We start from the raw sequence: 72,089 nt of genomic DNA, 5'->3' as shown, positions 1-72,089 counted from the left end.
CTTGCTATTAGATGAATTTCATTCTTGGAATTCTTGAGACGAGAACCAGGAAGCCATTAAGTCAGTGGATGCTTTCTTGGACCATGAACACTCAGATCCCTAATTCCTGAGTTAGAGCCTATTTGAGAATAGAAACCCTAAATTGTTTTTCAGAGATATCTCATTTTTCTTCATTTCTTGTGCTTAGTCAGAGTTTGCTTTCTAAAAAATGGGGGGGGGGGGGGAGATGGATCTTCGAAGACTTGCTCATGCTTCTGACTACTGCAGCTTTCTACTCAGCAGATATCTGATCTTTTAGCACAATCCTTGGCTCAAACATTAATTATCATGGCACTCGTTTTCTTTTTTTCAAGATTTATTTATTTATTATTATGTATACAGCACTCTGTGTGTACTCCTGCAGGTCAGAAAAGGATATTAGATCACATTATAGCTGGCTGTGCGCCACCATGTGGTTGCTGAGAATTGAACTCAGGACCTCCAGAAGAGCAGTCAGTGCTCTTAACCACTAAGCCACCTCTCCAGTCCCTCTTTTTCTTTTTAAACTCTGGGTTTTGTTTTTGGTTTTGTTTTTGTTTTGTTTGTTTGTTTGTTTGTTTTTTGACCCACTTGCTCTTTTTAATTGTACACCTGCACAAGAGTGATTACTGATAACAATGTCTACTCCCTCCTCTTCCTCCTCCTTTCTTTTCTCCCTCTTCTTCTTCCTGAGAGTCAATTTCCCAATCATGCAACTTCTGCATAAAAGGAAGCAAATACAACTAACTATGAAAATTAATTCCTATTGTACATTTGGTAATTACCCACTTCTGAAGCAATACATGCATTCTATTTACAAAGAAGTTTTTATTCTGGGTACCCTGAGAATGAATGGATGGAGACTCAATGAAGACAGTGAGTCTTAATTGAAAGCAGACAAGGTGGATCCATCTACAACCCTACAAATGATACTGAGACAGGCAAATTCCCAATACAAGCAGGGCTATACTTCTTAAAATACCATTGGAATTGACTCATCTATAACAGCTTCAAAGTAATTATCACTAAGCAGAGAATAAATTCAGTCAAGCTACTGGTTCTTAGAACCAACTATGGCCCCAAGAACAGGATGAGTCAACAATTTGATTCACGCCTGTAGACCCAATGGCAAGTATGACAGCACAAGACTTTGCAGAGGTTCCTACATCTTGTAATTTTTCTGAGACCATCTTAGGTTTAACTAGATTTGTTCTCTTTGATATAGGATCCAGTGGAAAATTACCCAACTCTATTCTAGGATGCCCTAGCTAACTTATCTTAGCTTATACAAAACTTCTCTCTGCTGCTTCTGAACAAGATACCAAGTTGTGGTTTTTGCCTTTAAAATTTCCTTATTGTAAACATTTGGCCCTGCACTTGGGTGTCAAGTACCTTAGTGTAGTCCAAGATGCTGGAATGAAGACTTTCTGTTGGCTGTGTAGTCATCACTGAGTGTGAGCCAACTCCCACTCAGTGCTGAAGAATGTTGTTTGAAGAAAGAAAATTCCAAATTGTTTTATTTGACCAATAAAGACTCAGGAGGCAAAAAAGCTAAAAAGCTTGCTAGCTCAGGCTTTTGGGTTTTGGCCTTTTCCTTCCAGATGTCAGCTGAGTAGCAAAGTTAGCTGGCTGTGTTCTCTGCCTCTCTGAGCTAGTAGGCTTTCACCCCTGCATCTGGCTTCTAAGTCTTTATTGATAAAATCAAACCTTCTTTCTCATGACAACTTTCCTGAGCCTTACAGTTCTGAGAAACATTTCCAAGTTAAGACTTTAGTTAGAAACTTAAGAAGGAGGTACATGGTAGATAAACTGGACATAGACGGCACAAAGAGAGCCTTGTTTACTTTGCAAAGAAGCCGGGGACTCTCACGCTTCCTTCAAAGGATGTTATGTGCTTAGAAAATGTGTGTGCCAAAGGCGACCAGTGAAGACTTGAGAGCATTGTGTTCTTTCTCAAATGCTTTATATAATTAAGATTTCAGTAACTACACACATGTGCATATATATTATATATACCTATATTATATATAATTATATACTATATTAAAATAAAGAAATGTTTTATGCATGAATCTGATTGAACTTCTTTTTTAGAGATGTATTTATTCCCTTTTTATGTATGAGTGCTCTATCTACATGTACAACTCCATGCCAGAGGAGGACATAGATCACATTATAGATGGTTGTGAGATACCATGTGGTTGTTGGGAATTGAACTCAGGACCTCTAGAAGAGCATACAATGCTCTTAACCCCTGAGCCATCTCTCCAGGCCCCAGATTAAATTTCTTGTGCCACAGTTGGAAGAAACACAATAACATTCAAGTCACTGTGTTTATTTCCTTTTCATTACATAACACCAGTTACTGTTTTGTGTGAATGAGACTGAAAAGATCCTTGCTGTCAGGAAAATCACATATAACAGAAAATTCACCTTTCAGTGGACAATTTTTTTAATTATATTCCTGTTATAAAACAAAGCAATGGGTTTCCTTCTGGCATGTGACAGATGTATGTGGTTATTGCTCTTTTGTTCCTCTCCCCCATTGCTCTCCCCAAGATTCCCTCCAGCTGGTTACTTTCCAGTTAGGCTGCCTTTTGGCTTCCCCATACATGTATTCTATTAGCCTATTTCCTACCTCCCTCAAGATCTCATCCCTTCCCTCTCCTGATCTCCTTTCTAGTTTCATAAGCTTCAAATATATACACATCAATACATACTTTTACACACAATGGTTAAACTTAGTTTCCACATATGAGAGAAAACATGTAGTATTTGTCTTTCTGAGTCTAGAATTTCACTTAATATAATGATTTCCAGTTATGTTCACTTTCCTGAAAATGTCAGGCTTTCTTTTTTTTTTTTTTCTTTAAAATGCTATATGTTGATAGTATATCTATTTATTCATCTGCTGATGGAAATTTAGACTGACTCCCCTTTCTGGTAACTATGAATATAAGCAAGCAAATTGTTATAGATAAGAAGGATACATTCTGAAAAGAAACATGTAGAATATTATTTGATGCCTAAGGGTTTCCAGAGGAAAGAAGTCTACAATTTCCCAATAGAAAACCTTCATTATTTGACTCAAAAAGTGACCTATGGCAGTCAACAACAAACTACATGGTTGGATAGAAGTTTCTACTTAAAAAGGTTTTTTTAAACCTAAGGTGGGAGTTATAGCTCAGTAGGTAAAAGTGCTCTTTGTGTAAGCATGAGGACTTGAGTTCAGATTCCCAGTACCCAGTTAAAACAAAAAGACAAAAAAGCAAATAACTGAAACTTTAGAGTTAGAAGGAGGAGACAGGCAGATCCCAGTAGCTCACTGACCAGTGAGCATAGCTGAAGTAGTGAGCTCCAGGTTCAATGAGGGACCCTGTCTTCCAGAATAGGACAGAGAGCAAAAGAAGATTCTGACATGTTACTACGGCCTATACATGTGTATGTATATACACAACACAGAGAGACACACTCCTAATGTGATGTGTTATGTCTATTCTATTTTTAAATGATTTATGTAGTTTTATTTTATGTGCATTGAGGTTCTCAGATCCCCTGGAACTGGAGTTACAGACAGTTGTGAGCTGCCATGTGGGTCCTCTGGAAGAGCAGCCAGTGCTCTTAACCACTGAGCCATTTCTCCAGCCCCCTTTACTTCTATTCTTAAGACAGAAAAATGTGAACACAGCACATAGTACTTCTTTCTTAAATCCTATGAGCTCCTTAGCAGCAATGTTCTTAATAGCTTACTTTGGATATATAAGTGGCTTATTGAAATATTTTATTGAATAAAATAAATATTTTCAAGAGAGGAAACTTATGGGAAAAGTCTTTTCTACTAGAACAACAACAAATTCAATTAATATATCAAATTTGATGTAAATTAGGTAAAGCTGGCAGCCTTAGACTTTAACACTGAACACATGGTAAGTGACAGGTGATGCTAATTAGGAGGTCTCCTAGCTGTGCTTTGTCATGTTAAATATTTCTCTGGGCAGAGGTAGATGTCACATGGAAATTAATCCTTAAATTGGAAAGCTAGGTATAATTACAACTAATCATTTTAATCAGATGGTTGTTTTATCTGAATGGGTGCTTGCTAGAGCCATATTATGGTAGCTTTGTAACGAGACCTAGGTGCTTTGAAGAACACAATAATCCTGGAACTGCATTATTCACTAATAGAGCCATTTAGCCATGAAAGTAAAGGAAATATAGGTCTATGCAATTATATTCAAAGAATAGTTCAGAGACTATAATGGCTTTGGGAAAAATCCCTGGGCTGGTTAAATGGCTGTTAAAGGGAACTAAAGATGGCCCCAAGGTAATTTTGCCTCTCATATGCAGCATTCCATCTCTTCATAATCATGATATTAAGTCAATCAATCGGTCTTCAAGATCTTCAACATAGATGTGGCTTCTGTAGACAGCTTAAGCTCAAAGCTAAATGCAACTGAACACTCATCCCTCCAGCTAGATGTAGAAAAAGAAGTAAACCAATGGAAAGTAAAAACCACTTTCTAAAATTCTCTTAGGAATGTGTATGGAAATAGTTGTTCAGTGGAAAGCTTCTCAAGAAATCTGAAGCCCAGTCTAGAGGCTATCTGAGAAACAGCTGCAGCAAAAGGAACTAACTAAAACTCAGGGTCCGCAGAAACAAGTTGTACCCTACAGGAGCCATCTCTGTCTTACCCCCTCATTGGCTCTTTCCATTGAGGAATACAATCTCTCTAGCCGTGACTCTGAGGCATGAGTAGCTAGTGCAGAAAGTCTCTCATTATCCCCTTCCAGAGCCTGGCATTCAAAACACATTAGCTCTAGCTAAAACAGGCTTTACCTAAATTGAGATAGCTCAGAAGACAACCTACAACATTTCACAAACATGCATATATCCCTGTTATCATCAAGTCCCAAGGTCTTGGGAAATTAACAGAAGAATGTGGTCTTAAATAATCTAATTCAGAATGTTACCTAATATAAATACTTACTAATAATGTATTAAAAGATCTGTTATAGTTAACATATGAAACAGAAATAGCATGGCAAAAGGCTGACCTGTAGGTTGACATATGTAGCTAGTACTGGATATCACTCAAATGCCTCAAGCTAAAAAGAAAATAAAGGAAAAATCACTATAAACATCTCTGATCTACTCAACACCTAACCTCTCAATGACAAGGATTAGCTAAAACTACAAAGAACAAAATTGTTGAGTAGGTGGAACTGCCTTTTACATAGTTTTTATTTTAAAATCATATCTTAATAGGGTAAGTGCAACTTCTTTTCTCATGTGTTAATATTAACCACTACACCACATCATGTGGCAACCATTCCTCAAAGAATAAATACACATACAAGAATAAAATTACAATGATTACATCCATAATAAAACTGCAGTAGTAATTATGCTCGATTTATTTGAGAATAAGAAAAGCAATTGTGAGAGAAAATATTTTTAAACAACTTCAATTCAGTTCTGGTGAATAAAAAAAATTTATAAAGACATTTAATTGGGCAAGAAGGATGAAGGGACTCCAGCATAGTAGCATATGCTAGCAATCATTTTTAACAACTAAGGGTTTAGCTCTTGTAGTTTCATTTGATCCCATCCATTATTTAAACAGTTACCTGTGCTCAATGCCAGATTTATAAAATATTCTTCTCAGTTTTTAAATTCCTTTTTAATGTCACATGTGTATAAGTAGCTGCAGCTGCTGGTAGTTTATAAGTACAATGGCCATGGTACCAAAAGACAGAGTCTCATAACATTCCCCTACATCATCTGGCACTTACATTCCTCCCATCCCTCTTCTACACTGTTCCCTGGGTTGTGGAGGAGGGTGACATGGATGCTCTATTTAAAGGGAGGCATCCACCAGTCACTTAGTGTTCGCACTTTGACTGCACAGAGACCAGTGGTCCCGGTTATTAACTGTAACCCTCTACAGACAGAAGGGTCCCTTACCACAGCTAAGAATAGCTCTAGTCTGAGTGTCTGTTCCATTCCTTTCCCACTGGGACCTCTTCTGTACTGAGAGGCCCCTTTCTTCTTTCTGGTTCATCCTTTCTGATCAAATTAGTAGTGTTTTTGTAGAGAATGAGCAGTGTTTCATAGGTAGGGTCTTAAATCCCCTCACACCTTTGAAAATTCCTTCTGTGATTTCCTCTTGTTGGTACAACATGCAGTTATAATTCAACCAAGACACGTGCTTGTCAAGAAGTTCACTATGGTAAAATATGCTTTACAAAGACAGTTCAGTAAAAAAAGTAAAACAGGCGCCTTAATTTGCCATTGAAAGTTAACATCACACAATTTTTAAATAAAAATTTAAAAGGTAATAAAGTATAATGTGTTTGGATGAGTTATGAGGCCATAATTATTGCCAGAAGTTCTAGAGATTCCCCCTTTGAGACTAACACACACTATATGTTGAAGCAGCTGTCCTGTAATTATTAAATCTTTTAAGATTTTAATTTTTAATTATGTATCTGGATTCTGTGCATGTGAGTGTAGGCATCCATGAAGGCCAGAAGAGGTTTTAGATTGCCCCTAGATATGGAATTACATGTGGTTCTGAGCTGCCCTGTATGGGTGATTAGAATGGAACTTGGGTTTCTACCTAGAGTGTTCACCCCTACTGACTTATGTCCATGCTACTGAAAGGTCCTCTGCTCACCACAGGAGGGGAAAGGTAAACACTAACCTAGTTACAAACCCTGTGTACAATGGTGACTTGCCAGCAAGATGTGCTTATGCAATAGTGGCACAAAAGTTGTAGGAGTAACCAACCAGTATCTGACTGGATTTAATGCCCACTCCATGAAATGGACACTGCTCAGGTGGCCATGACCAGAGACTAAATAGGCCAAGGACATAGAAGAAAACTAAACACTGCTGTTCTGTTTAAACAGAGCAAAGGAATGTAGCAATAAAATGACCAACAACATTCTGTTCTCCTAATAAATCAGAGTTTTTTGCTCAGCTATCATCAGAGAGCCTTTCTCCTGAAGCAGATGGGAACAAATACAGAGACCCACAACTGGATAATGTTCAGAGAGTGAAAGACCTTGAAACACTCAATCCTAACTGGGATAGCGCCATCAAATCTCCCTCTTTATGAGTGTCTGCATCTTGACTTTTTCTTTGATTCTTTTTTTTTTTTTTTCTTGCTTGTTTGTTTGTCCTGTTCTGTTTTGGGGTGTGTTTGTTTGGTTTTTGGTTATTTAGTTTGTTGTTGTTTGGTGTGTGTGTGTGTGTGTGTGTGTGTGTGTGTGTGTGTGTGTGTGTGTTTTCTAATAATAGAAAGAAAAGGTATGGATTGTTTAGGTGGAAGGATCTGGGAAAAATTAATGGAGGGAAAACCTTGATTAGAATAAATTATATGAAAACTCTTAAATTTTAAAATATTTAGATTTCTAAAAAGCAGATATTGGGGTATATGTGGGAACATTTTAAATTCTTCCTCAAATTCTAAACTTCATACTATTTAACTCTTAGCCACGTTTCCAGTTTTTTCTGTCTTCTTGGCTTCACATGTTCATACACTATTAGTAAAGTAACAAGGTACAGTCACTCTTCACGTGGGACTCACAGATCCTACCCATCAAGATCTCATTAACCTGTCCCAGGAGTTACCAAAACACAATTTTAATTTCATGGGAAAAAAAAGATTAAAAGGTGCATTTCGCATATGAACTGCAAATGAAAGTCTTTTTTAGATGAAGGTTTCATTCTTTATTTTTCAATGGCTTTTGCTAATTCTAAGAGGACAATAAAGTGAGTTTTCTAGACAAGAAAGTAGAGAACTAGTTAATCCCTAGAAATGCCCCTAGGAAAAGCTTGAGTCCCACCTTCTGTGAGGCTGCATACCTTAAGAGCCCCACAATATAAATGTCACCAAACAACCAAGAGACCCTAAGCCTAAATAAATGCTTGCCCAATTTCTTTGTTACCAAAAATAATCCATTTATTTTCCATATTAAAAGCATGACTGGCCTTTCCCTCCTCATCCCTGGTGATATCCTACTCACAAATCCTGCAGCAGGTTTTGAAACTCAGGACTCTGATCTCTGAATTGTGTGCCTCTTAGAATGACCATATCCCACCTCAGCCAATCCACCTGCCATTTGAATTTACTCTGACATTTTCCGCCAGGATGAGGTACTTGACAGTGGAAGACCCTGGGGTGTTTAAAGCTAACGTTGTCTACTAGGTGATCCTATATAATTATTTCATCTCAACTGAAACATTCTCTCCTGGAGGAAAGAGTGAAGCTCATTAAATTCAAGAACTGAAAAAAATAAAGATTCATAATGCCCCTTTTCAAAGTTATATGAGCAGTAGCATTGAGAGTTGGGGCTAGAGAGAGAGAAAGAGAGACAGACAGAGAACACTTTCTGTGACTCACAGAGGTACCTGCAAACTGTGAATTCTTGGGGTGGGCTGTTTGTTTGTTTGTTTGTTTGTTTGTGTTATTCAGCTGCCCTTGAGTCACCAAGGAAACCCTCACCCATAGTCCTGCAAGCAAGTCTGCTTTATTCACTATTCCACTAAGTTAGATTTGAATGGAATTGTTTCCTTGGCTTGCCTATGGTGTCCTATCTGACTTAGATATCTGTTCATGTTTCCCTAAGAAAAGTCATAGAATACAACTATTTGTCATAAAGGGACTAATAGAACCAAAGATGAGCTGGGGAGATGTGGTTGCATGGTCTTTGCAATGGGTAGGAGACATGAAAGTGAAACTGAAATGTAAGGAAGAAGGAAGAATCTCAATAGTTTCCCCTATGTCTTATAGGATATCGTGGCTTCTTGCTCTAGTGCTGTTAAATGATACCCATAATGGGTGATGGGATATGCAATTAAGGCCATGCCATCTGAAGTGGACAGTTCTTAGGAGGAATCCAATGGTGGCTTCCTCTTATACTTGGTACTAATGGCAAGCCTCCTTGATAACCATGCCCAAGAGAAGGGAAAGAAAGACATGGTCTACTAAAGGCTTACTTCAAGACTGGAAGTTTCTTTTGTGTGGCTATTACTTGCTAGCTATTATTTACATCATACTGTGTCTCAGAGGGCATTTCCAAGAGGGCTCTTTCACCAGGCTTTCTCAACAGTATCCTTACCTGCTTCCACCAAGCCAGTGCTAGACTCTCTGGAGTTTTACTGTGAAAATGTGGCCTAGCTGGTGATTAAATGTGTACAGAGAGCTATCCTAGGGCTGCCTCACTGGCAACAGAAAGGTTATCTACCAGGAGAGGTTAAGTGATGGCTCAGACTGAACAGAATGAAGAGGAGGTGGCCTCAATGGAGCCTGATCAATTTTCCACTTGAACAACAGTTGAATACACCTTTGTTCACCTGTCTCTGAGTAATTTTACATTGAATAAGAGAAAATTACTCACTGAGAATGCCTTTTCAGGGGCTACTATATTTTTGAGAATGTTTTGATTGGAACTGATGTAGTTATTTGAGCATGACAGGGTTTTCCAAATGCATGGGACCCAGGGACTTAGGTGCTAGAAACTCAGTCATTAGCAAAAGTTAGCCTCAGATGATGGCAAATCCATACAATGGAAAAATGATAACATCTTCAACAAATGGTGCTGATCTAACTGGATGTCTACATGTAGAAAAATGCGAATAGTTCCATTTTTATCACCTTGTAAAAAATTTAAGTCCATATGGATTAAAGACCTCAACTTAAACCCTGACACACTAAATCTGCTATAAGAAAAAGTGGATTTAAGCCTTGAACTCATTGGTACAGGAGACAACTTTCTAAACAGAACACCAACAGCTCAGGTTCTAAGATCAGTAATTAATAAATGGGACCTCATGAAACTGGAAAGCTTCTATAAGGCAAAGGACACTGTCAACAGAAAAAAATGACAGCCTACAAACTAGGAAAAGATCTTCACCAATCCTACATTCAACAAAGTGCTAATATCCAGAATGTATAAAGAACTCAAGAAATTAAACACCACCAAACAAAATATCCAAATTAAAAATGGGGTACAGAGAACTATCAACAGAGGAATGTCAGATGGTTGAGAAACACTTAAAGAAATGCTCAACAACCTTAGTCACCAGGGAAATGCAAATCAAAAGGACTCTGAGATTCTATCATAACAGCATATACTGGCAAGGATGTGGAAAAAAGGGAACACTCCTCCGTTGCTGATGGGGGTTCAAACTTGTATAACCACTTTGAAAATCAATCTGGTGCTTTCTCAGAAAATTGGGAATAGTGCTACCTCCAGACCCAGCTATACCACTCCTGGGCATATATCTGAAAGATGCTCCACCTTACAACAAGGACATTTGCTCAACTATATTCATAGCAGCCTTATTCATAGTAGCCAGAATCTGGAAATAATTTAGATGTTCCTCAACCAAAGAATAAAGAGCCTACATTGGAATACTATTCAACTATCAAAAACAAGGAAATCTTTAAATTTGCAGGCAAATGTATGGAACTAGAGACAATCATCCTGAAATGAGGTAACCCAGGCCCAGAAAGACATAAATGGTACATACTCACTTATAAGTGGATATTAGCCCAACATAGATTCCTCTGAGAGACTCCATCCAGTGGGGGGATTGGGACAGATACTGAGACTCAAAGCAAGAATCTTGGTTAAGAGCTGTAAGTTGTATTGAAGAGATGGTCGATGGAAGGACAGGGGGTTAAGGGGGCATCAGAAGTTCCACAAGGAGATTATCAAGGCTGACAGATCTGGTCCCAGGGGAGCCTTCACAAACTAATGCACCAACCAAGGACATTGCAAGCAGAGAACCCAGAGCCCCTGTTCAAATGTAGCTGATGGATAGTTCATTCTCCACATGGAGAAAGGGAGAGGAGAGTAGGGTACTGCCTCTGACACAAACTCTGGTGCCTGGGCTTTGATCACTTCCCCTTGGCAGACAGACCCTGTGGGCACACAGAGGAAGGGGATGCAGGCTATCCAGATGAAATCTGATAGTCTGTGGACAGATGGTTGGGGAAGAAGACCCCACTGGTCAGAGGTCTAGGGGAGGGGAATAGAGCAGGAGAAAGAGGGAGGGAGAGAGAGAGGGAGGGATGGAGAGAAAGAGGGAGAGAGGGTGGGAACAGGAAGATAAGAGCAAGAGCAAGGGTATTACAATCAATATATAATGTAAATAAATTTAAATTTACCTTTCTCTGATGACTAAAGACGTTGAGCATTTCTTTAAGTGTTTCTCAGCCATTCAATATTCCTCTGTTGAGAATTCTCTATGTAGTTCTGAACCCTGTTTCTTAACTGGATTATTGGGTTTGGTGGTGTTTTATTTCTTGAGTTCTTTATATATTTTAAATATTAGACCTTTGTCAGATGTAGGGTTGGTAAAGATCTTTTCCCAGTCTGTGGACTGTCGCTTGGTTCTGTTGGCAGTGCCTTCTGCCTTACAGAAGCTTCTCAGCCTGAAACAGCCTAAGTGTCCCTCAGTCGAAAAATGGATAAAGAAACTGTGATACATTTACACTATGGAATACTACTCATCTATTAAAAACAAGGAAATCCCAAAATTTCTGGACAAATGGGTAGAACTAGAAATGATCATACTGAGTGAGTTAACCCAGAAGCAGAAAGACTCACATGGTATATACTCACTTATAATTGGACACTAGCCCAAGAGGTATCTCCCATGGAAGTCTTCACTTACCAAGAGATGGGGATAGATGTGAGGACATCCTATTGGGACTCTAGGTGAGAGAAGTATGGGAGAATGGGAAAATAGAAGAATCCAGAGGGTCCTAGAAATCTATAAGAAGAACATCATGATGGGCGGATCTGGGCCCAGAGGTTATGTTCAAACTACTGCACCAACCAAGAACAATACATGCAGTAAACATTGAACCCTTATTCACATCTAGCCAATGGACAGGACATTCTCCACAGTTGAGTGGAGAGTGGAGACTGACTCTGACACAAACTCTGGTGCCCCATATTTGACCACTTCCCCTTGGTGGGGAGGCCTGGTGGCACTCAGAGAAAGGATAAGCAGGCTACCAAGATGAGACTTCATAGGCTGTGACCATATAATGGGGGAAGAGGTCCTCCTCAGTCACTAACATAGGGGAGGGGAATAGGGTGAAAGTGGGAGGGAGGGAGAAATGGGAGGATACAAGGGATGGGATAACAATTGAGATGTAATCTGAATGAATTAATTAAATAAAAAATAAATTTTAAAAAGTTTAAATTTAAAAAGAGAACCAGATACACTGTGCACTCTGGAGCTTGCCTTCTTCATAAAGACTAAACTTCATTTAAATAAAAACAAAAAAACGTTAAAAAGATAAAAAGATTTTTGTGATACTGTTAGTTTGGCTCACCAGGATATTACTATGAAACCACAACCATTCGTTTCTTGCTTATCTCCAAGATCTCGTATTAATACAAATATCTCAATATGAAAAATATTCCAAACTTTAAAATCTTCACAGTCTTTGGAAACTCAAATGCTTTAGAAGTTCAGTTTCTTTAAAATATCCAAAGTCTCTTTCAAATTTCAAAGGATGTCTGAAATATCCAAAGTTTCTCTAAGGCATTAAAAGTCCATCTAAGGCATTTAAAGTGTCTTTACATTTTCCTAAGTCTCTAAAGTCCCAGAATCTCTCAACTGTGGGCTCTTGTTAAATAAATTTTTAAAAATAGGTTAAATAGTTTCTTTTTTCAAAAAGGAAGAGCCAGAGCACAGTTACAACTAGATCAAAGCAAAAATCAAAGTCCAACAGTGCAAGAAGCTCCGTGTCTGAGATCTGGGACTTACAATCTTGTACTCCAAAGAGCTCGATTTCTCCAGCTCTGCTGTACAGCACACACAGCATGTGTCATCGACTCAGACTGGCTCGAATGCCCAGCTGCTGCTGTCTTTGGTGGTTGTCCCATGGTACTGGTATCTCCAGTATGCTGGGGGAAACCCCTGAAACTCAGGGTGGTCCTTCATCCATGTCTCTGAAGGCCTTTTTCAGGGACTCCAGCCTTGCTACACAATGCCAAGCCTCAGCTGCTCTCCATGACCCCTCCATGCCTTCAAAACCCGTACCACCTGGGTGACTGTTACGTATTAATGAGTTGAGCTGCCAGCAGAAGATGCAGCCTTAGCCGCTTCTGGACCACAGCTTCTACGTGCTGACCCTGAGGAAACACTCCCAGAAGATTTCATCTCAGGGATGCTGGTCTCTTCCTAGTCACCATTAGTTTCTCAGCTTCAGCTAAACTGGATATTGCCCCCAAAAGGAGCAAAGATTTCACTTTAAACACAGTGATCACAGCCGATTCTTCACCCCTGCTGACTAGAACCACAGAGTCTTATTACAAAATGGCACATGAAAGGCCCTCGTAGAAGCTGTATTATTTCCCTCTGAAATTTCACAAGCCAGACCTCCACAATCTGCATTGTTCTCCACATTTTTATCTTCCAAGCACCTACTGAGCTCTGAGGACTCAACAGGTTTTCCAGCTCAAAGTTCAAAAGGTGTCTACAATCCTCCCTAACAACGTGGCCCTGTCTGCCAATACCCAGGAACTCAGTACAAATTTCTGTGGGTTTTTGTTTTGTTTTGTTTGGGGGGGGTCCATCATTTTATTTACTTTTAAATTTTATTTATTTATTAATTCATTCATATTACATCTCAATTGTTATCCCATCCCTTCTATCCTCCCATTCCTCCCTCCCTCCCACTTTCCCCGTATTCCCCTTCCCTATGACTGTGACTGAGGGGGACCTCCTCCCCCTATATATGATCATAGGGTATAAAGTCTCTTCTTGGTAGCCTGCTATCCTTCCCCTGAGTGCCACTGGGCCTCCCCATCAATAGGATGTGGTCAAATATGGGGCACCACAAATTTCTGTCTTAGGCCTTCTATTGCTATGATAAAATACCATGACCAAAGGCAATGTGGCCATGAAAGGGTTTATTTTATCTTACACTTCTTCCATTTTCATCACTGAGGGAAGTCATGGCAGGAATTTAGGTGAGAGAAATGTAGGAGAATGGGGAAATAGAAGAACCCGGAGGGTCCTAGAAAACTGCAAGAAGAACATCATGGATCTGGGCCCAGGGGGGGTCTTGCTCAAACTACTGCACCAACCAAGTACAATACAAGCAATAAACATAGAATCCCTACTCAGATCTAGCCAATGGATAGGACATTTTCCACAGTTGAGTGGAGAGCGGGTACTGACTCAGACATGAACTCTGGTGCCCCATATTTGACCACCTCTCCTCGGTGAGGAGGCCTGGTGGCACTCAGAGAAAGGATAAGCAAGCTACCAAGATGAGACTTGATCGCCTATGACCATATAGTGAGGGAGGAGGTCTCCCTTGGTCATAGACTTAGGGGAGGGGAATAGGGTGAAAGTGGGAGGGAAGGAGAGAGGAACAGGAAGATACAAGTGATGGGATAACAATTGAGTTGTTATCTGAATAAATTAATTTTTAAAAATGGCAAGAAGCTGGGCGGTGATGGCACAAGCCTTTAATCCCAGCACTTGGGAGGCAGAGGCAGGCAGTGTCTGTGAGTTCAAGGCCAGCCTGGTCTACCAAAAACAAACAAACAAACAACAACAACAACAACAAAAAACAGCAAGAATCTGAAGGCAGGAGCTAAAACAGAGGACATGGAGGAATTCTGCTTACAAGCTTGCTCTTCATGACTTCCTTAGCCTGCTTTCTTATGCAGGTTAGGACTAGCACTACCCATAATGAGATGGAGCTTCCTACATCAACCACTAATCAAGAAAATTTCCCACTGGCTTTTTGAGAGGCCAAACTGGTAGGGGCATTTTCTCAATTGCAGTTCCCTCTTCCCAAATGAATCTAGCTGTGCCAAGTTGATAAAAACAAATCAAAACAAACAGACAGACAATCCTAAAGAAAGAAAACAAACAAACAAAACACCTAGCAAAGACAATACTTCAAATTGAAATGTGCATAAATAAAAAGAGCACGATTGTATTAGTGTGGGAGTTAGGTATGCATGAAAGGTAAGGATGATTTTTCTTTTAATATAGACTTGTATTTTAGGAACATCCAAATGAAGCTATAGTGAGCCATAGTGCTCTGTGCTACACACATGTATATATACAAATATGGACATTAATTATCAGCATATTAGGGTGATCTAAGACTCGGGGCTGGAAGGAGATGATGAAATATGAATGCAGAACAAAGAGCAAAAGAAGTAACGCTGGCCATGATGGGAAGAATAATAGCCTAATAAACATATCTCTGTCGTCATTCTGAGATCTAAGAAAATGTTAACCTTATATTGTAAAGAGAGCCTCTATGGATGTTAGTAACTTGAGGGTCTTTTGTTGGAAAGGTACGCTGCAGTACTTCGGTAATTTCTAGTTAAAGATAGAGATCTTCATACGCAAAGAGGACAACAGAGGTGTCAGGATCTGAGGGAGACTGGGATGGTGAACTGCTGTCATTGAAGATGGAGAAGGGAGCCACAGGCCACGTTGGCATCTAGAAGCTGGAAAACACAAGGCAAAAGATTTCTCTTACAATCTCCAGAAAAAAACTGACGCTCTGCCAACACTTCTATTTTCATGCAGTGAGACCACTCAGACTTCTAACCATTTAGAACTGTGAAATAAAATTTGTCCTGGGAGCTGGGGAGCTGGCCTATCAGTTAAGAGCACATGTTGCTCTTCCAGAGGACCAGAGTTTAGTTCCAAGCACACACATTAAATGGCTTAAATCACATATAACTCCAGCTTCAGATGATGCATGCCGTCTTCTGGCCTCCTTGAACACATGTAGCATACATACTTATACATATTTATACACACACATACACACACATGTAGGAGATGGGCTATATGGCCAATGTTCAGCCATCTTGTCAGAGCCTAGGTTCCTATTTCTCCAGCAGTCTGCCATTTAACAGAAACCAGCTGACCCTGTCATGTTTCGGCAGTTAGACTAAAGATAAGATTTAGACGGAGCCATCCTGTTGTATTTTAACAGTTAGATTAGATAAAGATAGCAAAATATTCGGTGTGGCAGAAGGTTGTGACCTGCTTGGAATTCCTCGCATCTTGAGATAGCCTACAGCTGGGTTGCCATAGCAATATGCTTCCCTGCCCCCTGCCTTATGAAAACTCTGTGAAATTTCTCAACAAATGGGGTTTGATCAGAATCCAGGCTTGCCCCCTTCTTCGCGTCTTGTGTTCTGTCCCTATACAGGAAAATTCTCCTCCCGAGTGTTAGTCAAACCCCGGCAGGCCGGGGCACACACACCCACACACCCACACCCACACCCACACCCACACTAAATAAATAAATAAATAAATAAATAAATAAATAAATAAATAAAAATTGTCTTGTTTTAAGCCATCAAATTACTGGTCATTTGTTATAGCTTTATCAAGATTTAAAGTCTATACCAAAGTTGAGTCACCTGGGACAAATAAAAAGTGACCCAGGGAGATGGGTAAATGTTGATGAGGAGGCAGTGGCCTCAAAGATAAAGCAGAGCCTGAACCTAAAATGAAAACTGAGACTCCAGCACATGCTGAAGATTAGTTCAATGAAGAGCTGAAGGTAAGCACTACAGTCACCAACTCTCAACAAAGCTAATTGTCACCGTTTAGGTTACTGGCAAGTGAAGTAGAATCCAGACACACAGGGTTAAGAAATGGATGGAAAGTTCATATAGAAAGCTAAGTCTTCCCAGAAATTTGGCACTGGTTGGTAAGAAAAGTAGTTGGTTATTAAATAATAAATAAACACGTGTGTGATCTCTCTCTCTCTCCCCTTTCTCTCTCTCTCTCTCTTTCTCTCTCTCTCTCTCTCTCTCTCTCTCTCTCTCTCTCTCTCACACACACACACACACACACACACACATACACACACACAAACACACAAACACAGTGAATAAGCCAATAATGCAGGTTTTGTGAGAAAATGAAACATGTCTAGTTGGAAGAGAAGAATAATCTTTTTTAATAGAATAATCTTCAAGAAAAATACCAGGACAGTACAGAAAGGAAATATCACAATAAATTATCATGTGAATCCCATCAGTCAATATAGAAAGTAAATACTAAAAAAAAACGAACAAACAAAAAAAAGAAAGTAAATAGTAAAACTTAAGAAATAATCTTAATACTTTCCTACATGTGTATGCTGATTATTTCTTTGTATAATAAAAATGATCTTTCTACAAAATATAACAGATTAATTCAGATTCTTGGAGTCATTCTTAGAATATGATTGGACACAATTTATTTATTAACATTAATGGTCAGAACTGTGAACCTTTAGATGTCACCTGCATAGAGACTACAAACATAAGAATTCGGGTAAGCCCTACTTTCCTTTTTATTTTAATTATAATTTATTTATATTATATCCCAATTGTTATCCCCTCACCCTCCCTCCCTCTTCTGCCCTACTCCCTTCCCCTAGACCTCAGACAGGTGGGGCCCTCCTTCCCCACTGCTGACCACAGTCTATCAGGTTGCTTCTGGATAATCCTTCATCCCCTTCCTCTATATACCCACATGGTCTCCATGCCAAGGGGAGGTGATCAAATTGGGGACACCAGAGTTCATGTCAGAGGTAGTCTCTGCCCCCTCCACAACCATGGAGAATGAGCTATCCATTGGCTAGATCTGAACAAGGGGTCTAGGATCTCTGCATGCATTGTCCTTGATTGGTGCAACAGTTTGTGCAGGTCCCCCTGGGTCCAGATCTGCCAGCCTTGATGGCCTCCTTGTGGGGTTCCTGAACCCTCTGGGTCCTTTCTTCTCCCCCATTCTTCCATACCACTCAGAAGAAACACATACCTCAGCTGAATATTTTTAATCGTTATGTTCCAGAGCAAGGTCTGAGGTCACTAGACTTCAGTGAGAACAGAAATTCTAGACTAAGGATTTTTCACGTGAAAATTGGAACACATTCCAACCTATAGATTTGCAAGTCCAAACTCTTTAAACACTGTTTCCATTTCTGCCTTCCCAGTACTGTCATGTCACAAGGCAGGGTGAGTTGGCCCAGTGAGTAATGGGGTGTTCCTGGAGCCTTCCTACACTGGGCCTGTTAGCAATAACTACCTGTGGATGCCATTAAACTAAATTAACAATGTTCCCAATTCAATTAGGATGCTCTAATGCCTACAAACTCCTGGGCGCCATGGAGACAGGTTCCAAGCACAGAGAAAAGATACTGTGCTTCCAAAACGAGTGAGAAAAATCCTAAGACTTCAGGAAGTTTCATTAGCTTCACATCCATCGAGCTCTGGTGGTGAATGAAATTCTGATGAAGAAGGCATGCACAAACAGGAAAGAGATGGCTCAGTGAAAACCCCTAGTAGAGGAAAACACTTGGTGTCAGGACACAGAAGCCAGGAAGGAAATGGTGTTTCAACCAAAGATTCATTGAGCCCAAAATCAGTCCCTCTCAAAACAGAAAGGAAGGACAGTTATGGCCATAACACTGGAGATCATCTCTGACTGTAGCCTGCAACCTGAGGTCAAATTCAATCAATGAGGCCGGTGGTGGGGGCGGGGCAGAGTGGAAAATGTGCTGCCAATGAGGATGCATGCCAGGAAGGACAGAAGGAATCTTACCAGAAATGAAAGTGGGATGTGTTCTCATTTTCAATGCATTGTTATATACCCCCAAGCCCCCAAAGAGAAAAACCAACTGAAGAGAGACCTAACTGGAGACTCCTGACATAGACTGGGTTTCATTCAACCATGAGAAGCAATTTAACTGATCATTAAAGAACCTATCAGGGAGTACTCTCATCACAGACACTCAACATAATTATTTTGTCTTCTAATTACAGAGAATTGAGAGTCCTGATTTGCTTGGTCCCAGGTGCTTATACACAATATCACTGTGGCAGGAGCATGTGGAGGAGAGAGTCTCATGGCAAACAGAGGCGGGGGGCGGGGGGGGGGGGGAGAAAGAGAGCGCTCACAGAAGGGCCAGGGACAAAACACCTGCACCCCAAGAGACCTACTTCCTCCTGCTAGATCCCACCTCCTAGGTTTTCAGAACTGCCCAAAATAGTGCACCATCTGGCAACCAAATGTTTAATCACATGAGCTGGTGGGGAACGTTTCGTATTCAGACCATAACAGGGGCCAAATACATGAGCCAATGCTAACGCAGGGCCAGCTGTTAAAAGACAGAAATGTCAAGGTCCAGTTTGACAAATCAATGCTTTTTCCTAGCATAATGCCTGACTTTTTCTTCCTAGCCCTTGAGCCTCGAAGGACTGTAGGTAGGAACCCTTACAAACTGCTAAGGAATTTGCTCTGAGCTCTAAGCCATGTCCTGGGGCCATGCAACTTTATTATCTTAGAGTAAACCTGCTAAGAAATAAAACCCTTGACAGGCTCATTTTTCTTAAGACCCATCTGAAATGAGCCATGGAAGGCAACAGATAAGAAAGAGCACCTGGAAGGCACAATGAGGATCTTCTGAGGAATTTATTGGAGGCTATGATTCAAAAAGGCTTGGTTAAAACTCTTATTTTCAGGGAGTTAAATGATCTGATTATAAATATATGTGAGAGACAGAAAGACAGACTGACAGAATAGGATAATAGACAACTTAAGGGACATTCACATAGCCCAAGCTGCTTAAACGGTTTCTTCTGCTTAGTCATATTTCCTGTGGCTCAAGAAGCCTTTGCAGGAGAGTGCTGATTAAAGCATGAATTATCCACAGGAATATAGGAAATACTGAATCCGGCATAAGACTTCCTTGGGAAGCCCGCAGCAAGGGTAGCAGGGGCATAATTTGATAGGTCAAGGAAATATGGTAGGAATTTAGAGTTAGGCATTTTAGCTCCTGGGGGTAAAGTGAGTATATAAATGTAATAATTAAAAAATGAAGTCACAAGGTGAGAGGATGTCATCCATGATTCATCACCAATGCAAACACCATGAGGTAGGAGCAGGATTCTTTTCCATGGGATGTCTGTTTTCAGTTGACCTATGCAATCGGTTCCGTGGGACCCTCCACTCAGATGTCATGAATCATAAGCTGTAGCTAGTGTATCCACTCATCAGAGGTTACTGGTAATATTTGCTCGGATTTGAACAAAGTTGGTCCAGGTTAGTAGCTGGCTTCCACTCACTAGGGAGGGGAGGGCAGGGTTGTCTACAAATACTGTTCTTTAGGGTTGTACCTAGATCATCTCAGTCCCATGAGCACCCGGACAGACTACACAGAAGAGAGAGTGGGATAGGATAAAATAAAGGGCTAGAAGAAAAGTGAAGGAAAAAACAACGTAGCAGTAGCTTTGTGAAGTCACTGGCTAAGAGGATTGTCTACAGATGAAGAGTAATACTTACAAAGTCGGTAACTTCCTTGGCACTGTAAGTGCAATGCACCCACTACTTGCACTTTCATATGTCAGCAGCCCTATCTCCTCCACTCATATTGCATTATCTCCAGACCTCACCAGGGAGAATGTATTGCTGGCTGGCCAGCTGGCACGCTATGGACACACAGCTGCCTTTGTGAACTAGGGGAGTACATCAAATAGATCATAAAGGTATCCAGAAAGCCTTGATGTATTAGACACCCTGACTCTCTTTACCCTGGAAAACAACCTTTTCCAGCAATCAGACATGAAGACACAGCCACACACGAGCCAATGCCCAGAAGACAGGGGAGGTGGTGACAGAACATTCCTTGACAGGATATAATGGTCTAATAGTGCCTGGAATAAAATACTTCCAGAAGTCCTGCTGTACTCACTGTAACACTCTCCTCTTAGGTGCCTAGTCATCTTTGTCTTACAGATTAGTTGGTATATGTAAGCTTTCTGCACATGTAAGATTCCACACTGATTTGGCTGTCTTTTTTTTTTCTTTTCTTTTTTCTTTTTCTAAACTAACCTACTTTCTCTCTCTCTCTCTCTCTCTCTCTCTCTCTCTCTCTCTCTCTCTCTCTCTCTCTCTCTCTCTCTCCCTCTCTATCTCTCTCTCCCCCAAGGCAGCACATTGTCCTGATGGGGTGCTAATGTCTATTTTCTACCTTTGGGTCTATTCATACATGTGTCAAATCTGGGATTGACTCTTTATTCCCAGTTTCTTCCTTGGCAAAGACAATGAGCACAGTGAGCATATTAATAAATGTTACATAATAACAATTATTAAATGTTCCTTTGAGATCCCAAGCAGCTTTTTATCTTTAGCTTCTACTTTGAGATAATTATACACTTCCCTAAAGCTATTTATAGCTCCAGTCAGGAAGAACAGCTGAAAAGAAATGTGTACGGAGTCCTGCCAAAGCTGTGGTGAAAGAGCTATTGCAAGTGTTTAAAGTGGTACTTGACATATGGATGTCAAACACCACCAATAGAAAACATTCCCAGGCACATTTTCATGACAGAGGAAGCTACCAGGTACACATCTTGTCTATAGCACCATCATCGTTCATTTACAAAGACACAGATACCACACAGAACAGAGGCAGCAGCATAGTTTTTATGCTGGCATATACAGTCCCTCAGAATGAACATACTTACGAGGCATCACAAGCCATTCCTCCCTCTGTCCTTTGAAAAGCAGAGCTCCTACACATTTAATCAGGACCACAAGACAAAAGTCACAGACTAACCTTAATGGAACAGGGGCACAGGGATTCTTCCATGCTATGAATTAGAAATCACAGTGTCAAACACATGTAAACCACTGTGCAGGCTTTCAGGTCTAGCAAGTGAAATGGTATCACTCATCTCCATTGGGTGCACTCAGTCTCTGCCTTACTTGATACACCAGAGGAGGGGAGGGGAAACTAAGACAAAACCAACAACCAAGATTACTTTGTCTTCACATTAAAGAAGCAAGTTAGTAGAGCAGGTATGTCATTAGACTGCAAGACTCAGGACCTGGGCCCTGATTCAGTTCTCACAGCTTAGAGCCTATGATTTTTGCCAAAACTGTGTTATCAGAAGACTCATTCCTGGATTTTGGGGTATACTTCTCTGTGTGAGCAGCCATGACAGAGGAACAGTGAACAAGCACAATGCTTCTGCCTCCCCTTCCCCCCAATGGTAGCATCCAGGAAAGTGTGAACTCAAGGGGAATGGAGGGAGAGAAATGGCTGAAAGGTCACTTGTCTATTGCTATCAGTCTACCCCTGAGATATTACACTTCTGTATTTTATTTTTCTGCCTCTATTTTTCTTTATTATGTTTTCCTAAGAAGCCATTTGCCTCAAGAAAGATCACACAGAACCTATTTATTGCTCAGCAATAGTAGTCTTCACACAGAATAACCTAAAATATTGTGATTTCTTACAATCTAAAATAATCACAGCTTTTGGGACTCTAATTTAGGTGAAGTTACACAAGAAAAAAATCCATCTTTCTCCGTCATGGAAAAATGTTTTCTGTGTCATTCACAGATGCTATACTAATAAGAACAGCCCAGAAAAATGTCAAAAAAAAAAAAAAGAAAGAAAGAAAGAAAGAAAAGATAGAAAGAAAACAAAATGTCTGTGGACAGGCAACTTCCCAAGGAGTCTCCAGTCCATGAAGCAAAGATTATAGCAATGGAAAGCCAGAGCTAAAGCTTCTCCAAGGAAGAAAGAATTCCAGCCATAGACACCTCCCATTTGAACTCCTGTGTCCATGCAGTTCTGCCCTGTGGCTCTGCATAGCCAGCCCTACAACTGTGTTAATTTTAAACTCTTTTCATTGAATGCCATAATCTCCTACTGGAGTTCTCTTTCCGGTTAGACACAATCCCACACACCCATGGAACTTGATTTCATTCTACAATAAAGCCAACTGCTTACATTTTGATGGTTTAAGGTAGAAATTGCTGAGTTCTGGCCCAAATATAAATGGATCCTTTAATTTTACAGATATGAGTGGCTTCAAATACAGCATGTTATTCTACTGGGCTAACTCTCTCTTACCTTTTTGTTTCAGAAGAAAACAATGACTATATATTCAATGTAACCTTTTTTGTAACTTTAAAGAAGAAAGAGGAAATCAGGTCCTAATGTCTAACGGGTGCAAAGCTGAAATGCTTGTATTCAGGTAAACACTCCCTGTATTGATCTAAAGGGATGTCTGGAATTGGACTTGCAGCATGAGTCATCTCATCCACAGAGCAACATTCTCAGCTTCACAAATTCTAAGTCCTAAACGACTCAGCGGCACATTTCAAAGCTCCTGGACAGAAGCTCCTCAGTGTTTTTTAGTACTCATCATCTTCTGTCAAGGTTCATTCTAGCCAGGAGGACTCTGAGGATGTCTAAAACTAGAACACGGTTACATGCAAACACACTAGACAGGTGACTTAAAAGCAAGAACCCAAAGGGAACACAACTTGAAATGAAACTCAGCATTTCCATTATTTGTAACAAAATTTTCTAGGATGAAGTGAAGTCTTTAAAGAAAGAAAGAAACAACTCCAGTTTAGAAATATTAAACATTTATTCATTTTCTTATTGGTAGCTCTTTTCTTGATTGTAATAAGAATATTAACAAATAAACATAGTTTTGATATTTAAAGTTACAACCTCAAATTAAAAGTTTTTCTTTCATTAAGGGCTAGGTACCATTTTAAAATAAATTAATTTTAATTACAAATGACAAGTACCTATAGATAGCTAAGAAATTTATTAACATTTACTTGCAGTAACAAACATGTGCTTTGATACTTTTATCCCTTATTATAAAAGTTGAATCTTCAAGGAAGGCAGTTCGTCAAAATTATGGTTATGGAAATAAATTTGAAACTGGTAGTACTTTAACTCAAACAAAAATCATGACAGGATAAAAGGGCAAGCATGTAGAAATATTTGTGACCTATACATACATATTCTCATGTAAACAAAGCAGAGATCAAAGAAATAAAAATATCTTTGTCACCAACAAAAGTTTGAAGATTAAAAGGTTATTTTATTTTACTTCATGCTTCAATTGATCAACTGGTCTAAGCAGAGAACTACGAATTAGATGAGCTTTTATATTTCCCTCACTCTCTTCAGGAAATTACATATAATAAAGAGATGCCCTATAGAGACATCTGCAGGAAAGAAATACTATACTAATTAGCCTTCTGGAAGTCATGACTTACAATTAGTGAGTCATTCTTTGACCCCTACTGAGAAACCACAGGGTTCATCAGACTTTGCCAGTGAAAAGAAAGTAAAGCTGATGCTGGCCAAGTCCTCCTGAGCACACATGGCAACTGGGCAGGCACAGATTATGTAGACTGCCTTTCATTGTGGGTCACCACTGGCTTCCAACACACAACTACTTAAAGATAAAGCAGACAGTATTTAAATGAGATTCTGATTTTCTACAGGAGCGTTCAGGGACCATCTGAACCAGAATTGGGCAAAGCACTCAAGAAAAAGGAAATAAACATTCCTGTGTCCAACCATTGGCCCCGAGGCCCAGGAATCTGTATTCCTAGCCTTCCCTGGGGATATTCAAACACTTTTAAAGTTTAAACATCACTACTGCCAACTATTTGAAAATTCTCTTTACTCTTTTTTTTTTTTGACAACAAATATTTTCTTATCTCTTTCATGCATCATATTAGCTAGGAGGAAAAATAAACAGTTTATGATTATGTCTGTGAACAGTGGTGCGTAGTGGTTATTTACCCCAACTAGAAAACATGGAAGAATAGGCAGCGTGCAAGTGTGCATCTGAATTCCTTGACGGTGCACCATAATATTTTTCCTAAAGCTTTCAAAATGTATATACAATAAAAATATTTAAAGTGACTTGTAAACTGTCATCTGACCAGATTATCCAGTGTAACGAGAGCTGTTGTCCAATGTCTCCCTCCCCATGGCTGTGCACGCTGACTCAGCAGTCTCTCCTGAGCACTCACCAAAGGCCTGTGGACCAGAAGAAAGTACCTCCCACTGCACAGACACAAGAATACAGAGCGTGAAACTCAGTTCAACTCCAGTCACAAAAGGCATCTCAAAAGCTACCAGTATGCATCAATATTCACAGCACTGACTTTCTTGAAGGTTGAACTTTCCACATCTGTATTACTATCTGCTTAAAGCCCAGTATCAATATCTGCTTAAAACCCAGTTCATACTGACCATGGAAAGTAGAATGCATTTCAACATCCTGCTTATACCTAACACAGTGTTTAAGTCCTATATGATGCCAATGGACAAAGACATATTTACCTTTAATAAATATAAATTAAAAATTAAAGAGGTAGGTGGCTATCATATGCAATGGTCTCAACATAATGTGGCAAATAGTGTTCACTAGTCCCTAGAGCTGTTTAAGCAGAGGGTGAATGCCAACGCCACTGCAACTGCCTCCAATTGCCTCAAGAGCAGGAATTCCCAGGTCTTTGGTGCTGTCAACAAATTTCCAGCAGCGCAATTCCCGATGACCATCCTAGAGCTCTTCAGACACCCATTTTAAGAAACAACTAACAAATGTAAAGTAATGCTGGAGACCAGAAAACAGTCATGACGACATTGGTTCGGCTCTCCCAACTATACTTGGATACAAGGAAAAAAGAAAAACCTCAGAGTTGGGTAAGAACTCAGCAATTCTTGCAATGTAGCTTGGGTTTTTCCAGCTGAAGAAACACAGGCTTGTTTTTCCTCATGGCTCACAAAGCAGTAAAAATCTACAAAAGTGCTGTACATCTGTGTGAAGGTAACTGCCATAGCTCAGAATGCAGTCACAAAGCCACACTCTCAGCCGCTTTGGCTGTAGCCACAGTTCCACTCCTGGCAGCTAGTTTACTAGGTGAGCCATGGGTGGAGGAGAGCATCTGACCAAGTTTCAAGGACTAAAGAAAAAGAATGAGAAATCCAAAGCCTGGGCTAGTACAGTCCATCTAAGTTCAGATCAGGCTTCCTCTTCCCTTCTCTGTGGAAGACATACCTCTGAGTTTGTTCACACCTTCAGTTCTGCTAAGGCAAGCACTGAGACACGAGGCCCTACCACTGAACACATCAGAGCACAGAGAGATTGCTGGAAACGTCTGAAGCTGCCAGAGTAAGAGCCCCACACAGCAGCTCTACTGAGCACTCAGTAGCTGTCAGTCACATGTTCTAGAGATCGAAAAATCATCTTAGTTTCAAATTTATATTTATCTTCAGATTTCAGTTTCATTTGAAAGAGTGGGTGAATCATCTGTTTTCTTTAGAAACTTCAAGCCTTTTTTCAGACACAGAAACTTCAAGGCCTGCTTGAGCTTCGTGCAACCCTGTCTCAAAACAAAAAAGAAGAAGGAGAGAGGGAGGGGGAGAGGGAGGAGAGAGAGAGAGAGAGAGAGAGAGAGAGAGAGAGAGAGAGAGAGAGAGAGAGAGAGAGAACACAAATAAAATAAAAAGAATGTGTGAAGTTCCCTTGACTATGACAGGTTCAAAATGAGTCTATGTGGCACAATGGAACAGCTGAATCTGCAGCTCAGATGCTCTATCAAAATCTCTAGGCAAGAGCTTTCTCCCTCTGAACCTTGTTTTTCTTCACTCTTAGAAAGGAAGTAATTGACACCTACAGCTCAAAAAAAAAAAAAAAAAAAAGGCAAGAGGATAACACCATGCACAGTGCCCTGCATACAGCACCACTGCCGAGTAGTGGCCCTGTCTCTCTAACTGGGTGACAATGTTTGAATGAGCGGCTGGCCACAAGCTGGGCCAGACACTCTCTCATTCTGCAACTCCCCAAAATTTGCCCCAGTGCTGTGCCTCCTCAGTGTTTTCCTGGTGCTCTGAAAACTCATCATTGCTCTTAGAAAAATCCCTACGTGTTTATGTTCCTTTTAAAATCGTACATGCAGCTAAGACACTTTTAATAAAAACTTACCAGATACCTTAAGCACGTGTCCCCCAAAGCACAACATGTCATGTATAAAAAGTGGTTCTAAGAAACACAACTGAATTAATCTGTACATTGTCTCTTAAAGTGCACCAAAGTAAACTGTAACAACAACCTTTTCAATGCCACTAACCTCCTTGGGTTTTGTTTTTAAATAAGACTACCTATCTAACAATGGAGATGCATAGGGCTTTGACTCCAATATGATGGCAAAGAGCAGCAGTGTCTTGTAGAAATGGAAAAGAAACTGATTAACTCAGCCAAGCATATCTCAGCAGCATAAAAACCACCTACAATTCAAGTTAACGGCAGGTTCAATGAAGCACAATCCTGATTCATGCTACAAAAATAAAACCAGTCAACTAAACTAACAAAAGTCGCCCACACACACACTTCACCTAGAGGTAAACATATGTGACCACTTACTTAAAGTATATTCTTAGTTTTAGGATCAAAGTACTTACCACTCTTTACACACACACACACACACACACACACACACACACACACGCACTATAAAAACTAATAAAAAGTTTAGAAGCCATATGAAACTTCTTCAGTCAATAAAGAACCCTAATCACACCAAGTGTCTCAGAGTTCCAGCATTCACAACACCGTCCGATGTTCCCCACACACATAGACAGCACTGGGACGTATCCGTCGCCTCGTGTGACCAGGGAGCCGTGGCAAGAACTTGAAGGACTTGGGCATCATGTCCAAGCAGGCATCATGAAACTTCTTAATCCTCCAGTAGTATATCAGTGGGTTCAATGCAGACTTGAGGTAGCAGAGCCAGAGCAGCCAGGTGCTAATCTCAAAGAAGTTGTGCTGATAGTAAAAGTGCTCACTGAAGGTAGCCACGAGGCTGTAGGTGGTGAACGGAGCCCAGCAGACAATGAAAACAGCAAAGAGGATCAAAATGGTGGTGAAGGCACGTGTTTTAAAGCCCATGTCGATGCTCATTTGGAAGGGTCGCTGTAGACTCATGAGACCAAGTTTGCTGGCCTGGCTTAGGCATATCCCTTCTGGGTAGCTGTGAATCCTCAAGGCATTGTGCCGAAGGGTGTTGAGGATGCCCATGAATGAATAGAGTATTACCAGGAATGGTATAAAGAAGGAAATGAGTGAAATCAAAATCACATAAGCCTGGTATCCAGAATTGGTTGTGTACCCAAACACACACTGTGGGGCTCGAGAAGGTATCTGCAGATCAGGGTTTCCCACAGCCAAGGGAAAAGCTACAGAGAAAGCAGTTGCCCAGGAGACTGCGATGAGGACCTTAGCCCTGTACGGATTTAGCTTATCTTGCCTCTGAACTATAATCAGGAACCTATCGATACTGATGATGAGCAGGATGGCAACTCCCTCTATCACGAACAGCCAGAAGAACATAGCAGACAACCTGCAGAAGAATTTCCCAAATATCCATCTGGTGGTAAGAATAGTGACCAGGGCAAAGGGCATGTTCAGCACGGCAAGAAGCATGTCTGCGAAAGCCAGGCTGGCAAGAAGAATGTTGATTGCAGAACGCATGGCAGCTTTTTGGTAAACCATGAGGCAAACAACCAGGTTTCCAAGAAAAGACACAAACAGGATAAATATCATTATAGCCGAGAGGATGATCTGGACAGCTAAGTTTAGGCTCCTAACAACTGCTGGTGTTGGGGTCACAGCAGTGCTGTTCACTGCCAGGGAACTAAGTCCAGTGCTAGTCATGGTTTCAAGGCTGTATCTAAGCAGTGGGCCAGTGCTAGGAGGCTGAAATGGTAGAGGGGCTGTAATATTCACATGGGAGTTTTCATAGACCACAAATGTCGCATTGGATGTCCCAGTATGGGATGCAGTCAACACTGCTGAGACAACCATGTTTTCAGGAGGATGGTAGGTTCAGGCAGAAATATGGGTCCTCTTCAGGCATTTCGATACAGCACTGTCAGGTCAGGTTCCACTGATGGGCTTGGATACACATTCTGGAAAATGGACAGAGTTCCATCTTCCACAAAAATCCTTTTGCCTGAAAATAAACCCCAAACAAAAACCATGAGATCAGGTTAGTAAATGCATTTCACTTTATTGTGCTACCCATCCAAGTATTAGCCAAGGGCCGTCATCCCTGTTTAGCTTCTGAGATCAGACAAGGCCAAGTGTGTTCAGGATAGTATGGCTGTGGACACATTTGTCTTTTTTATCTTTCATCATATAGGATCACTCTTTCTCCTTCTAACCTTCTAACATTCTGTGTCTAACCCAATCATCACTAAAATACCACTGTTATATTGTTTTAACTAAACATGACAGAAATTTTATAGTATTTATATATAAAGCAAGATAGATTTTTTAAGATTTATGTATTTATTATTTATTGTATATGAGCGCTTTATCTGCAGAAGAGGGCATCAGATCACATTATAGATGGTTGTGAGCCATCATGTGGTTGCTGGGAATTGAACTCAGGACCTCTGGAAGAGCAGGCGGTGCTCTAAACCACTGGGCCATATCTCCAGCACAGCAAGATGGACCTTGAAATGCATTAATGAAACAAGGATGGAAGTCAAAACTTTGGTGCTTTTTAAAAGATTGCAGTAGTCCTCTCTAAGGCTCAGTCTATTGAGGAAGAATGGGCAGAAGGATTGTAAGAGTTGAAGGGTGGGAAGGCCCTGTGAAAAACTATCCTTTTGGATTTGATAGGCCCATTGTACTCATGAACTCATGGGAGCTATGGTTGTGTACACAAGACCTGCCCAAGATAAAGCCAGTGAAGATTCTAGGAGGGAGACGGGGGAGGTTCACGGGACCCCAAGAGCTATGGATAATTGATAGCCTTGGCTGGATGGAATAGTATTCTTTAATGGAATGGTTCCTGGTAGGTTGATCATGCTTCAGCGCACGGCCCTACATCCAGAAGTCAATGGACAGCGCAAATTGGACTCAATGGGTTGTTGAATCAAATAAAGAAGACACAAAATTGGAGGTGCGGGGGACAGTGGTAGATCTTAGAAGATTGAGACGAGAAATTGGGGTGAATATAATCAGAATACATTGTGTGCAAATCTCCAAGAATTAATAAAAATATTTTTTAAACTTCAAAAAATTATAATATCATAGTTTTCCACCGTCACGATTAATGCATATTTCACTAAATCTCTTAGGAGAACAAATGGTAAGTTCCATCCTATGGGTTCTTATTCCATCTTTACATCAGCACCAAGCTCTATGGCAAGAGGAACCTAACCTCAATTCCCAGCTTACCATGCTGGGAAGAACACACTTTAGGGCTGACAGTTCTTAAAGGTAAGAATGGGGTTCTTTGAAATTAAGAGCTGCAATTTTTCATGGCATTTCTTCCTCCCTTTCTCCGTTTCTTCTGCCTCTTTCTTATTCCTCCTCTTCCTCCTCCTCCATCCACTTTCCCTCTCGATCTCCTCTTTTTCCTTCCTTACAGTCTCTTCTCACATTCATCCCCTTCCAGACATGCCCCGCCAACCACACTAGAAAAGCCATTCAGGTAAAGGAGTCATTTTCCCAAAGTTCTTTGTCAAGTTCTCTCCTTTCTTCTAAGCCTGTCCGTTTTCATCATTTTTATTTCTTATGTGCAGACTTCTATTTCTATTCACAAAGACTGAATTGATACTGCTAGCAAATTCGCAGGATATGCTAACCAAGTAATAAAGATGGGGGTGTTAAGGTAGATAGAAAAGTACCTAAACATCCAGGAAATACTCAGAAACTCGCCAAGATATTTGACTATCTTTTCTTCTTCCTCCTCCTCTTCTTCTTCTTCTTCTTCTTCTTCTTCTTCTTCTTCTTCTTCTTCTTCTTCTTCTTCCCCTTCCCCTTCCCCTTCCCCTTCCTCTTCTTCTTCTTCTTCTTCTTCTTCTTCTTCTTCTTCTTCTTCTTCTTCTTCTTCTTCTTCTTCTTCTTCTTCCTGTCCTGGACTCACTTTGGAGACCAGGCTGGCCTCGAACTCACAGCAATCCGCCTGCCTCTGCCTCTGCCTCTGCCTCCCGAGTGCTAGGATTAAAGGTGTGTACCACCATGCCCAGCTTGACTATCTTTTCTCAAAGATGTGCTTACCTTTTACTTAGTGTTACTCCCAATCTCTCACCAGTTTATGAAGCCCTCAATCTTATGTAAGGGATTCCTTAATCTATGACCCCATCAACCCACATGGTTGACATGGGAAGACAGGGCTTCTTCCTTCCGTTGGCCTTAACTGTGGGGTAATCTCTTTAGTTACAAAGGACTGACTAGATTTCTGAATATATTCAACAGGTCCTTTAAAGATTACAAAAATTAATACATTGACTATTAAGGCAACGCTATAATTAACACATTGTATGGCCTTAGAATTAGTCATTGATTTTTAAGGGTAATTGTCAATATTTCATTCATTTCTTGGAGTGCCAAGGGAAGAGATGGGATTTCATTAGTGATCAGCATCTGTAGCCAGATCATGGTCTTCCTAACAACTTTGCATCTATAACTGACTGTCTTGTGTACGATTGCCTTTATGAATGAGTCTGTTTGCACACAATACTGATTTTATTATTTCCTCTCAACACAGACACACATAAAAACAAAAACCTAAGGCTATGAGGATTACTCACATAGATGAGTGGTCCAGTTGACACTGAGGTTAGCACAGAAGCTTAACCACCTCCCTAAGGAACAAATTCTGACAAACATGATTCATTTCACATTATGACACAGTGTCACTAAAGACACAGATCAGACTTGAGATGAGGAAGGATGACTCAGCTTCCTGACTCTTTTCGCTGAACATCTTCAGAGTACCTGAGACTACAGAGACAGGTTCTAAGTGTTTTGCTTCCCTTGGTGGTCTGTGTGTCTCTGGGAATAGTGAGCTCCAGAGGAAGCCACAACAGAACAAAAGCCCCAGGAGGTTTCCAACCCTGCTGCTTTCAGTCCGGTGGTGTTGAAGGGGTCCAGTGAGGGCAGTGTAACAGCCACCGGCTTCCTGTTGCTGCTATGGCTTTCAGTGGCTTCAGCACACTCTCCAGCTTCCAGATCCTGCAGCAGAGGTTGCTGATGCTGCTGGAGGGACATCATGGCACCAGCTATCAATAGCTGTCTCCTTTCTTTGTGTCTTTTTGTGTCTCTTATCACTGCACCCACCTCTTTTTTAATGTTCAAAATCTTTGTTTATTAAAATAAACATGCTCATTATTGCTTGAGGGTACAAATTAACTTTAAGATAATTACTCTTAATCCAGGATATGTATTATTCCTATTGGACAATTGTTTTTCCTTGCGATACTAAAGATTTATTCCAAAGGATAATTTATATCTGTGCTTCTTGATATATTTTATATATGTGTATACATATGTGTGTATATGTGAATATATATCTATATAAAACATGTTAAAGATTTTAAGTATATTTTGACTATTACCGCCTCTTTAAAAGCAAACAAATGGGTATTTTCAAAATTCTTATCTTAGCCAGGGTTATGTAAGAGAAAATTCTAATTTTTTAAAATGGCATTTTTAAAGGCTACTTTGGGGCTTACACAGACATTTAGAGTTTTCAGATCTTAATATACTAAACTATAAGACAGATTTTTTTATTTTTGAGATTACAATACAGTTACATTTCTTCCTTCCAAATCCCCCCATATACAGCTCCATGCTGTCCTTCAAACTCATGGCCTATATATATATATGTACATGTACTATATATATATATATATGTACATGTACTGAGGAGAGGCCTTTAGTGTGAAGCCAGAAGCTATCTTTGTTTCTTCTCCCTATTTCTTCTTCCTTGCAAAAATATACACAAACATGAGCAAGCCTGCAGAAACCTGCTGATAAAGGACATTCAAAGGACAGCAACCATCCGCATGGAAGCTTGCGAGAAACAAGCATCAAGATCCATATCTCCTGAATCAGAATCTACCTTGCCAGGACACTGAGAGGATTTCCATGATCACTAAACAGGACAGATCCAAGGGAGGGTTTTGTTGTTGTTGTTTTGGGGTTCTCTTGTTTTGTTTTTTGGTGGCTTTTTTGTGGGGGATTCTTGTCATTAGTTTTTCATAGTTTGTTGTTTTGTTTTGTTTTGTTGGCTAAAGTCTTGCAGTCACCAAGACACCACAGAACCACTTACCAAATTCAAACTATCCCCACCTTCACTTTTCCCGTAAATCAGGGAGTGAATATGTCCTTGCTAGTATCTCAGAGTGGAGACATCCACCCCAAGAAAATGGGCAGACTGTCCATATCTGTGCTCCAACAATGGACTTAATTTTTTTAAACAGTGCTGCAAAAGCTGGAGAAATTTAGGTAAAGCACAGTTGGGTGGGAAAGGAACCAATCCTTTTTTAAACTGACTTTCACACTAGTTTTAAGGGAATACAAACACTAAAGAAATGGCTACAAAATGTAAATAACTCTAGCTCATGCTTTCATATGAATTGATTCTTAATAAATTCATAGATAGACATAATAAATGAATTTTAAACCAATGGCTGAATCTTTTAGTTCTAACCTAAACATATCATCGCCAGGTTTTAACATAGGGTCTGGGTGTTGGAATCGGAACTACACATCACACCAAGAAATGAGCATTTTTCCCAGTGGAAATGTTTGTTTTCAGGTAGCAGTAAGCTCAGATGCAGTTAAAAGACATAATGCAGAGCTCCCACTTACCCTGTTTCCCCAGCGCCCTGTAACACTAGACACAGTTTCACAACCAGGTACAATCCAGACTCTCAACACGTCTCTCACCAACAGTCAGCCAATTCTTGTTGGCCTTTCCTGGACACCTCAGTCCTACACTTCTACCACACACTGACAGAGACAAACATTATCACTAATCTACCCTCTTAGTCTATAATGTCATTCTGAGAGTGTGATCCTACTGAGGGAGTAAGAGTTAGACAGATCCCTGACAGACAGAGATAGGAAAGGGAAACACAGACAGACAATAAGGATGGCAAACGTCTATCTTCTTGCTCACTTTTCTGACTTGAAGCAAAACCAACTTAAAAGTCCTCATAGGCCTTTTCTCCTGCCAGTAGGAGAGAACAAAGTCCTGAAAGAGAAATGGGAGCCAGGCAACCTCTCTAGAAGCATTAAGGATCTGTTCTTCACACAACACTCATAAGTTTCACAAAGGTTAATCTGAGTTGAAAGCTGTCACAATCCATTTTACTGGTTTCTCATAATTCTTCAATCCGAAGACCCAGATTATTTCCCCAGCATAATAAAAGCTTCTATCATATATGTAACTACCCTAGTTTTCTGTCTGCTGCTGTGATAAAACAGAGACCACAGCCACGTTTGGAAAAGAAAAGGTGTACTTGGCTTATGGGTCACAAGGGAAAACAAGGCAGGAACTAAGAAGACACCAAAATAGAGAGCTGCTTCCTGGCTTGCTCTCCAAGCTTACATTCAGCCCTTTTCTCATATCTCCCAAGACCTCCTGACCCATAGTGGGCTAGACGCTCCCACGTCAATCAACAGCCAAGAAAATGCTGCACAGACCTGCTTGCCAGACAGTCTGATGGAGGCATTTCCTCAGAGGAGATTCCTTCTTCCAAGGTGACTCTAGCTTGTGTCACTCACCCAAAAGAGAGGGGAGAGAGAGAGAGAGAGAGAGAGAGAGAGAGAGAGAGAGAGAGAGAGAGAGAGAGAGAGAGAGAAAAGAAAAGAAAAAAATAAAAAAGAAAGAAAAGAAAAAACTAACCAGCGTGGTGACCTGATTCTTCTTTTATAGTTTCAAGTATTTCACTATCAGGCCAACTTGACTAAGCTTGTCACTTGGTTCTTTTTCTCATTTTCTTTCTTATTCTGTGTTCTGGAGACTTCTTCCTTCCTCTGTCCTTCCCTCCCTTCTCCCCTCCACTTTCCTTCCTTCCTTTCTTTCTTTCTTTCTTTCTTGCTTCCTTCCTTTTCTCCCACAAATTAGGCTTTTTGTTAATCACTATTAAAAATCTGTATTTTGAAAAGATTCTTGGAATGGTGGTTCATAATCTGCCTTAGTGACTGTTCTACTGCTGAGAAGAGATACCATGAACAAGGCAACTTAGAAAAGAAGTCACTCAAATGAGGCTGGCTTACAGTTTCGGGGTTATTCCATTTATCATCATGTCAGGAAGCATGGTGGCAGTCAGGCATGGTGCTGGAGCAGAAGCTTGGAGCTGGCTCACCCACAAGCAAGAGGCAGAGAGAGTGAGACTGTGTCTGGCATGGGTTTCTGAAGCTTCAAAGACCACCCTCGGTGACACACCTAAGGAAACCACACCTCTTAATCCTTCTTAAACAGTTTCACCAACTGAGGATCAAACATTCAAATATATGAGCCTGTAGGTACCATCCTCATTCAAACCACCGCATTCTACTCCCTGACCCCCTCAGGCTTGTAGCCTCATCATAATGCAAAATCTATTTAATTCAACTTCAAAGGTTCTCATGATCTTTCACAGTCTCAACAATGTTTGAAAGTCCTAAGTCTGCCAGGCATGGTGGTGCACGCCTTTGATCCCAGCACTTGGGGAAGCAGAGGCAGGCAGATCGCTGTGAGTTTGAGGCCAGCCTAGTCTACAAAGTGAGTCCAGGCTACACAGAGAAACCCTGCCTCTAAAAGCACCAAAAAAAAAAAAAAAAGTTCTGAGTGCAAAGTCTCTTCTGAGACTCAAAGCAATCTCTTGACTGTAATCCCCTGTAAAATCAAAAGCAAATGTATACTTTTAACATACAATGTCACATCCCAAAATGGGGTAAAAGAGCATAGTGAGGAAATACTGGACCAAAGTAAGACCAAAACCAAGCAGAGTAAACTCCAAATCCTATAACCTCATGTCCAATGTCAAAGGTGCTTCAGACCTCTCACTCCTCCCAGCGTTGTTGACTGCAACACTTCTCTCTCTTGGGCTGGCTCTATTTCCTGTATGCAGCTGTCAGCAGACATGCCAGGACTCTGGCATCTACAACATCTTAGTGTTTCCAAGGCAACCCAGGCTTTATCTGCACAGCATGTAGTGGCCTGTCTGAGCTTGCATGCAGGGGTTCCTCTGCCACATGCCTGGCCTCAGCAGCTTTCCTCAATGACAGAGGCAATTCCATAACCTTTTACACCTATATCCTTCTTGATAAAGCCAGAACCAGGTGGCCAACATTACTAAGTTCTGCTGTATGGTGGGGTGGAATCTAGCCCCCTCTTTGAGTTATATTTGCATACACTTCAACTTGATGCTTTTTTGGGTGGAGGTTATCTCTCAAGTCTTTTCCTTTCAAAGGCTACAGTATTAAGGTAACACTCCCTTTTTTGCTATTTAGCATCAGGCCTTCCTTCAAGCTTCTTAAGTCCTTGAACACAGAACTTAGCTCCAATATTAAATTTCCTAGCACTCTTTTTCTCCTCAAACTGTACATTTTGTATTTCTTTTCACCCAATTTACAATTTTTCCTTATTGATTTGCTTAAGAATAATTCCTAATAACCATACAACAGAGGCAAAATTAGGGTTTCTTGAAATCTCCCCTACCAAGAAAATTAGTCTCAAACTTCATTTTAGCCTCAGGTAGACTCTTAGGACAAGGGAAAAAAGCAGCCACACTGTTCACCAAAATATCACAAGAACGCTCTCTAGCCCAGCGACTAATATTGATTCCTTCTGAAACCTCTTGATCTGGGCCTCCATAGTCCACATTACTCTCAGCTCTACTGTCCAGGCTCCTTCTAGGACGGCCCATTAAGCCCTTCTTAAAGCATAAAATCACTTTCTAATCCAAAATCCCACAGTCTCTTATATGTCTTCAAAAACAAAACAAAAACAAAGCACAAAACAACATCAACAAAACCCAGCATTGTCAGGCCTGTCACTGTGCTGGGGACCAACTTCTGTCTTAGTTACTGTTCTAATGCTGGAAAGAGAGTCTGTGGCCAAGGCAACTTAGAAAAGAAATCATTTCAGTTGGGCCCTGGTTACAGTGTCAGAGGCTGAGTCCATGATCATCATGGCTGGGAGCATGGTAGCAGGCAACCATGGCACTACAGCAATAGTTCAGAGGTTCCATCTGATCCTCAGGCAGGAGCAGCAGGAAACTGGGCCTGTCATGGGCTTTTGGGACCTCAAGGCTTACCCTCAGTGACACACCTCCTTCAACAATGCCACACCACTTAAGCCTTCCTAAATGGTTTCACCAACTGGTAACAGCCAAATATCCAAATATGCAAGTCTACAGGGACCTAGTCTTACTCCAACCACCACAATATCCATGAGCTTGTTCAACTTTAGCATTTTTATTTCCCTAACGAAGACATTGTGACAGAAATAAAAGGACTGGCAAGCCCTGTTTATGTCTTTCCCAATGTTGTCTGGAATCAGCTTATTAACTTACTAGTCATAATTTGCCTGAAGTTCTTGGGTCATGATTTCCATCATCTTCTTCCAGATCTGGCAGACCTTCTGGTGCTCTGCATAGAATGTGCCACATATCTGGTTGTGCTTTTTAGTAAAAACCAGTGTAGAGCATGTCGAGCAAATAACCAGCAGTTGCCTTACTATCAACATGGGCTTTAATCATGGTGTGCCACTTTTTGATCATGGAACATATTTGGTCCCAGGTAAGATCCATGCTGAGGAACTGAAGTAGGCAGCTTTTGCCTTAGGCATCCTCAGTAACTAGCTTGACTTTTCTAAAAAACAAAAAACATCTTCATCACTCTGTAGATCAGCAAGACTAACTTCAAACACATGGCGCTTAAGGACATCAGACGCGGGTTTGGGTTCCTTGACTTCTGATAACTATTGTTTTCCGATGTTTCTAATATTGAACGTAGCTAAAGCTTTTACCTTGTCATCTTTCTTTTAAAAAATGGATCAACCACTTTCTTCTTCACTCCCTTCTTGCCACTTTTTCTGAGGTGCTTGTTCCTGCAGACCACCATGGTGCTGCTCAGAGAGCCAGAAAGGTATTGAAGATTTCTACAGTCATTGTGATTTGAATGTGACTGCCCCTATAGCCTCATGTGTTTGAACACTTGGTCCCTAGAAGGTGGTACTGTTTGGGAAGATTATGCAAACTTTAACAGGTGAAACCTTGCAAAAGGAAATATGTCCCTGGAGACATTTTGAAGTTTTATCAACCGGCTTCACTTCCTGTTCTGTCTCTCCTTCCAGACTGCTGATGTAGGAGGCCAGACTAGCATACCTGCTCGTACTACTACGTTCTCCTTGCTGTGGTGGAATGCACCCCACACCAAAGTGTGACTAGAGCCCTATCTCCCTTAAATTGCTTTTGTCAGGATTCAACAGAGATGGAAGTAAGCAAGCCATCCTTCTAGATCCCAGAGAAGATGTTTTGCTTTTAGTGGGTGTCTTTCTCACTCTTTGGTTGCTCGTGTTTTATGATGGTCTCTCATCTTCCATGAGCTACCTTACTGAAGCTCCCCAGGAGATTTCATGTATAGTCCCTCCTATCCTTGGCTAGTCTCTTTCCTTCCATGCACTATCCAGATTGAAGTTACTTAGACTCAGAGATCAGGCAAGATTAAGCCTGTTCATGGTGGTATAAATGTAGACAATGTCTCTTCTGCCAGGGATATTAATTTTCTTTATTTCTTCCTACTTTCTGTGACACCGATTTTTTCCTATTATATCTTGGGCCTATTTCTGAACAATAAATATATTTTTTTTCCTTGAAAGGCTGTTGCCTTCCTCTGCCAACTGATGCACAGCAGTGGCTCTCTGATGATCTCTAGGAAACAGCTGTTGGGGGGAACTGCGTGTGGAGACAACTGCAACTGCCAGAAGGTAGGCTTCACTTTGAGGTGAGCAGAAGCTATTGGGGAGCACATGCATACCCTTGCCTGACATCATTCTTCCCAGGCAGTTCTCGTGATATCTTGAGAAAAGAGACATCTATTGTAACTGGGGAGGAACCTGCTGGGCTTCCCTACTGTAGAAGCGACACCACAGGCTGAAGGAACCATGCTTATAGGGCATGCGGCTCAGCTCCTCATCCCACCATGCCCACGGTCGGCTACACTTATGAATGGGAATCCTCCTCTAGAGTGAAAATACTTCCCATAACCAGTGGAAGTCTGTGAAAAAAAAAACAGGGTAAGCATTCTCTAAAAGATTGTCAGTTTGGGCTGGAGAGTTGGCTCAGTGGTTAAGAGTACTTGCTGTTGTTGCAAAGGGCCCTGGTTCCACTCCCAGCACCCACTCGGAGGCACACTCCCTTCTCAAGCACCAGCACAAATATGGTGCACAGACACACATGAAAGCAAAACAATCACACACATAAAATAATTAAAATTAAACCCACAGTATTTTTTTCAAAACAGGGTCTCTCTGTGATAGCCTTGGCTGTCCTAGATTCATTTTTGTAGACCAGGCTGGCCTCAAACTCACAGCAATCTACCTGCCTCTGCCTCCCGAGTTCTGGGATTAAAGACATGCGCCACCACTGCCCGACTCTCATAGAATTTTTTAAAGATAAAAAAAGATCATCAGTTTTAGAAATATTCTCAAACTTCATGCTAAATATTACTGATCCCACTTATTTCTATTTTTTTCTCCATTAAATGTCCCAAAAGCTTATCCTGGCCAGGCATGATGGCATATGCCTTTAATTCCCCCACTTAGGATTCAAGGCCAACCAGGTCTACACAGCAAATTCCAGGACAGTCAGCACTACATAATGAGATCCTATCTCAAAACAAAACAAAAACAAAAAACTTTTGTAAAGGTCTGGGAGCTGGCTCCTTACAAGCAAGAGGACTTGAGAGTTCAAATCCCTAGAGCCAACGTAAAACAGAAAATCCAGCCAGAGCCGATCGAGGGACAGAGACAAACAGATCCTAGGAGCTTGATGGCCAGCTAGCTTAGCTCAAACAGCAAGCTTCAGTTTCGGTTGAAGATTGTGTCAAATAAAAACCAAAAGGTGGAAAGCAATAGAGGGAGAAAAGTAAGACATCAGAAGCCTTCCTCCAGCCTCTTCATGCCCACACATGGGCTAGCACGTCAGCTTTTCTTCTCTTGCCTGACAAAGTATTCGACAGAATCCATTTTATGAAATTATTTCTCCACAATTTCCTCTAACAGTAAGCTAAGGTAAAAATCTGGCCACTCTACTGGTTCTGCTCCGAACGGCAGCCACATGAAGAACCCAAGGCTGTCTCAGGGTCACCAATCTTCCCCTCTCGGAACTCCGGCACACCCTCGGCTCTGGCTCTCAGTTCACGAAGTCACATGCAGCAATGCTGCCGGTCATCCCATATCTACTCCCACGACCTTTATTCACAATAGCTATTTAGTGATGAATTTCAGTGTTTAGTATTCTTTACCAACTAACTCTTCAGTGCTTTCACATTAGCGGAGGTACAAAGAAAGTAGGGACCGTGCCCAATATCTCGGCACTACTAAGCAGCAGCTCCAGAATGAGATCTCGGGTAACTTAGCTCTTGTCAGTCAACTACTAATCATACAAAACTGAGTGAAAACCATGACTTATTACAAAATACATAAGAAAATAAGAAACGCAGATATGCCTACCGTTTCTTAAATACTCACTATCCATCTGTCCTTAGCATAGATCATCAGCGGTGATTTGAATGACGGCAGCCCCCATATTAGAATGTTTGGTACCCAGTTTGTACTGTTTGGGAAAGAATGGAGGTGTGCCCTTGCAGAAGAAGGAGTGTTACCGGGGATGATGAAGGAAGTTTCAAAAGGCCACAATATTCCCAGTTAGCTCTTTCTCCCTGCGCCCCCCCCCCCAACAGATAAGGCTTTGAGGTCTCAGCTACCACTGCAATACCATGCCTGTCAGCCTTCTGCCGTGCTCCACACCAAACTGGTTGTGGACTCACCCTCTGAAACTGTGATAGCTAGTCCTGGTTATCAATTTTACTACATCTGAAATTAACAAAACCCATGCTGCTGGGTACCCCATAAGGGATTTTTTTTCCCTTAATTAAACCATTTGAAGTAGGAAAGCCAGTTTTAATGTATATCTTTTAAAGTAGGAAGATACAGCTTTAATGTAGACCACATTTGCTGGCATGGCATGGACAAAGAAAGTTCTCTCTCTCTCTTTCTCTCTCTCTCTCTCTCTCTCTCTCTCTCTCTCTCTCTCTCTCTCTCTCACCCACTTCTTTGGAATTCTGTCATATACTGAAGACCAGCTGAGCCATTCAGCCTTGTGGATTGAATAACTACTGCATTCTTCAACCTTCTGTTGGCAGAAAGCCATTGTTGGACTAGCTAGACTACAACCTGTGAGCCCCCCACATATATATTCTCTGAGTATATTCTATATATCCCATAATACATATTCTATTATATATATATTATAAGTTCTGTTCCTCTAGAGAACCATAACTAATATGAACTGTCAGTCTCATATAAACTCTTTCTTCTGCAATGTCAAAAAATGCTGTCCCTGCATCTGCCCTACATCCCTGGTCCGACACCTTGAGGTTTTATTTTTAGATGGGACTTCCCTAGAGACTTCATTTTTCTTCAGAAGATTATCCTCTGAGGGCTTAGGGCAGCATGAGAGCAGACAGTGTTTTGTGCAGAGTTAATGAAATGTCCAAAAAGGAAAAAAAAAGTAGGACAATAACTAAGCAAGGACATTTCTGTGAGTAAGGCTGCAATTCAAATTTAAACCAGCCCCATCATTCTCATGTCAATACTACGCCCATGGAAATATCTAGCCAGGCGGGTCTTATTTTAGCTCACAGGGTTCATAGCTAGGTAAGACTGGTGATAACTTGCTTTCCCCTAAAAGCCTGCATGGCAGCTTCCAGCACTATGAAAGCTATCCAGCAGCTTCCTGGTCAGCACTAGCTTGATTGCTCCACGTCCTATAACCAAACTTTGTAGTGTCCTCAGCAACAGGGTCGTGTCATCAAGTTATGGTGAACAACCAAGAAGAATGGAAAGAACCTGTGTTTGGTAGTAGGATGTGGGGCTGTCTCTGGGACACCCCTGACCAACAACTCAGTAGGAAGTATTCCCCATGACATTTCAGCTTTTTATTTGGCAACCTGCAGCTTCTGAGAGGACCACCATCTTCTGTGTATAGATTAACCCCAAATTAACTGGGGTGTGTGTGTGTGTGTGCGTGTGTGCGTGCGCACGTGTGGGTATTTAGTGTAGTGTAAAAAGTAGGCTATAAAATAGTAGGTTTAGGGGGCTGGAAAGATGGCTTCGCAGTTAAGAGCACTAGCTGATCTTCTAGAGGATCCATATCCAAGTCCCAGCACCCACATGGTAGCTGACAACTATCTGTAATTCTAGTCTCAGGGCATCTGACACCCTCTTCTAACCTCCATAGCAGGCGCACATGCATTGCATAGACATACTCACAGACACACACAGACAAAATACTCACATATATAGAAAGAAATTAATTAACTTTTAAAATAGGTTTACATGAGGTGGTGACTTCAGGCTCCTTAACCCCCGCTACCAGGAGTCCCAGCTAGGGTCACCCCTATAGACTCCCAGGAGCCTCTCCTGTCCCAGAGATGCCACCCCCTCTCTCCCGCCGTCCCCCCCAGCTCTCTCCACATCTGATCCCCGTTACCCTCCCCCCATCCCCTCTCTGCCTCTCAGTTCCCTCCCTCCATCTACTTCAGATGTCTATTTTATGTCCTCTTCTGAGTGAGATTGAAACATCTCCCCTTGGGCCCTCCTTGGCTTCTTTGAGTCTGTGGATTGTAACATGGTTATCCTGTACGTTACGGCTAATATCCACTTACAAATGAGAACATACCTTATATGTCTTTCTGGGTCTGGGTTACCTCACTCAGAATGATCATTACTAGTTCCATCCATTTGCCTGCAAATTACATGATGTCTTTGGTTTAAGTCCCATTTCCTGTAGACAGGTGGGACTTCCAGTGGAGAGAGGAGGACACCAACCCACCCATGAAACCTTTGGTCCAAAATTTGTCTTACCTACAAGAAGTATACGGGTAAAGATGGAGCAGAGAGTGAGGGAGTGACAACTTGAGACCTACCCCATAGGAGAAAGCCAACCCTATTAATGACACTCTATTATGCTTGCAGACAGGAACCTAGCATAACTGTCTTCTGAGAGGCTTTCATCCAGCAGCTGATGGAAACAGATGCAGAGACCCACAGCCAAACAATAGGTGGAGCTCATGGAGTTCTGTGCAAGAGTAGGAGGAAGGATAGATGGAGCTGAAGAGGTCAAGGGCTCCAGAAGAAGACCTACAGAGTCAATTAATCTGGGCCCCTGGGGGCTCAGGAGTGAGTATGGGCTGGACCTAGATGCACTACACATATGTAGCAGACGTGCAGCATGGTGGTCAACTCATGAGCACCCTAACAATGGAAGTCTGGGCTGTATTTTACTCTGGTGCTTACCTCTGAATCCCTTTCCCCTAGCTGGGCTGCCTGTCAGGCCTCAGTGCAGCAGGATGCACTTAGTCCTACTGAGACTTGAGGTGCCGGGGTAGATTGGTTCCCCTTCTTTGAGAAGGAGAGCGAGGAATAGGGAAATGGCAAACCAACAGTCCCACAAATAGGCTACCGTGGAAATGGGCAATGGCTAAGAACCTCCCTGAAGATAGCTAAGCGCTAACTGAGCAAGGGAACTTGAGAAACCAAGATTTCAGAGATTAAAATATAGGGAAAGGCGAGGTGGTGGCTCTGTAGTCAGTCACACTTCTTCCCTGTGCATAAGCCAATTCCAAAATGCCAGCTCAGACGTATTCTCAAGACAGCTGAGAAGCTGAAAGCTTGAGAAGCAGCAGCTGAAAGGCTCACGAGCAGCCGAGAAGCTGTGAAGATGAGTCAAAAAGGCAGCTGGGCAGCTGGGCAGCTGGGCAGCTGGGCAGCTGGGCAGTGACAGAACAGCCCAGGCTGGATGAGCAGTTCAGGCTCCTGAGAACACATGGGTGGGGACCTGGGGAAGACTGCGCTGCTCTAGGAGAACAGACCCACAGGAGGACCACACACTTGTCTCTCATTAGGTCAAGTTCTTTCATCTTAATTAAATTTCCTAATGCAAGTTATTTTTTTCTAAGACACACACCAAATGTCATTCTACTGTAAAGAGGCTCTTCAGTGGTATGAAGGCACAGCGAATGAACAGGCAACTAAAGGCTGAGGCTCCTGCAATGTCAAGACCACAAAGGATTTGCTAGGGTTTGCACCTTCTTTGACTCCCAGAGCCCGAGTGCAGAAGGCTGCATCTCCACAGCCTGTGGCTCAGTTGGAAGTAGCAGAACCGGTAGGAGACAGGGCCTAGTGAAAAGAAGGTAGGGTACCACATGTGCCCTTGAAGAGGCTGCTGGCATCCCAGCACCTTCCTTCTCTTTCTTTCATTTCCTGACTACTGCAGTGAACAGCATTGTTCTACAATGTGCTTTCACCCTGCAAGTCCCGTCACAGCCTCCAAAACAATAGAACCTAAACCATGGACCAAAATAAAACTTTCTTACCTTATAGGCTGACTGGCTCATGTGTTTTATCAAAGTGACAGAAAGCTAACCTAAGACTCATGAGAATGTGTATGTTTGTGATATTTAATTTACCAGAAAAACACAAGCAACCAAGTTTAAAGATAAGCAAAAGAATTAACACTAAAACATCCAAATAGGCAAAGACAAAAATCCATTACATATATAAAGGTGTTGTCTGTCAGTAATCAGTAGTGAAATACAAATAAAGATAGCACAAACTCAAAATAGCTAAAGCTTATAAAAATAAAAGCCAGGCGTGGTGGCACATGCCTTTAATCCCAGTACTCAGAAGGCAGAGGCAGGCAGATCGCTGTGAGTTCAAGGCCAGCCTAGTCTACAAAGCAAGTCCAGAACAGCCAAGGCTACACAGAGAAATCCTGTCTCAAATGTCCAAAAAAAAAAGGAACAGCAAAAGAAAATACTGTTTTCAGGGTTAATAGAGATGGAACTTCCATACATTGCTGTTGGAGTGGAAATTGCTGCATTTTGCCATTTACTAAAAACATGCCAACTTGTCACCTCTGGCACGCAGCGAGCCCACAAAGTACTGGCTGCCCAGAAATGCTCTCATTCTTCTATTAAGTGGCACAAGGGTTTTCCTAGCAGCACTGTTTGAAATAACCAGCTATTGGAAGAACAAGTTTCTATAAGCAGCAGAATTAATAACAAAACTTCTATCCATAGAATGAAGCACTGCATCACCACAAAATCGAGCAAACCACCCAGTACAACTCCTAGGTGAACTAACAAAAGCCAGCCTGAACATAAGGCACAGACGCAGAAATGCAGTGTGTTGCATAGCACAGGCATGCATAGCACAGCACATAGCATAACTATGGCACTGGTGGTTGTCGGATGGTTGCTCTAGGGAGGGGATGATTCAAGAGCAGGGAAGGGACTTCTGGGATGTTGGGAGTCCTGAGATGCTATTTAGTCTCTATGGTGGATGTACATATGGACTCCTTCTTTGGCTTTCATCAAGCTGTCCTTTGTGGGTTTTATATCTTTTTGTCTGTATGTGAAACTTCTAACAAATAATACCAAAAGTCATTAAAATATGGTGTGTTGGAACATACTGGTAGTCTGAGTCCATAGGAAGCAGAGGCAACATGGCGAGTTTGAGGTCAGTCTGAGCTATATAATAAAACTCCCTAAAAAACCAGGGTTTGGACATGCAGCTCAGTGGGAAAATGTCTGCTTTGCACATTCAAAGGCCTGGGTTCCAGTCCCAGAGAGGGCAATAAACGAATATATTAAGTTTTGGCCAGGTGTGGTGGTACATGCCTTTAATACCAGCACTCCAGAGGCAGAGGCAGGGGGATTGCCATGAGTTCGAGGCCAGCCTGGTCTACAAAGTGAGTCTAGGACAGCCAAGGCTAACACAGAGAGACCCTGTCTTGAAAAACAAAACAAAAAAAAGTTTCAAAAATATAACTTCTCAGAAGTAACCTTTAAAGGTTAATATAGTTAAAATATCTGTTAAAAAAAAAAGTTTGAGACCTTGGATTAATGTCATACCTGACACCAAACTAAACACCTGTTCCTTAAAGGAAAAAAAAAACTGATAAATTTGGTCTCATCAAAATTCTAAATTTTTGCATTTTAGAAGACATTAAGATTATGAGAATTCAAGTAACAGACTGAACATATTTCCAAACCATGTATCTAACAGACTCGTACCCAAATCTGTGTCTTAGCTATGGTTTCTGTTTATATAACAAAATACCATGACATAAAAGTAAGTTGGGGGAAGGGCTAATTGGCTTACACTTCCACATAGTAAGTAGTTCATCACTGAAGGAATTCAGAACAGGAACTCAAACAGGGCAGGAACCTGGAGGCAGGATCTGATGCAGAGGCCATGGAGGGGTGCTGCTTACTGACTTGTTCCCCATGGCTTGCTCATCTGCTGTCTGATACAACCCTAGGATTTCCTCACCCACAATGGGCTGGGCCTTCCCCCATCCATCACTAATCAAGAAGATGTCTTATAACCAGATGTTACAGAGGCATTTTCTTGAGATTCTCTTCTTTCAGAAACTGTAGCTTGGGTCAAGTTTGCATAACCCAGTGAACACACCTGACTGACCCCTTGTTAGTTTGACACACAAACAAATCACTGTTAAGCCATAATCTCTCCTTTCCTGCTCATCGCCAAGATCACACATTAATAAAGACATCACAACATAAAAGCATTTTACCAACTTAAAAAGACCCACAGCCTTACAAATTCAAACACTTTTTAAAAATTGTCTCTGGAAAAACATCCAGTCTCTTAAAACCCCCCTCTCTACTTTAAAGTCTCTCAATAAATTAAGCACTTTCTTACTTAGAGAGGGAAGAACCCTGGCACAGTTACAATCTGAACAAAGGGAAACCAAACAGTGTAAATGACTCAATATCCACTCTCTGGCTTGTCTTCTAGGCTCCAGCTGGCTCAACTCCACTGCTGTTGATGTTCTTGGTGAACCTTGGTGATCCTGTGAAACTGGCATCTCCAAAACCGCTGTGGTCCCTTGCTGCACCTGGGCTGCACTTTTCACCAATAACCTCTCATAGGCTCTCTTCACGGAGCCAAGCTTCAACTCCTGTACATGACCCCTTCAGTCCTGGGCCTTCAGCTGCCACTAAGGCTGCACCTTCACCAATGGCCTCTCACAGTGCTAAGCCTCACTGCTTTCTGTGACCCCTTCATGCCATCAAAACCAGTAGCACCTGGATGACTCTTACACTGTCAGGCTTGGCTGACAGTGTGAGGGACAACCTTGGCCACCTCTGGATCATATAGCTTCTGTGTGCTGACTCTCAGAAAACACTTCCTAGATTTCACCTCAGTGATGCTGGGCCTCTTCTTAATCGCCACTATTTTCACAGCCCCAGCTGACCAGGATTGAGTATTCCAGCAAAGGCTTCAATTGAATAGTTCTAAAAATCTTCCGAATCCCATCTAAGTCTTCATCCCCAGATAACTACAAGCCCAGAATCTTGTTTCAGAATAGCAAGTGGTGCCAACAGAGTCTTTAAACTGCCCTCTGGAACTTCCCAAGCCAACCCTCCATCTTCTGCATTGCCCTCAACATTCTCATCTTCCGAGCTCCTATAGAACAGCTCACCAAGTATTGAACACTCAATGGCTTTTCTTGCATAAAGTCCCAAAGTCCTTCCACAATCCTCCCCAACATGGTCAGGTCTGTCACAGCAATACCTTACAATCCTGGTACCAACTTGTCTTAGTTAGGGTTTCTGTTGCTGTGACAAAAATGCCATGACCAAAAGCTGGTTGGGGAGGAAAGGGTTTATTTGGCTTATAGTTCACTGAAGGAAGCAAGAACGGGACCTCCAACAGGGCCGGAACCTGCAGGCAAGAGCTGATGCAGAGGCCACCAGAGGGGTGCTGCTTACTGGCTTGTTCAACGTGCTTCCTTATAAGAACCCAGGACCATAAGCCCAGGGATAGCATCACCCACAATGGGTTGGGCCCTCCCCATCAATCAGTAATGAGGGGAATACCCTACAGCCGACCTTATAGAGGCATTTTCTTGAGGTTCCCTCCTTTCAGATAACTCTAGCTTGTGTCAGGTTGCCATGAACTAGCCAGCACAGCTTTTAACCAAGCAGTACTCAAACAGCCCAACCAAAAATTAATGAAAAATATTACTAGACATTATAAGAACAATAGACAAATGGCTATAAAGCACAAGCAAAATGTTCCCCATCACTGCCATTAGGAACATGCATATTAATACTACACCCACCAGAATGACTCTAGTGAATCAAGGAGCCACGATAAATGCTGAATCTGGAGAGAGGGTAACCCAGGCATTGCTGATAACTATGGAAGCTGAGGGAACTGCTTTGGAAAACAACTGATCTGTTTCCCAAAAAAGTTAAACATAAAACTATAATACAACCCAAAGATTTATTCCTCGCTATTCAGCCAGAGGGGAAAAGGCATATCCATACAAAGATTTACCCAGGTGTAGTCATAGTTGCATATTCCTAATAACCCCAAACTGGAAACAACCTAAATGTGCATCAGTTGATGAATGGATGAACAACAGGCATGGCAGTACAGCTACACAATGGAAAACTGTTAACAACACAAAGAAATAAAGTGTGTGCTGTGTTTTAAACAAACCCCAAAATACCTTAAGCAAAGAAACTCAGCTACAAGAAACCACATCATACAATTCTGTCTATTTGAATGTTCACATAGCCTTCTGAACTGTTCTGTGATTTTGACACCACATCTCTGTTGTTCATTCTCCAACCTCCTTTAAGGAAGAAAATAGCAACTGTCAGTAATTTCTTTCCAAATACCTATCCTCCACCCCACCTCACCACCATCAACAAGGCATATCTTCTGACATGGTGTAATAGAAACTACACAGCATGTACTCCAAAGATCTTCATGTCACCATAATAAATATAGCTCTCTTTTTTTGTCTTTTAGTTGCTTCAAAAGGCCTCTATATTCCCTACTATATTTTCTAGAAACATCATATCACAAAAGTTCCTAGATATTCCCTAGATCCCTAGATGAGACTGTGAAATAACTTACTTGTTTTTCATAACATCAAATTGTGTTTCTGAGAGCTCAAAATCAAGTCAACAAATATGTCTCAGGCATTAGTCATATACAGGCACCGCACTGGGAGGTTGGCACTGGTCCACGACATGCTATATTATAAAACCAAACAGGGCTGGGAGCAGCTGCCACTTGTAAAGTACCCACTGCACAAGCATGCGAGCCTGAGTTCGTGCCCTCGCCACCCACATACAGAGCCAATAAAGGAGGTGCACATCTGTAACTGAGAGCTGGGGGTTTAAGGTGAAGAAACACCCCTGGAGCTCATGGCTCAGCCAGCCTAGCTACATCAAGCTCTGGGAGCTGTGAAAGACCCTGTCTCACAAGTTAAGTTGGAGAGGAATCCAAGAAGGTGCCGAGCACCAATCTCTAGCGTCTATATGCAATGTACACACCACTACACATGTCCACCCACAAATACACATGTCCATGTACACTCCCATCTCCACATGCCTCCATGAACATATTACACACAGAAAGACAAAGCAAATAGATAGCGAAATACTGCTCATGCCATGGTGTCTCTTTCCTACTTGAAACCCAGACAAGGCCACCCTTCCCACCTCGCCCCAACCACACAGGCACATCTTTTGACATGGTATCATAGACATTTCACAGCAGGTACTCTGAAGTCACCAGAGACCTCAAATAACCTCAACTATCATATGCAACAATTGGTCAAAAAAGAAAGAAAGAAAGAAAGAAAGAAAGAAAGAAAGAAAGAAAGAAAGAAAGAAAAAGGATAGACCATTGGCCCACTGATACTACATTGTACAAATATAATTCTACTGAATTATATTTCAATGGTGAACACGGAGGGAAACTGGATATTACTAGTCCCTTTTAATGAGCAACAAGCTAGAAAAGTAGTGTGCAGACCTAAAGATCACACTGCTCTTTATATGTCACTGCAGAGCAGGGCTGGGGACCAGCACAGACTCATCAAGGAAAATGGCAGCTCTGTTTTGACCTCGAGTCACTGCCATTTCTCAAAATAACTCTAGCAAGCAAAAGAAGATTCTAAAAAGTCTAAGGTCATGCTTAAAATAACTGAAGTTCAAAACTTTATGAAAAACAACTTTGGGTTTAGAATCCAAAGCAGTTATGAGACAAAAACACAACGCCCACACTGTCATTATAAACCAATTAAAATCACCTTTACTCACTTACTGGGCCCTGATACCCAGTCCTATAACTGTGACATGGCCCTTCAGCACACTTTTTTTTTTTCTATTTAACTTTGTTAAGACTCTTTCCTCTCCTTACCCTTCCCTCCCTCCCTTCTTTCTCTCTCCATCAAAAGTATAGGTTGTCATCTATCCAAAATGCTTTGAATCAAAAGGTTTCCTATGTGGGAATAGTCTAGAATTTGGAATATTTTGAAAGCTAAAATCAGAAACGTTCTGCAACCCAAAAGTTTTCAGCATGACAGAGCTTGAAAATACTTGGATTTCAGGGCATTTGAGACTTCAGAGTTTCAGACTGTGACATCCAATTTGTGCTCAGTGGCTCTGAGTCTGAGGAGGAAGCAAACAGGAATCTCCTGAGCTTAGTGTAGTGAGGAAAATCACAAATAACACCCAGTAATCTCTGAAATTCACTTGCTGCAAAGGCCTGGATGCTCTAAGAGTGCAAAATGAGGAAATATAATCTATCGTGTACAGGTGCCCCACTCTACTGTGCTCTACTAAATCTCATCCTTGCAGGAAAACTTCATATGCTGAACAGAGAAGTGAGTTTTGGCTTCAAAGGTATAGATTTACATTATTTTTGGTAGAGAAGGAATCGAAGAGAGAGTGGTCACAGAGAATAAGAGAAAACAATCTCATCTACTTCGATGACATTTTGCAAAATGAATATGGGTCCTGACCAAAATTTCTTTTAGGTTTTCTAAACTGGAATTGTTCACAAATAACTGCAGAGGGGTGGGCTAGGCAAGGGGGTTTCAAGCTGCTCTTTATTATAAGTAACACCACTTACGGAGTGCCACGCAGATGATGTCTTCATAACCGAGGCTGTTATCTGTCATGTACTCTTAATGGGAAGACTCAATTTTCTGGGTTGTTTGTTTGTTTGTTTGTTTGTTTACTTTACATCCCCATCACAGCTTCCCCTCCCTCCTCTCCTCCCATCTCCCGACTCTCTCTCTCTCTCATCCCCTTCTACCATGTTCCTCTCCCCATCTTCTCAGAGAACGGGGAGGCCCCCCATGGATATCAACCCACCTTGGCATATCAAGTTGCCTTCGGACTAGGAGCATCTTCTTCTACTGAGGCTAGACAAGGTAGCCCAGTTAGGGGGATGGGATCCAGAGGCAGGAAACAGAGTCAAGTCAGAGACAGTCCCTGCTCCGGCTATTAGGGGTCCCATGTGGAAACCAAGCTGCACTTCCGTTAACAAGCAATTTTAAATACAAGAATCTTTTATGTTTCTTAGAATTTTACTACCTGAAAGATTCTCTATGCTAAATCCTGTCATAAGAACAAATTCATTTACAAAATTATCTCCTCTAAGAATATATTTCTACCATTTCTACATTTTGCAATTCAATAAAGATTACTGTGTATGAAGTAACCCAGGAGAACTGGTCTAATAAAAAAGGTCACAATGATCTAACAGAGTCCCTGCAAATTCAAGGGATTCCATATGCCCAACATGAACCCTGCTCCACGCCAAGAAAAATAGCTTACCAAAGAATAAACCTGTTAAAAGAAAATCTGCAATATTCATTTTCAACTTTTAAAAAAATCAGACAGGACATTGAGATAACCCAGCAGGTGGCAAGAGGCACTACACACCTAGAGCTGTCATCTGACCTCTAAGTGTGTGTGCACATACAAATAAAGTAATTTTAAAACCTTAAGTAAATTTAAAAAATAAACAAAATGCTGAAGTCTAAACACCAAAGAAATATATCTTACCAAGCATCACAAAAATCTGAAGAGAAAGAGGTCTGAGAGGGCCCAGTCCTTGCCCCTCACTGAGGTTCATCCGACCAGTGATGACTTAAGGGGTGTTGCCATTCAGTGAGGTTCCCGCTGCTCTCAGACAAAAGAACCAGCCAACGCTAGGCAAGTTCACAAAGTGCTGATGCAACTGATGTGAGACTGAGGACCCAGCGCCCATAGGGAATTCACTGGCCCTGTGTCAAGTGTACACACAAATGGCCAGAACTGCGCTTCCCGAACGTCTTTATAACAAAAGAGGACAGAAAGGGCACTAAATACCACTATAAATACCACTGAGTTTGTGTGGAGTTTGTGCAGCTTTATTATATCTTATTCGTGCCCTTTTCATGTGATTGTTACAGCAGAATGGCCTTTAAGAGTAACTGATGCTACAAAGTGTTGTATATGTGTGCATGCACCCAGCATATATATGTGTGTGTGTGTGTGTGTGTGTGTGTGTGTGTGTGTGTGTGTGTGTGTGTGTGTACTCAGTGCTGGCAAGAACCTTTGCATCAATGTGTTCCAAATGTTAGAATTTGCCTAACAGCTAATAAAATAAATGTGAAAATTCTCTTCATATTCATGGTTTCTCCTATGCAGGAAATTGAATAGGAAAAAGAAAAAAAAATTGAATAGAGTTCTAGAAAAAGATATCATTTAGTGTGTGTGCACATACAAATAAAATAATTTGTATTTTTTGATATTTGTATATTTTGTAGGACACAGGCCCTTCCTTCAAGCTAAACTGATATAAAGTGCAGCTCTGGAAACAAACACCTTTCCGTTACCTGCCAGAGACAGGCATTATCTGGAACAGTATAAGCCACGTGAGATTCTATTTTAAGATTAAGTCTTATCTGGATTCTACTTTAACTAAACCAGTTCTACAATAAGAGACAATTTTTATTCTGGTGCTTTTTTTTATGTAATGTAAGGAGAATTGGAATAAAGATATTTTAAACCTAAGAATACAGGAACAAATTATTTCCTAAAAGAGTGCAGCAGAATCTATGAAAATAGCCCTAGTAAAGACTCCTAAGAGTGGGGAACACTGATCCTGAACCCACCATCTTCTGTAGCTAAGACAAGGCCTCAAGTGAAGGGACTGGGACACCAAGCTAGCCACAAAACCTCCGACCTACAGTTTGTCCTGCCTGCAGAGTGTGCTGGGACCGGAGCCCAGAAGAATCATAACCAAAGGGACCAGAGAGACTCTATCCAGCAAGTGATGGGAGCAGATTCAGGGTCCCACAACCGAACAGTAGATAGAACTCGGGAGTCCTGCAGAGAAAAGAGAAGAAAAATAGGAGGAGCCAGAGGGGTCAGGGACAAACCAAGAGATCAAGACCCAACTGACTGGGATTCATGGGGACTCCCAGAGATCAGGGAGCCTGGAGGGGTCTGACCTAGGTCCTCTGCATGTATGTTATGGCTGAGTAACTTGGTCTTTTTGTGGAAATCCTAACAGCGGGAGGGGTGGGAGCATCTCTGACTCTTTTGCCTGCTCGTGGGACCCTTTTCCTCCTACCAGGTTGCCTTGTCCAGCTATGATGTGCTGGTATAAGCCTGGTCATATGGAAGCTTGTTGTGCCTTGTTTGGCTGATGTCCCTGGGAGGCCTGCTCTCTTCTGATGGAAGGAGGGGTGGGGGGAGTGAATCTGGGGAAGAGAGAAGGTTGGGGGAGAGACTGAGGAAGGCATGGAACTGCAATTGAGATGTAATATATGAGAGAAGAGTACAAAAAAAGGAGGAGAGGGAAAAAAGAGCACAGCAGAGTAAAAGCATAGCTCTCATTATGCAGTGATGGGCAGTCATTCTAATCATCGATGAATGGAATAGTGACAGGAAGGAAACCAGGCCACTTGCCCAATTGTATTATCGTTAAATTTTCCATTTTGGTATTCTTAAGTTATATATCCCTTTATAGGGACATGTGCAAACGAATGCAGGTGCTCACACAGGCCACAGGCACTGGATCCCCCCCTGGAGTTAGAATAGCAGGTGGGCCTGACATGGGTGCTGGGAGCCAAACTCAGGCCCTCTACAAAAGGAGTATGTGATCTCAAGCTGAGCCATCTCTCCGGCTCGCAGTATTAACTATCTCCATCTCCCCACCCCCACCCCACCCCACCCCACCCCCACCCCACCCCCGTGCTTGTTTTTATTGCTATTTTAGAGTAAATACATATTGGATAACACAAAGGCTGAGGTCTTTAGCTCTTTCTATTTGTTTATTCACAACCAAAGTGGTGCTCACACTGTATTGTCCGAATTGCTGTACTATGTAGGGTAAAAGGAAAACTTAAATAAGTTTGGCTTAGTCCATTTTGGTCTGACAGGATAGAAGAGAATACCTGAGATCGATAATTTATGGAGAGAATTTATTTGGGTCACGTTTCCGGCAGTGCTTAAAAGGCTCTGTCATGTCAAGTGGCCCTCATGGGAAAAAAGCAAGATAGCTATGCCTGAGAGACAGAGAGCGCAGGAACATATAAACCAGCTGCAGAAGGCCAACAGAGCTAAGAGAGATGACCCAGCAGTGAAGAGCACTAGCTGTTCTTCCAAACGACTCCTGACACACGGTGGCTCACAGTTGTTTGTATCCCAGTCCCACAGGATTCCATGCCCTCTTTTGACCTCCAAAGACAATGGACACACAGGGTGTACTGGTAGAGGTGCAGGCAAGTAATTAATTAAAATTAAAAAAAAAAAAAAAACAAATCCTGAGAGTGCCAAACTCACATTTATGGGAAAAGTAACACTTTTTTGCATGTATATGTGTATATAGGAGTATTTGCAAACATGTCGGTGCATATGTGTGCAGGAACACATGTATGTGTGTATTCATGCGGAGACCCAAGCTGTCCTCAGGTGTCTTTATCAGTCACTCTACATTTTATTTACTGCAGCAGGGTCTGTAGTGTCAGCTGCAGTTACTCTAGGGAGCCAGCTCTCCCCAGGGATCCCTTGTTTCTGCTGGGATTACCTGTGGTGGACACCATGACTGCCCAACTTTCCCAAAGACTTTGGGGATCCGAACTCCATCCTTTACCCTTCGACAGCGCTGCTTTATCCACTGAGTCACCTCCAACGGCCCACAATAAACTGATTGTTGCAGTTAATGCAACTTCCATAACAAGGACATCAGTCCAGTCACAAGAACAGAGACATCACAACCTAAGCTCAAAAATTCTACTTTTCAACACTACTGCATTTGGGATGAAAGCTCCAACATACGAGTTTTTGCCTTTCATATGACATACTCAAAATTAGCAACAAGAACAAGAAGAAAATAAAATAACAAATAAATATTTTTAAAATGTTCACTAAGGTGCAATAATTTGAAATAAGCATAATTATTTCTTCTCAAAATTGAACCCCAAAGAGCCCTCCCAATTTTCCATCATTAACTTCTAAGGACAGAAATGAAGCAACACAGACCACAACATCTTCCCTCACTATCATTTCTAAAGCAAAACACAAAAGCCAGACTGGCTGTGCCTTTCAAATTGGAAGATGACACCAAATAGGTTTTTTTTTTTAAGTGTCAGCATTTGAATCTAAAAAGAACAAAATGTAAGTCTAAATGCTAGTGGGCTATAAGTAAAATTAAGTTTCAGTGAAGGGTCAGTTCCAAGTTCCTACACAGAAATTTCAACAGAGTTGTCAACAGAAAAAAAAAAAATAACAAAGAACAAAATTGAAGCTAAAAGACAAGGGACAGGAACTACTGTCCCTTGGTTATCTTAGCTTTGTTTTCCAAGTTTATTGAAACAGGATTTTATTATTTATCCTAGGCTATCCTCAAAAGTATGTACCCTACGTCGGATTCCTTTTAACTCACAATCCCTCGGCCTGAGTCTCCTGAGTTCTGGGATTATAGACAGGTACCACCATTTCTGCTTAAGCTTTGTATTTTCAAAAGCAGCACCCTCTTTAATCCCAGCACTTGGGAGGCAGAGTCAGGCAGATTGCTGTGAGTTCAAGGCCAGCCTGGTCTACAAAGCGAGTTCAGGACAGCCAGGGATACACAGAGAGACCCTGTCTCAAAAAAACAAACAAACAAACAAACAAAAAAATTCTACTTTCTACATGACTTGAACAACAACCAGAGGCAACAAAGAATCATATTTCCTCTATTAAAGCTTTAAAAAAAAACATAAAGGCCTCGCTGTGTTGCAAGAGATAGAAAAGAATATTGCAGGTTTTCATCCTGGTACAAAATAGGAGAGGCAAAAAGAAGCTTTCTAAGTGATCTATGACCATAAACAACCTTCTAGGAAATATCTGATTAAACTGTACCCGGGTGAGCATGGCACCCAAGCCAGTGGGGGAGTCGGTGCATTGAGCTCCCCTACAACTGAGGGAAAGAACTTCTTCCAAGTGACAGTAAAGCCGCCCAACCCCACAGAACATGTCATCAACCAAAGGAAGGAGAGCAGTAAGAGCACAGAGAAAGAGGGGCTGTGCTAACTCTAACTGCCAAGTTCACAGAACCTGCAGTCATCTGAGAGGGAAGTCTGTATCAGGGGATGCCTGCAAGGGACTGCCTTGATAACTAATTGACGTGGGACGGCGAAGCCTACTGTGGGCAGCTCCGTCCCTAGGCACGTAGTCCTGGACTGTATAAAAAGCTAGCTGAACGTCAGCAGAGAAAGGGTAACAAGCTGGGCTCCTCCTGAGTTCTGCTTCAAATTCCTGCTTGAGTCCCCTCCCTGACTCCTTCAGTGATGGGCTGGGACCTGAAAGCTAAGCAAATGAATCCTTTCCTTCATCTCTCGGTCAGAGAGCAATCACAGCAACAGAAAGGAAGCTAAAAGGCAAAGCTACAAAGGTCTCAGGTACAGATCTTATTAGACAAGGAATACATTGAACACTAACGGGTTGATATTAAGCAGAGTTGGGGAAGTACCAAATAATAACACAGAAATGAAATAGGCCTGATATTAAAGCTAAGTCAGCAAAGTGGCTTATTACTGAAATGAACTAACTACGCCTTAGAATGGACACGTTCCTGAATGCCATGAAGAGACACCTGTAACTGAGAAGGGAACAAGAAGAGGTACAAGAGATGAGACAATAAGGAATATAAAAGGATGAATGGACATGCAACTGCAGTGTAAGAAGGTCATCAAATAATATTTATAGGATACTAAATGGAAGTTTTTAGAATGATCAAAAATGCTAATATTCAAAAAGAGACCATCTGATGCCTAGCAGGATCATGAGTGTTTGTTTTTAACTCCCACTCAGAAACAACAGGTTGAAATTCATAACATACATGTATGTGCACACATGCATACATACATGTACCCACACAGGAAACTATCTTTGTGCAGAGAATGTCTTTAAAAGATCTTAGAAAAACTCAGCTTCCCTGACAAAGGAGGCAAAATGAGCTTGGGTGTTTAATTCCCCCATGGCAATAATAAAATATAGAGAACGATGAAATCATATTTTGTGATACTCTGCAAGTAATTATCTGTCAAAAAGGAATTTAATACCCAGTGGATCTCTCTTCAAGAAAAAAGGGTAATTAAAATTATTATTATAAACAAACTCTTCCCACACTCACTCAGCTAAGGAAAAGTAGAATATTTGTCAGACAAAACACATCCCCAGACAGAAGACCTGATATACAAGGAAGGTGAGAAAGGACAGTCCTAACACACAGTTACACACAACACCAAAAAAGACCATTTTAGAAGAAGAAAAGCTAACTAAAACATTAACAAGAAATAAATCAGGGACTGGAGAGATGGCTCAGTGGTTAAGAGCACTGGCTGCTTTTCCAGAAGTCCTGAGTTCAATTCCCAGCAACCACATGGTGGCTCACACCCATCTATAATGTCATCTGCTGCCCCCTTCTGGCATGCAGGTTTAGATGCAGACAGAGCACTCGTGCACATAAAATAAATTTAAATAAAACAAATCAAATAAATTGGAGGTGGAGGTGTATACATTGCTCTTAGGAATTAGTAATTTTGATAAAATCTCATTTAAAAAAAATACAGCCTAAGTGGCTTAAACAATAAAAAAAAAACAGCTCTGGAAGCTGAAGTCCGAGATGAGTGTGGCATCAGGATCCTTCCTAACTTGTACAATCTTCATGTGTCCCTCCCTCCACAAGCACTTTCATGTGGCCTCTCCTCTCAACATCTTGTGGGGCAGGGAGGGAGGATCTCCGTGTCTGGTCTTACCAGATGGGGTCTGCCCTTATAAATTCATTAACCGGAATCACCCCATTACAGACGCAATCTCCAAATACATTGACACTGGGACTTAGGCCCTCCATATATACATTTTGGAGAACACAATTCTGTTGGAGGTTGGTCTGGTCTGCCCAAATGAGCAAACTCACATACCCCAAAATGCTTGTAACCTTGCCTAAAACCTTGTTCCCGTTTGACCAATATGAGGCCAACGCACCTAGGCAGGGCAAATGGGATAGGTGTGGCTAAGGTTCCGGGGATTTTGGGAGAAAGACTGAAAGAAATGGAGGAGACAAGGGGAGGAGGAACAGGAGGAATAAGGAGGTTGGCAACATGGGTTAGGTGGAGGAAGAAGCACATGGCCAGCGTGGATGGAGGTTTGGCCCAGATAAAGATAATTAGCAAGTATTTGGGATTATAGATGGGAGGGAACTCAATAGAAATTATTAGAAGCAGATGGCATGGGATTGGGGCAAGGTATGGGATACCTGCTCCAATAAGGGATGTAGTTTAGGAGATTAATATCTGCCCTGCCTCAAGTTAACTAAAGCTGTTTTAAAACATAACAGGTGTCTGTGTCTTCATTCATTGCTAGCGAGTTAGAAAATACTGCAGTAATAATAACTATAGGGCTAATAGTAAACATTAGGCCCTAATTATAAGTTAAGCACAACACAACTCAATTCTACAACAGAGGAAAAAGATACTGACAACCACAGGTGAATAAAGGTGACTATTCATAATAAAATGATCTGAGTCATCAGATCATGCCTAGTACCTTAAGCTCATTTAGAAACAAAAAACCAAAAACAGCAAGAGAGGAAAGAAGATGCAGAAGAGGCAGGGAAATTACACATGACTGTAGATCACAATTTAATCTAAACTAACAATCTTCACTCAAAATACAAAGGACTAAATTCTCCAGTGAAAAGCAGATTCCGCTATATCAACATTAACAAGAGATACATCCAAAACATAACGACACACATCCATCTTCCATTGCAGAGAGAAGAATGGCATACAAAACCAAACACAATCTATATGGAACAGTGTATTGTTCATTAATATCAAAGGACAAAGATTTTTAAATCAAATAACAGTATCAGAGATAAAGTCATCATAAAGGACAAAAAAAGTTTAATGTACCACAAATGATTTTTTAAAAATTTAACTTGTATCTAATAACAGTCCTGAAAAAAGTAACACATTAATTATCCAAATGAAAATGATGAATATATAATTAAAACCTCAGCAGTTGAACGATTAAGCAGAAAAAAATACTAAGCATAAAAAGTTAAACAACACAATTGGAAACAAAAGAATTCATAGTATTTCCAAGTGGCACATGAAACCTTTATTAAAACAGAACACCCGCTGCAGCTCACAATACTAACAAGCATCACAGAACTGGTATGATGCAGGACAATTTGCCTGAACACATCTCAAACAGAAATCAAGCAGAACAACAATATAGATTAAGAATCTCCAAACTTAAGAACCTGAATCAAATAGTAACAATAAGGAGGAGAAGGAGGAAGAGGAGGAGGAGAAGGAGGAGGAGGAAGAAGCTGAAAAGATGGCTCAACAGTTAAGAGCACTGGTTGATCACCCAGAGGACCCAGGTTTGATTCCCAGCACCCATATGGCAGCTCATAACCATCTAATCCCAAGGAATCTGATGCCTTCTTCTTGCCTTCACCAGAACTGCACACACATGACATAGAGAAACATGCAGGCAAAACACCCATACACATAACTAATTAATTACTAATTAAAAAGAAACCATAGAAAATACTCTGATAACAAGCTAAAATGATGATATGAGGGGAATCCATATATAGCACTTGAATAAAGCAACCTAAAATATCAGAATAGGTTGAGATAAACCTGAAAGAAACATAAACATATAAGTTAGAAATAAGCACATTACAGAGATGGCAAAGCTGAAAGTTCATGGAAATTATATACTACAGTATTTTAAGAGGAAAAAGAGAGAGAAGCATAGATTAGCAGCACTGGGAGGGAAAGGATGACAGGTACCACGGACAGCCAGAAACTTATTTTATGATATGATGGAACACTTGGTTCTACCTTTTGAAACACAATAATAATAACAAGTCCCTCTTTATAAAAGTGTAACTAAATTGTGAAATTCATACAAAAAAACAAAAGAATAAACTTTAGCACAAATGACACTGATAAATTTCAAAGTCATAAAAGTGAACAAATGTACAAGAGAGCCACATAAGTGTGGTGAAATTGACACAAAGTCCCCAAGTAAACAAAAACAAGAAATGACCTCTTTTAGAATGAAGTGGCAATAAAATTGATTTCAAGAAGATATTCTGCACTTTCCCATAAATGCTGGGTCACCTCACCAAGAAAAAAAAAATGTATCAATTGAACAAGTACATCCATGACAACATACAATGGCACTGCTGTGGTTTAGATATGAATTGTTGCGCCCAACATTCATGTGTTACAGGTTGGTCATCAGCTAGTGGATCTGATCATTCAGAGACAGTGGATCTTAGAAGCTATTACCTGATCAATGGAAAAACCCAGTGATGCAGTCCCATCTTTATAATCTGATGTGTGTGGAGATGAGACCTAGTTGGAAGAAGTAGGTCAGTGGGATAATGTCCTTGGGGACTGTATCTTTTTTATTGCCCCTCCTCCCTCTCCCTCTCTCTTCCTGACTTCCATGAGGTGAATGGCCACCTCTTCCCTCATATGCCCATTACATCATGAAATTCCCTTCACTTTAGGCCCAAAGCAATAGAGAGAAGTGACCTGAGACCAGAACTTCTGAAACCATGAGCAAAGTAAACCTTTTTTTTTTCCATCAAGCCATTTTTTTATTAGGTCTATGTCCCAGCAACAAAATACAAACACAGTTCTTTGTGATACTAAAGAAAAAAAAGAATGATATTCAATTAAGAAAAAAAAATAACCAACCTGTTTCCAATTGCAAAGTCAGAGCAAAACAAAGACACCAGCTTGGAAGGAAACAGAGAACAGAGCTTGACTTAGACAAAGAAAAAAGCACCTGTTTCATGGGGAATAAAAACAAAAACAAAAACAAAAACAAAAACTGGTCCAGAAAATGAGGCAGGAGAGAGAAGGGAGCGGGGAGAACATGCCTATCTTCCACAACTGATGCTAAATTCTAAAAATAAAGAACAGCATGGAAGGCAGAGCCCTGACACACCTCTTAGAGTCATGTTAGACGACTAAAGACCACTTCAGTTCTCAGCATGAGGGAAACTCACACATGTTCTTTTCCTGCCGATGCCCATTTTGCATCTCTTGTCCTGTTACTGAAATAACTGCATTTTAAAAATAATCACCATGACACTTATCTGGCTTTGAAGATAGTTTCTGGCTTTAAAAAAAATAGCTTCATATTACTGGCAGAGAGAAGAAAGATAAGCATACAGATAAAAAGCATACAGAAAAAATATAGACCCACATGTACAGACACAGCTCAAAGCTAAGTTCTATGCATTTAAACCTTACAAATTTATTATCAAAGTTGATAGTGCAATAGCTGGTAGCATAGGTAAGAAAAAAACTGTAAAGTTTTATACATGACTATATAGTAAGCACTATTTATTTAATCTCTGCGCAGTTACATATACCTCAAAGTGTGTGGACCAGAGGACATACCTGAATAGAGAAAAGGACACTGAAGTTGGAAAGAGAAAATTTTCTCTGCATGTCAACCTCTGTATTACCTCTAATGGAAATAGAATTTACAGCTGTAATTGGACACTAATGGATGGTCTGGGATTTAAATCTTTGTGAACATCTGGTTTTATTTCGTTTAGATAAAATGTTAATAGGAACAGTTTTGAAATACTAACTTGGATTTCTGTATGAAGAAAAGCAAAAGCTATAGAGGAAAAAGAAAGACATGCTGATGGGTCACTAGATTTTACACTGGGAATAATAAGGTCACTGTCCTTATTTCTCTCAAAAAAAACTCTGCAGTTGGATATTACTCAACATAAATAGCCCAGATGAGTATAAAAATTGAGCTATAAAAATATACTTCGTGCCCTACAGTAATAGAGCAGGAGGAAGAGGGGGAAGGAAGAGGAGGCAGAAGCTGAGGCAGCAACAACAGTGACAGCATCCTGTCTGTTATTATGACATGTACTTAAAAAAATCATAGAGTATCCACAGAAAACCAGTATTCAACACTCAAAATGTTGCACATCATTTAATGACATAGAAAGCATCTACAAAGCAATATAAAAAGCTGGAAATTAAAATATTTTTACATATATTATGAAATATATAATAAATGCTAGCAATAATTATCTCTGGGTATAATTCTTTTCTTTTTGCTTTTCTGGATAGATTCTCTATAATAAAAGCATGTCATTTCTGTGATGAAAAACTATTATAGTGTGACAATGAAGAATAAGGAATCAAAGCCTTATATGCAAATATACATTAAAGATTAAAATTTAGAAGGAAGAAATTATCAACAATATTTCAATTTTTAAGTGAGGGCAAAGTTACTCAAATTATAGAAAACGGGGAAACCATTTTCATTGAAAGCTCGTAATACACCATGGAAGAATTGGACAATGTAAGGAAAGCTCAGCTGGTCTGAACCTCTTCCCAGCAGCTCACCTAGTCTCTTCTTCTGGCAGACAGTTTGGCTAATCTGCTTCTTCCAGGCATCTTGGTGGCCTGAAAAGCTTCAAGTTAGATCAGCTTGTCCCCTAGGTAGCTGGGCTGCCTGAGAGCATCTCCTTGCAGTTCTTAGAGTTTACATATGTACAGTTGATGAAGAAGGGACTTCCTGGAGCCATTTTAAGTTGTCAGCTTTCTGATCTTAATGAGTTTTCTTATAAGGTGGACTGTTTGACCTCCCCTTAGAACATCCGGAGGTCTTACCTCCTTGTGAACATCCTGTGTCCTAATGAGCTTCCCTCCAAGAAGGACAGTTTTAACCTCAGCAGAAAGTGCTCTACAATGCTCTGCCTCTCCCTCTGGCCTCTTACATTCACTATATTTAAAAACAAACACTGATGGACACCCTTGTGAGGGATTTTTGTTTTGTTTTTTGTTTTTGCTTTTCGAGACATGGTTTCTCTGTGTAGCCTTAGCTGTCCTAGACTCGCTTTATAGACCAGGCTGGCCTCTGAACGCACAGCAATCCTCCTGTCTCTGCCTCCCGAGTGCTGCTATTAAATGCATGCAACACGACTCCCAGCTGGGATTTTCTTTATTGAATAATTTGAACAAGGAATATCTATCCTAAATTAGTGCCACATCTTTTAGTGGCAGCCCTGGAATAAAAAAGGACATGAAAGAAGGAAACTTTGCTTTTTGCATAATTGTCATAACTGTCCCTGGAAACTTTGTCTATCCTGTCACCACCAGCTTCATTGGGATTCTAACATAAAATGAAAACCTGTTGATTTCCAGGCATCCTCCAGGATCTCAGCACCATGTTGAAACAACTGAGACACCCAGCCTCATGAACTAAATAACTACTGAATTCTTGTCTTGTCTTTTTTTTTTTTTTTTTTTTTTTTTGTCCTGAGACAGCCATTGTTGGAAAAAAAACCGCAGATACTATAGTGTAAGCCAGATTAATAAATACCATGTATATATTTTCATCCAAAGAGAGAGAGAGAACACTGAAATTTTAGATTGTTTGGGTTTGTGTGTGTTTAATCAAAATGGAGTAAGCAGAATGCTGCCCTTGCCACCTGGACGTAGAGGAAACAAGTTAAATCAGTGGAAAGGATGTATTGTATTGTACACATTCAAACAAATATTTCCCTCTGGAAGGCAGTGGATGCAATGACCTTCCCTACCCCAATCCCCAAAGAACTTGCGGCAGACACCTAGACGCAGACCCAAGTATCCAGCAAACAAGTTATTTGATTCTTAAAAGAATTGATTCTAACAGAATCGATCACTATAGAGGTCAAGTGATTGATAAGGGTTCTGCCTGGGTACCTTCTAAATCTCAATTGGGCCTAGAAGGGTATAATTTCTTTTGCATTATCTATCAAAGGAAATGCTGAAAACAGTAATGTTATTCATGTCAATCGGTGACCAATAGTCACCTTAACCGCAAATGCACACACTTCCCCCTCAAAGCTGTGGGCTATATTAAAACCCCCACATTTGCTGCTACAGATGCAGTGATCATGAATGAAGTCTCCAGTGTGCTAGAGTCCCACTCTTTAGATTTCTAAGCCTTCTGTCATACAAATGGAAAGGCACACAAAGTACACTTGCCAGGTTTGTCCATATCTGTTGGTGTAGAGGCAAAAGGCATTTTATCCTATGTGCGAAGCTCAAACAGAAGCAGTTTGCTGTCAGCTTGAGAAAGCATTTTTTTTTTTTACAAGCATGGCATGCTGCCTCAAGCCAACTAAACACCAAAGCATGCTGGGCTGCCCACACTGCAAATTATGTGCAATGTTCTCCATGTTTTGTGGCTGCAAGAGTACTGATTTTGTGCATTATCCAGTTCAAATTAAAGACACATCTAACCTTAAACGGAAATTTCCCAAGCAATTCAAACTAACTGACCAAGATCCCATCAGCTTTGAAAGGCTGTGAACTAGTTTCCCAGCTTCAAAAGGCTGTTCCTACTTAAATATTTCAAATGTGCTTTTTTTTTTTTAAGCTAAAGAGACATAATATAAATCTTCGGAAACTTCTTAATGTATTTCAAGAGAACACTAAGAACTCACTCTAATCTTGGTTGCCAAAAGCAGAGGAAGGGAAGGTTATGGTGAATGCCACTTGTAAAAATATAAGAGCCAGCTGGATGTAGTGGCACAGCCTTTAATCCCAACACTCGAGAGGCAGAGGCAGGCGGAGTTCGAGGCCAGCCTGGTCTACAGAGTGAGTTCCAGGACAGCCAAGGATACACAAAGAAACCCTGTCTCTAAAAACACACACATACACACACACACACAGAGAGAGAGAGAGAGAGAGAGAGAGAGAGAGAGAGAGAGAGAGAGAGAGAGCGCATTTATAGCAAAAGAAAATGCGAACCTATTTCCCAAATACCTAGCAAATTAAAACAAAAATAAAAACATTCTCATGTGCTACTGTTTCCATCTCTAATGTCCATGCAGATGCTGAAATGCCACAGCATCAGCTGTAGAAAGTGACTGAGAAATGTTCCAAAGGAGAAAGATCTTGTTACCCTGAATAGTGACTGCAGCATGGTATTGTGGGTACTATTTACCTAACCATCAGAGGGCCACTCTCAAACCAAACAACAAAGACCATCAACATTAAAGTGTTTAAAGAGGAACAAAGAACTTCTCCTGGGTTTGCTACTGAGATCAACTTTTTAAGTTGTTTAAACTTGCAAAGAATCACCAGAGGTCATTTCTAATGTGCTGAAAAACTATTTTATCTAGAGATTCACCTACTAATGGTAAATTTTTAAGGCTGACCAATCCCTGATTCAATCATCCGGTGGTGGGGTTGCTTTGATAGATAATGTGTATTTAAGATCGTTGGTAGATGGCACTCTGGTCCAAGCTTTATAAGAGTTCAAGGGTTTGTTAGAAAGCAGTGTTCTTTAACTAAAATATGCAAAGATATCAAACTCCAACAAGAACTATTTTTAGCTTCTAACTGTTTAGGTCTGCTGTTCTTAGTGAACATGTATCCTTGTGTCACTGAATGGTTTCCCTGTGACAGGTGACAGAGAGATAGATGACAGACAGATATATGATACGTGTGACATCATTACAGTATTCATAAATCCATATGCATACACAAGTGTGTACAGAGAAAGGGTCTCAAAAGGAATCCTCATAAACTATATGTCCCAAAACAAATACACCTTATACAAATCCCATAGCAGTCACGCTAATCAGTACATTTCTAGGAACTCTGTCACAGACACCATTAGAACATCAAATTCTTACCAACTTGCCTGTAGTCCAACCAACTCAAGGGACAACTTCAGCCAGAGTTAGGGTTTTAAGTATATGACTTCTGAGCAATTTTTTCTCCAAAATAATGTCAACTGAAAATTAGGAGAAAATGCTTAAACTATTGTTTCAATCTTCAGTTCTGGCATGTACAACAGCAAAGTGACAAAAAGCAATGTTCTTTTTTTGTTTTGTTTTGTTTTTACAGAATTAGTAGCTCTTTCTGTTATTTCAAAACTTTGATACTACAGATAAGGCATTTCCTCAGCTGTCCTGTCGTCTATTTGAGTAGCAAGTATCTTTCCTCCACACAGCTATATATGAAACATATGCCTAAGAACTTACTTTAAATACTTCAGGATTTAAGAGCTCTAGATTGATTTTGATTGTTGAAAATGAGCTAGATAGGATCAATTGTGTCACCAAATGTGGACTATGTGACACTATGTGATACAGCACAGAACATTTAATCAGCACTTTTGATTTCCAGCTGACATCAGATCACAGAAAGAGAGGGTAGAAAAGCCAGAAAGGTGAGCATGTGGGGTTCCTTCACATATGGGACACGTGGAGAAGGACCATCTCTGTGGTATATGAACTTTCTACTAGGTTTTATCAAATGATTACTTACCTCCTCCATGGATAGGTAAAACTGCCTGAAATAAAGTCATATTATGCAATAAAACAGGTTTTGTTTACAGTTCTTATAAATATTACTTCCAAAATCCTTCAGAAGTTGGAGCATTCTTAATCTAAGACATGATGAAAAGCAAACTCGTCTATAAACAAAGAAAATCTTGTTTTAAACCGATACCGCTAAACCTCGCCCCTACCTCACTGGGGGAAAAGTGCATCTTAACGCGAATGCCGGTATTTCCCAAGTATTCCAGACTATCTAAATATTTCTTCAAAGACTAAATGATCACTTTGAAAACTAGACCAGCCCTGGGAGAGATGTCTCATGAAGCTGCGTTGCTGAGCTTTTCTCAACACCCTGGCGAACACGCTGAGTCTCAGCCCAGAGCGGAGAGCCCATGGCGGGAAAGTTCCCGAGGGTCCCAGCCCTCCGCGAGGCTCCGCTCGCCGGGGCCCCTGCTGGAGCGCCCCGGATCAAGGAGGCCCAAAGCAGCGCAGGGCGTCAGGCGGCCCCGGGAAACCGTGGCCCCGCTGGGAGCCTCTCCGGGGCGCTGGCTGCCGAGTCAGCCCGGTCCAGCCTCGGGGACCGCGGAGAGCCGCGCTCGGTGCCACTAGCCCGCCCGCCCAGGACGCGCTCGCACCTCGCACAAAAGGCGCCGCGGCGGGAGAGCGGGGAGACGCCGGCCGCTGCCTCCAGGAACTTTGCGGACATCGCCCCGTAGCTCCGCAGCTCCGAGCCCCCGGCGAAGGAGGAGGCCGAGGCGGCGGCGGAGAGTCGGGGCATCGCCCGGCAGTGCCTCCGCCTTGCCGGCTGCCGACGGCTCCCGCCCCCGGGTAACCAGCGCCTGCTCTTAAAGGCGCCCGCTGCCTGTTAGGCCGCGAGGTAAGGAAGAGGAGAGGAGTGGGGTGGAGGCAAGGAAAGGGGGGAGGGGGCACCGACAGGATCCCAGGAGGCTACAGTACTGTAAACTCAGACTCCTTCCGCTCCTGGATCCCAAGTCACTCTACCCCACGCTCCAGGCAAAGGCACTCCAAGGAACCAAGTGACCCTACACCGAGGACGCCTAGCCGCTGCTGGCTTGCCCTGGGAACCGTGCTTTTGCTTAGACTGCCCACACCCCTGTTAAAGTCTTGACCAAACACCCCATGTTTGCCACACTGGGCACTGAGCTAAAAACCTGGTGCTCAGTGGGACCCTCTGCTCATAGTGCAGCCTCCCAGGTGGCTCATTTAAGTCTCTCCCTGGAGCATTTCAAACTGAAGAGCAGCTTGGACCCTACCTGGACCGCTGAAGAAGTCTTGAAGCGTAGTGTCAGACATGCCTTGCTTTGACCCATGCTCTGTGCTTCCCAATAGGCACTTGCTAGGTGACCTCCAACTGGGTTCTAGAACCACTGGGTTCATGATCACCAAACTGGACTCAGGAAGACCCTAACAGAAAGATCTTATCATCAAATCTCAGTAATGCTGCTTTTGAAATGCTGCTTCCAAATGATGAATGATACCGTTTTCTGAACCAGGGCCATCATCACCATGTGTGGAGATAGGCAGAGGAGAGGAGAGGGCCCAGGAGACTCAGTGCACCAGCAGCCTCCTTGACTGTCAGTTACACAGCAGACCAGCATGGGGGGACCATTCACCCAAAGCTGCTCTTCTGTCTGTTGGTTCCAACCCTTTCTTCTCAGTCCCGTGGGGCCATTCTGAGGTGGAAAGGAACGATTAGGCAATTAGGGGTCATGATCCAGCCTGAGCTTCAAACCATCAGCCCCAGCAAAGGACTCTGATGGCATGAGAGACATTTCCTAACTCAAAGGAGCTTGCACCTTATCTACTTGGCCTCTATCAACTCTCCTTTTGCCCTCTGGGCGCGGTAAACTGCAGGGACTGGAAGCAAGAGGTGGAAGCAATTTTGTTACCAGATGGAAAGGAACTGAGCTCCAGGCTTTTGGGGGGGGGGGGAGGGGGCAGGGGGGAGCAACGAAGGAGGCAGCAGTGAAGAGAATCCCTTAGTTGGACCAAATAACCAGGACCTAACTCAAAATGACTGAAGAAAACCTATAGTGGGGCTGGAGAGATGGCTCACAGGTTAAGAGCACTGACTGTTCTTGAAAGGTTCGGAGTTCAATCCCCAGCTACCCCCGTGGTGGTTCACAACCATCTGTAATGTGATCTGATGCCCTCTTCTGGCCTGCAGGTGTACATGCAGGAAGAGCACTGTATACATAAAAATAAATAAATGAATCTTTAAAAAAAGAAAAAGAAAGCCTATAGTGTGGAATGTGTTCGCTCATATATTTATAACGACTAATAAATGATCCAGCCGCTCCAAAAAAAAGTCTGTTCAAATTTCCTTTTTAAAATTTTTTTTCTACCAATGCTTGAAGGGTCTCAAGACTCAGTTTCTCTCCACACCTTGCCTGCGTTTTCATTGTGCTGACTCTGTTTTCTCCAAAGGCCCCTCCACCCTCCTTAATAGCTGACGCCTTCAGCAAGTGAGTAGGCCATGGAGCACGTTGCACCAATGGGATCCCAGGCTTACCTCTGAACTGGGCATTGTAACCACAAGATGGAATGTACTCCGACAGGCTGGGGTCATTTTCCTCCATGTGAAAAACAAACAAACAAACAAAAACATGTCAAGGGAAATAGCTGTAGTGTCCAGTTTCCATATACACCCAAACCACAGGGACTGAGTTGAGGATGGTCTCTAAAGGAAAATTAAAATGTTGCTAGCCAAAGGGTAAGTGTGTCGACTAGATGAACAGCACAGACACTAGCTACAGCCCTCTTTTTCCAACACCTGCATATGCCACCAGCACTACCTCCACAGGGACTGGCTGTCTCCCTGTGAACCAGGTAACAATGTCCTTTGGCTCAGTACCCACTAGTGACGTTTAACAAACTATGAACAAACATTATCTGAAGCATTTTACATTGTTTCCCCTTAACCTACAATTCCTTTGCCAACATATATCCCAACCTATATTCTTAATTGGGCCTTATATTTTTATGGTATCAATTCTACTGAATAACAGTCTATAGAATTTTTTTTGCAAGTGTTTAGTCATTAACTAGGGAAAATATGGTCCCCAAATTGCATTTTCAATACCCAAAGGACACAGGGCCCAGCTTCATTTTTTTTTCATTTTTATTCTTTAATAACTATCTCTTTTCAGAGATAGAATGGAGAAGTTGATGACCTGACTTTGATCCCCAGGACTGATGGTAAAACCAACTCCCGAAAATTGTTCTTCGACTACCACACAGAGGTCCCAGCATGAATGAGCCCACACGCATACTCACATAGAAGACAGCAAAATTAAAATGTGTCAGTTTCTACCTGTTTCTTCCCATGAACTTTCTAATCCCTAATCGCCACAGATCTAAGCCCTTTTGTATTTTTCTTCTCATGTGTAAATGCGATAGAACTCCTTACATGTCATATCTATAAATCTAGGAGAGATTTTAGGATAACCTAAAACTTCCCTTTCGTTCAAGAAATAAAGAAGTGAAATCTCAAAATTTGTGGACAAATGGAGGAAATTAGAAATGATCGTACTGAGTGAGTTAATCCAGAAGCAGAAAGACTCACGCGGTATATTACTCACTTATAATTGGACACTAGCCCAAAAGGCATGCCCCATGAATGTCTTCATTTACCAAGAGATTGGGACAGATGTGAGGACATCCTACTGGGACTCTAGGTAAGAGAAATATAGGAATGGGGAAATAGAAGGATCCAGAGGATCTTAGAAACCTACAAGAAGAATATCGTAACGGGTGGATCAGGGCCCAGGAGTGTCTGCTCAAACTATTGCACTCACCAAGGACAATATAGATAGTAAACACTGAACCCCTACTCTATCTAGCCAATGGACAGGACATCCTCCACAGTTATGTGGAGAGCAGGGACTAACTCTGACTTGAGCTCTGGTGCCCCATATTTGACGATTTCCTCTTCATGGGGAGCTCTGGTGGCACTCAAAGAAAGAATAGGCAGACTACTAAGATGAGACTTGTTATCCTGAGACCATAAAGTGGGAAGGAGATCCCCCTCGGACATGGACCTAATGGAAGGTAATAGGGTGGGTGTGGTTAGGTAGGAGGAACGGAAGGATATGAGTGATGGGAGAACAATTTAATTGTAATCTGAATAAATTAATTTTTATAAAAAGAAATGAAATCTCAACAGCTGGCTCATTGGGGCCCCATGGCTGTTCTGGGCTTAAGTCGTGTGCCTACTTCTAAATGTACAATAGTAATAACATAGACTGCGATCACAGTGCTCATGAAATTAAGTTTAGCTGAGGAGACATGACCCTCTAAGGCATAAACCAATTGCAAGGCTTCACAGTGCATTCTGTAATTTGGTATAAGAACAAATGATGAGGGGAGATGGCTCCATCGGTAAAACACTTGCCATGCATACGTAAATTCAAATCGTCAGCAGCCACATAAAAGCCAGGCATGGCAGGATGAGGCCAGAGTTCCAGCAGTGGAGAGCAGAAACAGGAGGACCCCTGGGGCTTGCCAGTCAGCTGCTCTAAAAGAATCAGTGAGCTCCAGGGTCAGTCAGACACACTGTCTCAAAAATAAGGTGGAATATGACCAAGAGACCTGACATGACTTCCGGCCTTCATATACCCATATGTGCGCACACTCAGTCACACACATGGGATAAGTTCCCTGTCAAGAATAGACATCAAAATAAGTACCCTAGATGGGAGTCATCTTAGAAGTACTTCTCCGCGCCCCCACCCCTTTTTATCAAGGAAACAATTTGATGGCCTTTAAAGAAATACAAAGACAAAAGAAAGGGCCTAAGTGAGTGAATAAAATAAGAAAACCCTGGTGAGGAAAAGATTGCCATTTGTTGGGATAGAAATGAGTCCGGGACTGTCATGGCTTAGAAAAGTGTCTCTAATAGTCCTGAAATCATTTCACTAGATATAAACCACTATCATCGCTTTCTGTTTTTGGGGGGGCTCATGGCACAGAGTGGGACTCTTGTCTTATATATCATATCTCCTAAGCAAATGCTCTACCAAAAGGCTATCCCCCAGACTCCACCGTTACTGTTTTAATTGGACAAAGTAAAACCCTGTGTGTGTTTAACAATATTTATTAACTTTTAAATATTATTTGTTAGTACTTTCTATTATGTATTCTTGGAGTGATGTAAATGCTCTCTTTATTTTCAGTCATTTTTCAAAATAAGTCCAAAAGCCTTCTTTATGAAGGCAAATAGACTAGGTGTGAAACTACTTTTGAGCAAAGGAAGATATTAAACAAATAGTGTCTTTCCAAGAATCAGTTTCTCAGTGGGTAAGGTAGCACATAGCTGTTGTCCTGGCAATCAGTGGGCTGATGAAGGGGAGTCATGAGCTCCAGGACAGCTAGGACAACATCCTATGCTCCTGCCTCAAAGGAAGAAAGAGAA

General features: G+C 41.4%; 1 protein-coding gene across 4 annotated transcripts; it reads right to left on the bottom strand.

Annotated features, from left to right (window-relative positions):
• Window positions 1-23,462: 23,462 nt before the first annotated feature.
• GPR63 (G protein-coupled receptor 63) lies at window positions 23,463-67,542 on the bottom strand. Of its 4 annotated transcripts, none has more exons than XM_084792947.1 (3): window positions 67,291-67,542; window positions 66,008-66,108; window positions 23,463-28,870 (listed from the first exon to the last, which is right to left on the bottom strand). In XM_084792947.1, the coding sequence occupies exon 3, from the start codon at window positions 28,720-28,722 to the stop codon at window positions 27,463-27,465; it is 1,260 nt and encodes a 419-aa protein (XP_084649073.1). In that variant the 5' UTR covers window positions 28,723-28,870; window positions 66,008-66,108; window positions 67,291-67,542; the 3' UTR covers window positions 23,463-27,462. The 4 variants fall into 4 exon arrangements, with proteins under 4 accessions (XP_084649073.1, XP_084649072.1, XP_084649071.1 ...); XM_084792946.1 differs by lacking the exon at window positions 66,008-66,108 and adding an exon at window positions 34,942-35,110; XM_084792945.1 differs by lacking the exon at window positions 66,008-66,108.
• Window positions 67,543-72,089: the final 4,547 nt, after the last annotated feature.

Source organism: Acomys minous, assembly GCF_964271855.1.
Source record: "Acomys minous genome assembly, chromosome: 1".
Classification (NCBI taxonomy): Eukaryota; Metazoa; Chordata; class Mammalia; order Rodentia; family Muridae; genus Acomys; species Acomys minous.
The sequence above is the reverse complement of the archived record's forward strand: the minus strand, read 5'-3'. Positions and strand labels throughout refer to the sequence as shown.

Excerpts from the sequence above, each read along its gene's own strand:
- GPR63 (XM_084792947.1), bottom strand. The coding sequence starts at position 28,722 with ATGGTTGTCTCAGCAGTGTTGACTGCATCCCATACTGGGACATCCAAT.